This window comes from Helianthus annuus, chromosome 11 (genome assembly GCF_002127325.2).
Source record: "Helianthus annuus cultivar XRQ/B chromosome 11, HanXRQr2.0-SUNRISE, whole genome shotgun sequence".
NCBI classification, from domain to species: domain Eukaryota; kingdom Viridiplantae; phylum Streptophyta; class Magnoliopsida; order Asterales; family Asteraceae; genus Helianthus; species Helianthus annuus.
This window is the reverse complement of record NC_035443.2, coordinates 37637989-37710077: the sequence shown is the minus strand read 5'-3', so window position 1 is coordinate 37710077 and position 72089 is coordinate 37637989. Positions and strand designations below refer to the sequence as shown.

General features: G+C 36.3%; 4 protein-coding genes and 1 long non-coding RNA gene across 5 annotated transcripts; 3 read left to right on the top strand and 2 right to left on the bottom strand.

Annotated features, from left to right (window-relative positions):
• Positions 1 to 20347: 20347 nt before the first annotated feature.
• LOC118484002 (pentatricopeptide repeat-containing protein At2g34400-like) lies at positions 20348 to 26869 on the bottom strand. Its single transcript, XM_035979852.1, has 4 exons — positions 26654 to 26869; positions 22284 to 22380; positions 21975 to 22007; positions 20348 to 20490 (listed from the first exon to the last, which is right to left on the bottom strand). The coding sequence occupies exons 1-4, from the start codon at positions 26867 to 26869 to the stop codon at positions 20348 to 20350; spliced, it is 489 nt and encodes a 162-aa protein (XP_035835745.1).
• Positions 26870 to 35458: 8589 nt separating this feature from the next.
• Positions 35459 to 36103, bottom strand: LOC110891937. Its single transcript, XR_004872401.1, has 3 exons — positions 36038 to 36103; positions 35627 to 35743; positions 35459 to 35532 (listed from the first exon to the last, which is right to left on the bottom strand). It is a non-coding gene; the product is annotated as an uncharacterized LOC110891937 (long non-coding RNA).
• Positions 36104 to 36991: 888 nt separating this feature from the next.
• LOC110891938 (protein ENHANCED DOWNY MILDEW 2) lies at positions 36992 to 38005 on the top strand. Its single transcript, XM_022139397.2, has 2 exons — positions 36992 to 37527; positions 37952 to 38005. Exons 1-2 carry the CDS (start codon positions 37115 to 37117, stop codon positions 37974 to 37976), a joined length of 438 nt encoding a protein of 145 aa, XP_021995089.1. The 5' UTR covers positions 36992 to 37114; the 3' UTR covers positions 37977 to 38005.
• Positions 38006 to 38064: 59 nt separating this feature from the next.
• LOC110891939 lies at positions 38065 to 40685 on the top strand. Its single transcript, XM_035979718.1, has 3 exons — positions 38065 to 38288; positions 38743 to 38838; positions 40036 to 40685. The coding sequence occupies exon 3, from the start codon at positions 40070 to 40072 to the stop codon at positions 40535 to 40537; it is 468 nt and encodes a 155-aa protein (XP_035835611.1). The 5' UTR covers positions 38065 to 38288; positions 38743 to 38838; positions 40036 to 40069; the 3' UTR covers positions 40538 to 40685.
• A 654-nt stretch (positions 40686 to 41339) lies between these two features.
• LOC110890060 (cell division protein FtsZ homolog 1, chloroplastic) lies at positions 41340 to 44202 on the top strand. Its single transcript, XM_022137624.2, has 6 exons — positions 41340 to 41706; positions 41843 to 41942; positions 42019 to 42248; positions 42733 to 42900; positions 42970 to 43203; positions 43720 to 44202. The coding sequence occupies exons 1-6, from the start codon at positions 41464 to 41466 to the stop codon at positions 43975 to 43977; spliced, it is 1233 nt and encodes a 410-aa protein (XP_021993316.1). The 5' UTR covers positions 41340 to 41463; the 3' UTR covers positions 43978 to 44202.
• Positions 44203 to 72089: the final 27887 nt, after the last annotated feature.

The window sequence follows — 72089 nt, the reverse complement described above, 5'->3', positions numbered from 1 at the left end:
AGAGCTATGCCGATCAACGCCGTAAACCATTAGAATTCCAAGTAGGAGATAGAGTCCTATTGAAAGTGTCACCCTGTAAGGGTGTAATCCATTGTGGGAAAAGAGGCAAGTTAAACCCACGCTACATGGGCCTGTTTAAGAAACAGAGAAGATTGGGACAATGGCATACTAGCTAGATCTTCCCGAAGAACTAAGTGGAGTTCATAAAGTCTTCCACGTCTCCAATCTAAAAAAGTGTGTGTCCGACGAAACATTAGTTGTTCCATTGGACAAGATTCAAGTTGATGAGAAACTACGGTTTATGGAAGAGCCAATTGAAATCATAGACCGAGAGGTCAAGACTCGAAGGCATAGCAAAATACCCATAGTCAAATTTCATTGGAACTCTAAGTGTGGACCGGAGTTCACGTGGGAACGAGATGACCAAATGAAGAACAAAAATCCTCACCTTTTCGGAACCGAAACACAAAACACAAAACACAAATGATGCAAATTCAATTTTGGGACGAAATTCCTTTAACATGGGGATAATGTGACATCTCGTACTTTCAGGTTAACATCATTAACTTTCTCTCAGTTAATCTTTGTGAATTATGAAACACTCGCACATGTATTCATATCGTATACCTAGATTATAACACACAGAAACAACATGTGCATACACTTGAAAGTTATGACAGCCTGAGAAATTCCATTTAAACTTAACGACACAACTCAATCTTACTCAATTTTCGGGACGAACATTCCTTTAACATGGGGATAATGGGACATCCCATACTTTCAGGTTAACGCCATTACCTCTATCTTAGTTAATCTTTGTGAATTATGAAACACTCGCACATGCATTCATATCATATACGTAGATTATAACACACGAAAACAACATGTGTATACACTTGAAAGTTAAATGATTAACTTTCGATACAAGTTTCAAGGTTTTGAAACTTGGAGGATTAATCTTGTCATAAACACAAAGTTAGTTATGAAACTTTCCATGCAAGTTTGTATATTTAGAACTTACGGGACTAGAAGGGTTTTTGTTAGAACTTGAGGGACTAGTGTTTTAATGATTAAATTTGTGTTATAAGAAGTCCCAAACCCTAACCCACCCAAAAGAACCACGGTCGCATATCTCTCTCCCTATCCCTCACGAATTCAGTAGCCTTTCCTAGCTCTCTCGGTTATCTCCCTCTCATGCAACATCTCTCTCTCTATCCCTCTCTTTCTCTCTCGTGATTTCTCTCTCGCAAACCCTAGTCCCGGTAAAGCTCCTTTATTGTGTTTATATATTGATCCATGTTAGGTAATTTGAATGATTTGCATAGAGTTTGCAATATATATGATGTGTTGTTGGTTTTGGTATGAATTCATGTGTAAGAGTCGGATGGTAAAGATTATCGTATTGATGATTAGGTGATTCGCATGTTTATAATTTCTTGAAACCGAAACAAATAGGTGCATGAATGTAGTTTAGGGTTTGCATGAGAAGCATGATTGTAATAATATATATGTTGAATCTGATTTATATGACGTTAAACATGCTAGAATAAAGAAACAAGGCTAAATAATGATCATACAAACGTTTTAGGTTACTACAGTAAGTTAACAGCTTCTGTCCAGATTTTTATGTCGACTTGTGAAGGTTGTATCTTGGTCAAAATATGATGAAACTGGCTGGTTCTTGAGTCTAGATTTAAGTAAAGAAATAGCTTTCAAACCCCACTGGATTCATATTTTTCCGAAGCGTTTTGGTCAATCAAAAGATTTAAATGAAATCAAAAGTGGAAGCTGTTTTTTCTGCAGAAATTTCAATTCATTACGGGAGTCATCACTCAGTCAATATTTGGAGTTAATATCCGAAATGTTTACTGTAGATAAAACTAAGAGATTATGAGACGCTCCAACTGAATTTTGTTAAACGGAGCAACGAGGATTTTTATATAAATTAAACCGTAAAATGTCATCAGATGACAGTTTTAACCTTTATGTGTTACATGTTTTTGGTGATTTTTCTGTGCACATTTAGACCTTGAGAAAAATACACATCTTCTACCTGCTAATTAGCACGTCTCATAAGATATTCATAATTTTTATAATCCGAATAGTATTTTAAATAAAATCACGAAACAGCTCGAAAACTGATGTTAAGCTGAACTGGCTGAAATGTTGTGTTAATGTTTGAAAATGTATTTAATGGTTTCTATAATGTGTCCTTGTATATTTGAAACCTAAGCAAATGTCATTAAACATGTTACATAATAGGAGATGTACACATGCACATAACCACGTGAACGTGTAATTAAATGACAATGTGTATGCATAGTATGATAGGGTACGTGTGTAGCAACAAAGTGGGTAAATGTGTGACTTATGTGAATTATGAATCCCTAGTGACTTGACTAACAATAAAATGGTAAACATATCAGGACGTAGTTAATCACAACACTTCATAGCACATAATTCTAACCGAGCAAAAATAAGGTGAGTTCACGGCCCCTACTCTCTTTTAAATTATTTAAACACATGGAGAGAAAGTATGTGTTGCATTATGGTAAAGTAATGTACAAAATAATTAGAGTTTCTGTTATATCTTTTATGGTCATAAAAGTGCAACACTATCACAAGTTAAGTCCTTAAATTCTCGAACCGTTAATATTGGATAACAAGGAAGTTTTGAGTAGTACTATTGGGTTTGATAAGCCCCACCCGGGTTGGTAGCGCTAACCCGGCCGCTCAAGGTTGAACGAATGTAAAATTTGCCTAACCTTCCACCATTGTCAGTGATAGACATGGTAACAAGGCAAACAACGCATAACACAGTTGGCTTCGGTGTCGAACATTTAGTGACATAATACATATGTTAGTTACCTATAGATATGACAACAAACTGCTAATAACTACTATTAAACAAAAACAATGAAGCAAACATTATTTGATAAACCTGTGAACTCACTCACCATTGTTAACACTTTTTCTTGCATGTGTTTCTTAGGTCGCTAAGGTATCTCTCATGGCTAGGTTGCACGCATGGATGTCAAAAACAATTTTATGTATTTGCATGGTTTCATTTCATAAACTTGTTAGTTATTTGGGTGATGTTTTGCGCACAGTTTTACTTTTCTTTTACTTTACGCTTCCACATTTTATTTAAGGTTTTGAAAACGTATTTTATTCATATAGAGGTCAATCTATATGGCTGGTGTCTTAGATCCTGGTTTGTCACACGCCTCGCGGTAAAACTCTGCAGGTGGAAAATGAGGGTGTGACATTCAAAAACTGAAGTGGATCCAGAGACTTGAAAGTACGTTATTACATTAAGTACAGAAGACATAGAGTTTTGAAGGTTCTACCATTCCATGAGATGGAACATGATATTCATGAATACTTTACATGGTGGTATTACGACGAGAAGACTAGGGAGGCAATGATAGTGCTTTGTGAAGGAGAGAAAAACTGGAGAACGATTAGAGTTAATGATCCGATGTGGCTGGTTAACATGTCAGAGAAAGACATCGAACTTCTCTTTTTCAACAAGATTTATTATGTGATGCAAGACAAAGGACAAGCAATGGAATACCAAAGAGTTGTTAGAATATGTTTTGCTTACGAAATACATTCGGGAAGAATGTGGGAGAGTAATTGGAGAGAGTTAGAGGACAAGGAAGAGAAGAGCGCACAAAAGAAAGAAGAAAAGATAAAGAAACGAATGAAAGGAGCGTCGATTTCAAAGTACAAGTATAGAAGACCTCCTAAGACCGATCAAACGGGGAACAAAAGTTTTGAAGACATCATCGGGAGTATCAGAAGAGAATTTTTGGAATAAATGAAAAATTGAAGACAGACATGACTGCAACAATATCTAAGGGGGAGTTTGTTAGTACACTATGTCCAAGGCATGCGTCTTTGTATGTGTTGATGTGCATAAAATACAACATATTAATTATATCAAATACGACGTGAAATCAAACCTTATTCAGTACTAATGTTGGAAAAAACATATTTCTTTGTTCCTTTTTAATTTCCAGGGTCAAAAGAGCTTAAACGAACAAAAGAAGCAAATTAACAGCAAAAGCCAACATAAATACAAAGAAGGAGGATTGACATGACTCGCCAAGCCCCCATCCACATCTAAACCAACAAAAATAACAAGATCATAAGCTTTGGCACGGCGCCGTGCCCAGTCAAGATTCTCTATAAAAGAGAAGAGAACAACAAAAGACAAATCAGAAGACCAACACGGGGTCGTGTTAAGGCAACACGGGGCATGGTCAACTCTAAGATTCGCTGAATCTGAGACAGTACAACAAGTACAATGGCCAAGGGCAATGCCGTTGATGCACGGGGCCATGTTAATACAAGGTCTGACACTACAGTTAATGAGGAGGAGAGAAATTGAAGGCCATGGGGCCGTGCCAGGAGGGCACGGGGCCGTGTTGGTTGTCTGACTTCAGCTATAAATAGGGGTGCTTGGTTTCATTCCAATCCATCCCTTGGCAAACCACTTCTCTCACACTTGCCACCACTACAACACAAACATCCACCACCATCATCCATCCTCCATCATTTGGAGTGTGTAGTAGTCTCGGGATCCAAGATCGATCGTAAAAGTTCTTGTCAAACAAAGGACATGATTGACTAAACTCTTACATCATTTGGTGAAGACAAATCTTTTATGTATTACTTTTTGATTTCCAACCTTTGGCTCCTTTTTATTTGGGTATGTATTAATGACTATAATAACTAGTTTTCTATATTGAAGGCGAATTTACTTAACCATTTTTCATGTTTAGTTGATTCACTCATTCGTGTCTTTACGGTCTATATAAAGCACGTTAACTACCTGGAAGGGGGTTAGAAGGGTGGTTGCGTAATTCTATGTCTCGTTCAGTGTGTAGATCCTGCGAGCATGGTTGTCAAAAAGGTTTCCAAGGCCGAGTAGTCGCTACAAGGTAGGCTGCCGAGGCGACTTTCTTTGACTCCGCCTAATTACTCGGAATCGGTCAAACGCGGTCAACCTCAGCCAAAATCATATCTAGTAGGTCAACTCGAACCGAGTTTAACTTAAAAAATAATAAAACATAATTTCTATGTCTTTCATATTAAAGAATGAATATTATTTACACGTATTTTGTTATAGATATTAGTAAATTTATGTTATTTGACATATATTTAATTTTCCAAAAACTAATTTCTTTATAATTTAACATGTCCGAGTACTCCCCGAGTACTCTCCGCCTAGGCCGAGTACTCCCCGAGTACTCTCCGCCTAGGCCGAGTACTCTCAACTCCCCAGTCGACCAACTAGGGAGCGCCTAGCGACTTTTGCAACCATGCTTGCGAGAATCTGGTTCAAGCTTAGTAAGACTTCATGAGTGGGTGGTAATGTCCACCTCGGGAGAAGTAAGAGACCGCTTGAATCCCTTATCTATAAACTACTATTACAACTTTAAATCGACCCTGCGGGACTATATCCTTGCTGACTTAGACCAATGGGTTGAGAGTAATGCTGCCTGAAAGGGGGCCTACCACTTTTCGCATTAATAACTTACTTAATTATCTTTCAATAATCTGACCTTGCGGGACTGCATCCCTGCTGACTCAGACCAATAGGTTGAGGGTAATGCTGCCTTGAAGGGGGCCTACTGCTATAACTTAAAGATAATCTCTTAAAATCCCAAAGTACGGAAATCATTAAAGGATACATAAAAAGGAGTTGGAACTAAGTGATTCCTTCTTGTCTATTTGTTTTCCTTATATTTTATTTTTGTTTTCTAGTTTACTTTTTATAACTTTCAAAACTATTCATCAAAATTTGGTTAGATTAGACGTTAACATAAGCCGGTACTAAAAGTTCGTGTGCCCTTGGACGAACTCAGTATATTGCCATCACTATACTACGTCCGCGATGGGTGCACTTGCCCTAACGTGTGTGTAGAGTGATAGTATTATATCGTGTTTTATAAATTTAAAACTTGATTCGCGAATAAAAGAGCTAAAATATATCTAAAAATTATATACCACCCGCACATCACGTCAAGTTTTTGGCGCCGTTGCCGAGGACACAAGGATTTTGAGAAAGCTTAAAATCAGTGGCCTAATCAAATTCTAAACATTTTTTTCAAAATTGTGCGCCCGTTTTCAAAACTTCTTTTCTTTTTACAGTAGGTTTAACACGGGGCCATTCCACTGGGATACGCCCCCGTGCTGCAAATTTTCAGAAAACCTTTTTCAAACGCCTAGATACAGACTTACCCACGGGGCCGTGGTCAACATTCTGTTAAATTTTAATCTTCTGTTTTATGATCCCGAGGCTCGTTATTCTTCTGGGTATCTTCCAATATAATGGAATACTACTCAGAAGACTACAACTACTATATTGAGGATGATTATGAGGAACCTTATTGTACCATTTGCGTTGAATCCCATTCGGTACAACATTGTTACCTTTTTCAACCATCAACCTCATACACCACATATGAAGAACCAAGGTTTGAGCTCCCAAAGTCAAGCTTTGACTAGGATACCAATCCGTTTGAAACATACGACACGCCACCAAAAATTAATCCCGAAGCTGAAAGCCTTATACAAAGTCTCAAAAATCTAGAACTCTTAATTAAGAGATCTCGTGAAAAGGAAGAGACTACTTATACTAAAGAGGTAATAATCGAAGAAGTAAAAATAGAAGAGCAACAAAACGAAAAACTCACGCATGACGCAAACCAAGAAGAAGGAAAGTCGAAAACTAACGATTTTAAAATAGAACAAAATTTTCAAGAAATTCACGTTTTACAACCTTCTTTTGAAAATCATTGTTCGGTATCTTCTCATGCCAAGTTTTTAAAAGAGTTAAACACTACTACTAAAATCGAATAGTTAGTTAGCATCACGTTAACAAATGATCAAACTTCACTAATAAAAGATAAATACCATGAACTAAACATTAAACATGTACCATGATTTTTTTCAAAACATCTTTGTTATTAACGTGCTAATTGATAAAGTTCTTTGTGTTAACATAATGCCAAACTATATTTTCGAAAAATTAGGTAGTAGTCATTTTTCGCCTCTTAAAATTCCTATTTTTGTCTCTAACTGAAAAACGATTAAGCCATGGGAATGGTTGAGGATGTCTTAATTCAAACAAACCAATCGCTAGTACCAACTGACTTTATCATCCTAGATGATACCCCCTCGTGTTGGGACACCGTTCCAAAAATCCCATCAAACCTTAATCAAATGGAAGCAAAATAACCTACCACTTCAATTAGGTGCCGACAAAAGGTACGTCAATCTCGACCAATAAATGAAATACCCAATTGGCAATAGCGACCCCCTAATTGAAGATGAAGCAGAGCCACCCGATACGGAAGAAACAGAGGAACAATTCGTCGAAGTGGAAGATGCCATCGAACAAACCTTTTCGGCCATCGATCTTAATAAAGAAGAAAATAAGCGGTCTCTTGAAGACCCACCATCACTCGAATTCAAGGAACTACAAAAAGGTCTAGAATACGCATTCTTGGACGAACATAGTAAGCTCCCCGTCATCATTCCTTCTAAACTTACACTTTTTGAAAAAGAAAAATTAATAAAACTTTTGAAAAACATAAAAACGCAAGCGCATGGAAACTCATGGATATCAAAGGTATCAATCCTTCCATGTGCACACACAAAATTTTAATGGAAGATGACTATAAAACGGTAATACAACCACAAACAAGAGTAAATCCAAACGTGCAAGAAGTGGTTAAAAATGAATTCATCAAGCAACTAGACGCCGAACTTATCTACCCTATCTCCGATAGCCCATGGTAAGTCTCGTCCAAGTAGTACCAAAGAAAGGAGGTATAACAGTAATAACTAATGATAAAAATGAACTCATACCAACAAGAACCGTCACCAGATGGAGAGTTTGTATCGACTATCGCAAATTAAACGAAGCAACAAGGAAAGACCACTTTCCTTTACCATTCATCAACCAAATGTTAGAAAGACTATCCGGTCATAAATTCTATTGTTTTCTCGATTGTTTCTTCGGGTATTTTCAAATTCCCATAGCACCGGAGGACCAAGAAAAAACAACTTTTACATGTCCCTATGGAACTTTCGCTTATCGACGCATGACTTTTGGTCTATGCAATGCCTCCGCTACGTTTCAATGTTTCATGGTGGCTATCTTCCACGACATGATAGAAAAAACCATGGAAGTTTTCATGGATGACTTTTCTATCTTTGGAGATACATTTGAGCAATGCCTCGATAACCTTGAACGAATGCTATCCTGATGTGAGGAAACTAACCTCGCCCTTAATTGGGAAAAATGCCATTTCATGGTAACTGAAGGAATAGTACTCAGTCATAAAATCCCAAGCGAATGAATGGAAGTTGATCGGGCAAAAATATACACTATTTCCCGATTACCTCCGCCATCCTCCGTTCGAGCCATTCGAAGTTTCCTAGGACATGCCGGATTTTATAGGTGATTTATCAAAAACTTTTCAAAAATCTCTAAACCTCTAATAAAATTACTTGAAAAAGATGCACCATTCATCTCTGACAAGGAATGCGATAAAGCTTTTCTTACCGTAAAAGAAATGCTAATCAATGCACCAATCATGATAGCACCCGATTGGAAACTACCTTTTGAAATCATGTGCGATGCAAGCGACTTTATAGTTGGAGCTGTCTTAGGACAACAAAAAGAAAAACACTTTCACCCAATATGCAAGTAAAGCTCTTATCGATACGACAACCGAAAAAGAGTTACTAGCCGTAGTATTTGCTTTTGATAAATTCCGTTCCTATCTTATTCTTTCTAAAACAATAGTCTATACGGACCACGTCGCCATTCGATACCTTTTCAAAAAACGATATGCCAAACCACGTTTGATCCGGTGGATTCTTCTACTCCAAGAATTCGACATTAAAATAAAAGATAAACGAGGAGCCGAAAACACCGCCGCCGATCATCTATCTCACTTAGAAGATCCCACTTTGGAGATAACTCGGGGAGAACTCATCAATGAAAAGATTCCCACCAAATCCTTGGAAACGGTCGAATATCAAAAAGAACCATGGTACACCGACTATGCTAACTACCTCGCTAGTGGCATTCTAGTCAAAGGTTGGTCACATCAACAAAGAAAAAAAATCTTTACTGATGTAAAACACTATTTTTGGGAAGACTGATATCTTTTTAAAATATGTGCCGACCAACTCATCCGAAGATGTGTCCATGGTTAAGAATCAAGAAAAATTCTTCGCCATTGTCATGAAGGATCGTACGGAGGACATCCTGGAGTCACGAGCACCGCACGAAAGGTACTCGATTTAGGATTTTATTGGCCGACCATCCATAAGGATGCATACAATTTAATTAAAACATGTGACGCATGCCAACGAACAGGTAATATCTCATCAAGAAATGAAATGCCTCAAAACGGCATTCTTATTTGTGAAATTTTTTATGTTTGGGGTATGGATTTTATGGGACCTTTCCCATTGTCAAAAGGGAAACATTCTTGTAGCAGTCGATTACATGTCCAAATGGGCCGAGGCCGAAGCTCTTCCAACTAACGATGGGAGAGTTGTGATAAAATTCCTAAAATGATTATTCTCTCATTTTGGCACTCCAAAAGCACTTATTAGTGATAGAGGTACTCATTTTTGCAATTATCAATTAAATAAAATTTTAACAAAACAAGGGGTTTATCACCGTTTTTCAACCGCCTACCATCCTCAAACCAACGATCAAGCCGAAGTAACAAATCGAGGGCTAAAAAGAATCTTGGAAAAAACCGTAGGTCAAAATAAAAAAGACTGGGCAGATAAACTAGATGATGCTTTATGGGCCTTCCGAACCGCCTATAAAACACCAATAGGCACCACCCCTTATAAGCTCGTCTATGGAAAAAATTGTCACCTCCTTGTAGAAATTGCACACAAAGCCGCCTACTGGGCATTAAAAAACGTAAACCTAGACCAAGAAACTGCCGGTAAAAATCGATTCTATCAGTTAAACGAATTGGATGAATTGAGAAATCAAGCATACTCTAACTCTGAAATTTATAAGGAATGCATGAAAAAGATACACGATAATATAAGCAAACCTAAAGAATTTCGGGAGGGGAATCAAGTGCAATTATTTAACTTAAGGCTTTGATTATTTCCGGGAAAAGTTAAGTCAAGGTGGTCGGGACCTTTTTCCATTGCCCAAATCTTTCCACATGGAGCGGTGGAAATTAAGCCTCCAAACGGAGAACCTTTCAAGGTAAACGGATAAAGGCTTATGCTTTACTGAGGCTTCATTGAGGATGAGGAAGTTGAAGTGACTCTTCAAGAGGTAGATACGTGATCGAAAAACGATCAAACGTTAATCGTAAATATGCATGTTTTTCTTTTTAAATTATCTTGTAGGAGCAATTGGGAAGCATCATCCTTGAAGATTTGACGAGAAACAGGTAAGTACACAAAGGGAACCCTGGGAAAATGGTCACACACACGTGCACAATAAAAAATAATGTTACTGGCACTCTAACCACGCGCCCGTGCCCACTTGGCACGGCCCCGTGTCAAACGCCCAGTTATACAAGAATTAATAAAACACGGCACCGGGCCGTGCTACATTAGCACGGGGCCGTGGCTGACCTGCAGACAGAGTATATAAAGCCTGTCTTCACTCTTTTAACACAACACAAAATACGACCCATTTCTCCAGAGGCTCCGGTTCCTGACCATTTTTCGCCAAATTTCAACAATCATCCGACCAATTCCGACTACGAGGTATGATTCTAACATCATAGTTAGTTAGTTTAGCGATTTGCATGTAGTGTAACATCAAAAATTTGGGTTTAATCTAGGGTTCTTGAACTAGACTCGCGCTGATCTTGAATTTTTGTTTAGATCTTGTTAGTAGTAGTTAGTACTAGTGTTTCGAGAAGTAAATCACTGAACATTGTTGGAAAAATCGGATTGTTCAAGCAGTTTTTCCCAAACCCTTGTTCTGACCGAAAAACCTAAAATCGAAAGGGTAAACAAGTGTTTATGCAAAATTGATACTTGGGGTTTGATTTTCGGGGTAAACCACACATAATGGACCAAAAATTTTGAATTTTTCGAAGCCGGCTCGAAAACCTTAATTTTTGAAGTTACAGACGATTTGACACGGGGCCGTGTCCAGACCACCTGATTTCAATTTTTCGCATAATTTTCAACATACCAACTGTCTTACTAGTTCTTTCTTACAAGAATGGCACCACACAAGTTCCTAAGGTTCAAATCTTCTGAGCTTGACTACCAAAACCGGTTTGAGGTATTACAAGTTAGGCATGAAGAGCCTCAGAGACAAGTTTGTTATGAGACACTTGAAACTGTGGGACAACGGGAAAGATATGATGCTCTCATCACTGGTCCTCTACGCATCTTCTTAGAGACTTTGCTCTGGTCAGTCCATGAGTATAACATGGAGTTTCTGAGCATGCTGACTTTTAACAAAACCGAGCCGGATCTCTTTGATTCCGATGCAGAACAATTCAGGTGTGGGGTGAATGGTACAGTATCAGTCGCCCAATTCGGGGTGAATATTGGGCTTTACACCGAAGAGGATACTGCTGAACCTGAATTCACGGAAGCTATCCGAGAACTACCGGACAACCTGAGGCAGGCTGCATGGGCACGGATCGGAGACGGTGCCTACAACCCGAGCTCCACGAGAAGCACCAAGATTAGGGACCTGCTTATCCGCTACATCCCCCAGGTCCTTAGCGGTTCTTTGTGCTAGCGGAAAGATAGTGGTGGGGTGGTGAACCTTCGCGAGCTCACTTGCCTTTATTGCCTCGTGACCCACCAACCCATCGACATCGCCCACATGCTTATGAGAAACATGGCCACCTACGCCACTGCAGACACTCGAACACCCATCTTCTACGGAGGCTAGATTGCCAAACTCTTCAAGAATTATATTAGGCGAACTCCAACCGTATTTCACAAGGGTGTGACTATGACAAAAGCTTATCTTGCTTTGTGCCGAAGTCTGAATCTCATCATCGATTGAAACAATGGATTAATGCGCTTTAAATCCGCACGGGGCCGGGTTTGGAACCCAAACGACCCAGATGAAATCCTTGCGATCGAAGATGTCCCGAATCGTCCTCGCCCCAGATCATTTTCGGGCTCCTCATCCCAAGGCGGGGGTAATTTTCCTAACCTCCATAATTTATATAATATCATGCAGGAAACCCTCCAAGTCTCAAAGAACGCCTACAACTTGGGTTAAAGCTCAAGTTCCAGGATCAGAAGCATGAAGTGCAACATTATCACCATGCAAAAGGACATCACCTACATCCGGGACAACATGGTGTTTCGCGGCGAGGAGGAGGAAGAGGAGGGACAGGACATGGATTCAGACTAGGTGGTGGTGATAGCAGGCGATGTGGTTATCTTCCAAGTTATCTTTCCCTAACTTTTGAACAAACTCGTAATTCCCGGGCTGCGTCCCGTTGAACAATTTACTTTTCTGAACAATTTACTTTTATGCTTTTGTTTTTTTATTTTCCGTATGATGTGGTTGTGGTAGAACAACATAAACTATGGTAATCTAGGATGTATTATGTTTGTGTTATATTGTTGTATGGAGATAGTATTGTAGCTCACGGGTACCATGGGAGGCTTGGACACACTAAGCATAGTGGTCCCTAAGCCCAGAAAACAGAAGCCAAAAGACAAAACCTGAGTTTTTGCCAGAAACAGACATCACCACGGGGTCGTGCTCACCATACACGCCCCGGTGCCCACATACCTGATGCCAAAAATTTCCTCCCCAGAAAGTAACGTGGGTCGTGTCCACTAGGCACGACCCCGTGCTCACTCCACTGTAAGTTTTCTAAAAAACAGTTTACTGGAACTTTGACCACGGGCCATGTTCACCCGACACGCCCTCGTGCCTAATGCCTAGTAACTGCAAATTTTTGTTATTTTTACACACTTTTTACACATTTAATCAAAATTAATCCTATTTGGGACACATTGAGGACAATGTGTAATTTAAGTGTGGGGGGATGATAAAACCTTGAATCGTATGTCCTAAAAACAAGACTTACACAAAACTCGCCTTGGAAAACCGCTAATCACCCCAAACGTTTTTTTTTCAAAATTTTTTATTTTCTTTTACTTATCTTGGTTTAGTTGGGCAAAATAAGTTCTAAAAATTATATTTTTTTTACTAATTTACACCTAATAGCATCGTGATAAAAGAACCAATTAAGAAAATTATAAAAAAAACGGGAATAACAAATCTTTGTAAAATTTGATTATATATACATCTTTACACCTAATAGCGTCGTGATAAAAAGAACCAATAATTTGTGTTTTAAATAAATCATGACGAATAAGGTTGTAAATAAAATAAAAACAAAATAAATTTAGAACTTGGATTCCCGACACTCGAAAGATAAGCCCAAAACCTTCTCTTCTACCAATTCCTCTTGGGTGTGTAAGCCACGATATCAAGTTTTTCTTGAGGACAAGCAAAGATTCAAGTGTGCGGGTATTTGATGTCGTAAAATACAACATATAAATTATATCAAATACGGTGTAAAATCAACCCTTTTTCGGTACTAATGTTGGAAAAGCATGTTTCTTTGTTCCTTTTTAATTTTCAGGGTCAAAAGAGCTTAAACGAACAAAGGAAACAAAGTAATAGCAAAAACCAACATAAATACAAAGAAGGAGGATTGACACGACTCGCCAAGCCCCCATCCGCATCAAAACCAACAAAAATAACAAGATAAGAAGCTTTGGCACGGGGCCGTGCCCACCAGGCATGGGCCGTGCCCAGTCAAGATTCTCTGCAGAAGAAAAGACAACAACAAAAGACAAATCAGAAGACCAACACGGGGCCGTGTTAATGTAAGACCCTTACATTAATACTGAATAATTCATATAACTAAGTATGCATTTATATACCAAAATGCCATTTTTACAAAACATCGGCATAATGATGTTTACATATAGTTTAAAACATTCAAAACATGTTTATAAAAGTTTTACACAAGTTTTTAGTAACAAAAGAAACTAATATAGACGCAGAAGCTTCATTCGTATGTGTGTTCGGTTCTCGAGCAAGCTTGATCGTCATCCAAAAGATTGTAATAGTTACCTATAATCAAAACCATCATAAACGTTAGTTATGAGAGTTTATAATACGTTTAAACAAAGCCGTAAGCCAAAACAAGCAAACAACAACATTTAAACAGCTTTGTAAGCCGTCACGTGGCGCGACAGGATCAAGGGTGAGCCGTCGCGAGCCGCGAAGGCTCTGGCGGGGTGCTACCGTTAAGGCTCTTGGTCGTCGTGGGGCACGACACCTTCATTTTGACAGAAAGTTTTCAAATCCGCAGCTGCATATTCCCAGCTTTGCCAATTTTACTAAATTGATCATAACTTTCTTATTTCTTACCCGTTTTATGTCCCGTTTCTTTCTACGTGTTCGTAATTCGATTCTCCATCATATGGAGTTAAAATCCTACATCTGAAATAATAAAATCCTCAATTTTAAGCTCTCGTCTTTATATCTCTAATAAACTTGTTTGACCCGTTCAAGTTTTAAAACACCAAACTGGTCTAATTACCTTCAATTTCATGTTAACATCATAACCATGAATGTTTTCTAATATCTGGGGCTTTATTCATGAGATTTAAGCACCGTTATCTATTATGTGCTATGACTATTTGACCCATTCAACTACAACTAGTTGAATATACTTAACACAATTTCGAATACGGAATTGTGCATTTTCTAGTCATACTCAATACCTGAGTTTTTAACTTTTAATTCGTGTTCCCGATTCTCGGATAACACGTATAATGAATTTCTACTCATAATCTGGGTATCACTTCGAAGTCGTTAATTATGCAACCTTCCTGGTTTGCATTAAGACTTCTATTCGACCCATTCGACCTTCTTAGCGACGTCCATTGCTTTTATACAACTAAAGTTTCATTACTTTAGTTATTTTGACCCATTTGGTTTTCTTATCGAAATCCATCGCTTTATATTATCAAACCTTTGTTATCCTAGTCATTTTGACCCATTTGAATATTATAGTGAAATAAATCACTTTCACATTCAAACTTATCGCTAGACTCTTATTCTTCCATTCGGTTTATTCGCACGGATTCCATCATTTAAGAATCAACCAAACTTCACTCATGACATATCATTTATCATTCATTATTTATAAACTGAAATACTAACGAAAATCTACGAAGCATGTAGGCGCGTACCTTTAAAGCTTTCCCTTTAAGCGAGTATCCGCTCCGTCTTGACCACTCGACGATTCACCCAATTTGCCTATAGGTTCAATCCGAATTTATCGTTTAGAACTCGTTTTACAATATTTTTACACGCAATGCGTCTAACTAATCAATTAAGCGATCATTTCATATTTTTCAATAATTTATGATCACTTAGGCATTTTGTCGAACATCTTATGGGCGAGATTATTTTACAAATATAATCAAGTTCATGATTAGTTATTTAACCATGTTTAAACTTCATTTTCAAGCTCATATGTCTAGTATGCATAAAAATCACCTAGACTTGCTTCATAACAATCAAATAACACCAATTTATCACTATAATTCTAGTGTTGTTCATTTCATCATAAAACCCATTTAGCACATATGTGATTAATCATTCAATCACTAAGTTATGGCATATAATCACCAAATTCTTATCTAGGGTTTGTTCCTAGACTTGTATTCATTACTATTTTGCCATGAAATCTAACATTCACTCTAAAATTGCATCTATGAGTGTTCATAACAATTCATAATCATCACCAAATATCAAAATTAGACATACCTTGTGATCTCCTAACTTGTGTGATCACGATTCTAGCTTGAAATTGATTTCTAACTTGATTTCACCTTTGAATTTTGAAGGAAATATGAAGTTAGGGTTTGAGAAAAAGAGCTCTCTTGGCTGTGTGGTTTTAGTTGACCAGAAACACACACAGAGTGTGTTTTTTTGTGTCTAATTGTTATTTTATTAAATCAGTTTCAAGTTTGCCCCTTTTAGTCCATCTACTTTTAAGTTCTATAAAATGGACTTGAATCCCTTGATTCTTGATCATTCAATAACATATAATTAACTAGATTAAATATCCCTAGTTTTATTTTTGCAAAAATTATTATCAATATAATTAATTATACATATATACGCATATATATATATATATATATATAATTTAATATTTTTGGGGTGTTACAGTTAAGGCAACACGGGGCGTGGTCAACTCTAAGATTCGCTGAATCTGAGATAGTATAATAAGTACAATGGCCACGGGCTGTGTCGTTGACGCACGAGGTCGTGTTAGTATAAGGTCTGACGCTGCAGTTAATGAGGAGGTGAGAGATTGAAGGTCACGAGGCTGTGCCAAGAGGGCACGAGGCCGTGTTGGTTGTCTGATTTCAGCTATAAATTAGGGTGCTTGGTTTCATTCCAATCCATCCCTTGGCAAACCACTTCTGTCACACTTGCCACCGCTCCACCACCACTACAACACCAACATCCACCACCAGCATCCATCCTCCATCATTTAGAGTGTGTAGTAGTCTCGGGATCCAAGATCGATCGTAAGATTTCTTGTCAAACAAAGGCCATGCTTGGCTAAACTCTTACATCACTTAGTGAAGACAAATCTTTTATGTATTACTTTTTGATTTCCAACCTTTGGCTCCTTTTTATTTGGGTGTGTATTAATGACTTTAGTCACTAGTTTTCTATATTGAAGGTGAAGTTATTTAACCATTCTTCATGTTTTGTTGATTCACTCATTCGTTTCTTTACGGTCTATATAAAGTACGTTAACTGCTTGGAAGGGGGTTAGAAGGGTGGTTGGGTAATTCTATGTCTCGTTAGTATATAGATCCTGCGAGAATCTGGTTCAAGCTTAGTAAGACTTCACGAGTGGGCGGTGATGTCCGCCTCGGGAGAAGTAAGAAACCGCTTGAATCCCTTATCTATAAACTACTATTAAAACTTTAAACCGACCCTGCGTGACTGTATCCTTGTTGACTTAGACCAATGGGTTGAGGGTAACGCTGCTTGGAAGGGGGCCTACCACTTTTCACGTTAATAACTTACTTAATTATCTTTCAATAATTTGACCTTGCGGGACTGTATCCCTGCTGACTCAGACCAATATGTTGAGAGTAACGTTGCCTGGAAGGGGGCCTACTACTATAACTTAAAGATAATCTCTTAAAATGCCCAAAGTACGGAAATCATTAAAGGATACATAAAAAAGGAGCTGGAACCAAGTGATTCCTTCTTGTCTATTTGTTTTCCTTATATTATATTTTTGTTTTCTAGTTTACTTTTTATAACTTTCAAAACTTTTCATCAAAATTTGGTTAGATTAGACGTTAACGATAAGGCGGTACTAAAAGCTCTTGTGTCCTTGGACGACCTCGGTATTTAGCCATCACTATACTACGTCCGCGATGGGTGCACTTGCCCTAACGTGTGTGTAGAGTGATAGTATTATATCGTGTTTTATAAATTTAAAACTTTATTCGCGAGTAAAAAGAGCTAAAATATATCTAAAAATTATATACCACCCGCATATCACATCAATGTCATTATGTATTAGGTAGCATGTTCGTACGTTAATGTTATGTGAGTTTGAAATTGAATGTAAAAGGACTGACTCAGGTGCTTTCATAGAAGCAGCCTGCGATCGCTTTCCCCGGCATTTTTATATCACTTTTTTGCAAAAGCGGGGTCTCTCTTGGTGCCCTGGCTTTCGCGGACTTGTTTTTAAAAAAGAGTTTTGGGGTCGCTGTTTTGATCCCTGTCTTCATCAAGCTTTTTTTCTTTTTAGGGGGAACCTCCCTCATAATGGAAATGAATCCCTCCGATAGTCCGAGAAGTGCATTGTTGGAACTGGATTGGAAGGCCAAGCGGCTCTAGATTCAGGGGCTCTTGCTATAGCCGAACACGAAGGAAAGATTTTTCTCCGAAAGACAATTTTATTTTATTCCTCCGAATAGAACATCGCCATATGAGTGGATACCGCCACTATCAAAGATCTCGGGTGTGATGGTCAATCTATCTATCCCGATATATGGATAGATATATGATCCAGCATGCCCATTTGTAAAAAAAAAACAAAATTCCATTCTCCCCCGACTCCATGTACGAATAAAGGGGTAAAGGGGTAGTAATATAATAAATCATATAGAATCAATGGATTCGTGGTAAAATCCCTGTATGATGTATTTTAGATATCCAGATAATAGGTAGGAGCATAAACTGAAACATTCTGGAGCTACAAAGATAGTTATTAAATCGTTAGCACCGCATAAAAACATTCCTTTCTTAGGAGTGAACTTCCTTGTCTTAAAAAGACTCTATAAGCGTCTCAGTTCTTTGATCGAGTTTAGGTTTTTATTCCTCCAACGAAGTCCTTTGCTGGGGGCAGAGTGCATCCATTCTTTTTTAGTCGAGTCAGGAGATCCGCTACTCAGTCGTACAGCTTCCGTCAAATCGTGAGTTCGCCCTTGATTCGGACTAGCAATTAGGAGATCGTCCTCGGACAAAGAACTCAAAGCCTTAGATTTCATGCCGACTTTGGATCAAACCGCTTTCTTTGGCCCACTCCCGGTATTACCCATCCGCCAGGAGAGTTTATAAACAAATACAGATCTTGGGTATCCTCCTCGATACTGAGATATATAATAAGACCAATCAGTTGATTTGAGATCTCACTATCAACCTCTTGCCCTAAAAAAGTAATCTTTCTCGATAAAGTCGGTTGATTAGGGTCAAATTGTATCCCTTCGGAACCGTAGTAGAAGGTTATCCAGTCGATCTTCGGATTTGAATTCAAGTGAATAAAGAGTAAACCTATCTTTTTCTGGCTCTAAGACTAGGAGTTCTAGTGGTCGACTCGGTTCTTTCAAATTGTTTCTCATTATTAAGAAAAGGTAACAAAGATAAAATACGAGCTTGTTTTATAGCAATAGTAATTAATCGTTGTTGTTTCAAGCTTGACCTGTGGAACAAGCATTTGTAAACATCTCTGGGTCCTTGAGAAAAGACTGTGGCTGGGTCCATACCTACTATCTGAAGCAGCAAGAAATTGACCAGGCTACAATCCCAGTTGGGTCATCAGGAAAATCCTAAGTGCCAGGAAGTTCATACGTGCGCAGGAGTCCTACGCACGTATGAGTACTTGTCTAGCGCAGAAGTCATGCACGCGTAGGACTCATGCCTATAAATAGGTCCTTCATGTTCATGAACCTCATAACTTGATTTGGAGAGCTTTTGAACAAGGCACTAATTTGTAACGAAGTGCTGTCAAATTGAAAATAGAAAGATATATTTAGAAAACAAGTTGTTCACTACTTTGTTGATTGGATTCTACAATTTTAGCAAAGTTGTAGATATTGAAATCTGCTTTTTATCATTTGAATTGCACACCAACGTTCATACGGTTATTTTATTTTTGTTTTAATCTTTTTGACTATTGCATTATTCAATAATAGAATGTTAAAACCGTAATTAATAGTAATAAGGGTGGACAGAATAGGCACGGAGAAAGACCATCTATGGAAAAATATATTGCAGCTCTCGCAGGAGGAGTCGATGTTCCCGCATCCCTTCTTCCCACTCTCCACACATTTTCTTCATTATCTGTAATCACTTCCCAACCCTTGCCCGCCTTCTTCACATTGATCACAATATTTGTTGACGTGGACCTTCACCTTCTTGACCTTCTTTCCAAGTTAGCGAGAATTCTGAAGTCCAACCACCCTAACTAGTACTTTACCCGTCCGGTGGACGGGTTTTTTAAAGTTGTAATGATGAAAGTTTTTATCTATAATTATATTATATAGATATGCTACACGTTATCAAATAAACATCTTTTAACATAGTTCTTGTCCTTATTGTAGGCAATCCCATAACGGTAAATGGTTATATAACTCGTTCCTGAACTTGCATGCTACACATGGAATGCGAAAATCATAATAAAGTTGTCCAATCACTATAGTGATATGAACCAACTTAACTATTAATGTTGATAAAGTGTAGCAAAAGGGTGTTTAGGTACAAACAAAGCACAAAATGTGGCCATTAATTTACAAAAAAAAAAACAATAGTGCTAATATGTGAACATCAAGCCCTTCAGCAACAATAGCTTGAACAGGGAAAAAACTAAAATAAAACTGGAAACAAAGCCGTTACACCTAAATTACCTAATTAGACCTTGAAATTCTCATCAATTAACATCATATATACAAAAACAGCACAAATCAAGTAACATAGAAAAGCAAAAAAAACTCATATACCTTCAGCAGACACATTCTCCGAAAACTCTTTCTCCAAAAATCGATCGAACATCCTCGCGATACTACCGTTTCCGGACTCCGGCGCTGTAATTTTTTTCTCTAGTTTCCTTATCAGATCTGGCGGAAACCACGATCCTTACGCAACACGAAACAATGATTAACACGGATAGAAGAAAACGATCATCCTGTTTGACGCAAATTCTCGCCATTGAAGATGATTATATGTTGATATTTCTAGCACAAAGTACCGGTTTGCATCCTTACTTGTCATGGCCATCTACAATCAGTGGCGGACCCAGGAATTTATTCCAATGATGTCACTGTTTTTTATGTTTCAATTTCATAGAAGCTAACATATAAATGGAATTGGGCTTTGGGTATTTAAATGTAGTTGGGCTTCGTAAAAAATTCTTTATATATTTAATTGGGCTTTAGGTTATTGGGCATTTAATTCCAACTGATCTTTCATTTTCATACTTCGTCACTGTCATCTTGACGTGAGTTGCAGGTAGCAGAGTGCTTAAGGTGTGAACATCTAATAAGTTTAATTTATGTATTTGAGATTTAGAGTTACATATTTATATTTTTTAACTAATGGAGTCACCGTCTTAAAAATCACTGATGTCACTCGAAAAACCTATGCATACATGTCTATATACGGCCGAAAAAACGTTGTTGTCCGGTGACTACGTTCTGATTAGCCTACCTCCGCCCCTGTCTACAATATATGAGACAAAATGTAGTAGTCATTAGTAATATAATCATGTAAACTGTACATTAAAAAAGTAATAGTCAATCCCATGTTTAGATCCCCGTCATGAAGATGTACACTTCGTCATTATTGTCGTCCCAAATCTTCGGGCCTGTTGTCGTCATAATATAATGTCAACTACTCAACTCGCAGTAAAAGGCATTTTTTTTAAATCTAAACCCGTTTTGACCCGTTACTAATAGTATAATATTATTTTGTAAAAATTCACAACTGCAAATGATATAAGTTACCTTAATAGTCAACAGCCTGAGAAAACACAGTTTTTCAAAAAGATGATCCAACAGCAAATGCTTATTATCTCCTTAAAAGCATGTTAACAAATAATCAATGGTATATTATGCATTGTTATTACCATGCTGAACCGTTTTGACCCGTTGTATAATTGGGCTGCCCATAGTTCATACAAAAATATCATAAAGTGTTAGTGCCCACTCCGGTAACCCTTTGGCATGTCAATATGCCTAAAAATGAAAAAAGCAAGGTCGAAGACAATTTCAATTACTCAGTTTGCATTGAGTCCTTAAGTGGACTATCGACTTATAAAACATAAGAACATAGATAACCTATTGAAATAAGTTTGAAGAAATCTACCGGCGTGGGCACTAGTAGTATACCCGCCCGGCGGACAGGTTTTTAGCGCCATAATGACAAACGTTTTTTTATTTACATTTATATTTATAATATGAACTCATCACATGAGTTCACATTGACGGCTGAAAATACGGCTGAAAATGATTCCTTAGACAAATTATTTTGCAGGAGCATGATGCAACCCTCCTCGATTTAAAAATGCATAATAAAAGAGACCAGAATTGTGGCAGCAATCTCACAGTTTTATATATAATACCTTCAACTTTGAGGAACAAAACGAAAAGAATACCTGCAAATAGATTAAATCGTCATCAATAGGTGCAACATACTATCTAAATCAAAGCCATGTTTCAACTAAATTCTTCACAAAGCCTTAACACATGTTCCAATCGAGTTAATCGTTTACTTTGTCTAAACCGAAACCCTAATTACTGTTCGCAAATCACGAAATTGATAGTTTCAAAAACTTTGAACACAAAACTAAACCACATCGAGTGAATAGATTCTAAATAGCAATGATTCTCAAGAACAATAAAAAGAGATATTAGCGAGACACTAAAATTACCAGACATTCCGGCCATGAGACACCGCAAAATAACCCCCACGGATCTTAATTTCGGTACGAGAGTATCAACGATCTTAGTCATTGACGGAAAATAACCCTGCACAAACACAATCACCAATGAAACACAGTAAACAAAAGCATAAAAACAACAATCAACAACCTAATGCAAGAGTAGACAACAAAAATTTCAAAAATAAAAACCGATAACCTAAAATACAAGCTGCGAGAATGAATCAAACGGCGAAGATGATACCTAGCGCCCACAGCCTTCAAGATTACATCCGAGAACGATCCGTGATTAGAACCTTCTGATTGAGTATGATCGCAGAGAGATGCGAGGTTACAATCAAGTGCCAGAAGTTCGCCGCTGATGCGGCCATTGTCGGAGTGGTGGTATCCCGGTTGCCGGTCCATTTCCGTCGTGGTGGTTGTGCGATAATTGTCTTACGGGCATAGGTGGTGATGTAGGCTTATCTATGAGGAGTTCCAATGGGGATTGCAGAGTGAAATATAAAGGGAGTGTAGAAGCAGAACGTGGGAGTTGAATTCGGAATGGAGCGTTTTATAGAAAACCGCTGCAAACTGCAAGCCAATAGCAGGAATTTAGCCTTATTTTTAGGAATTTAGGAGAGAGGGGCTGATCTGCTAAAAACTGTCACTTTTTCAGTTATTTTTTTGAGTTTATAGGGTCAGGATTTGATTTTGAAGAAATCTAACGGTTGTGATTAATTCTGACAGCGGTTACAAACCACGTTGTATATAATATATATATAATAATAATAGTAATAGCAATAGTAATAGTAATAGTAATAATAGTAAAAATAATAATAATAATAATAATAATAATAATAATAATAATAATAATAATAATGAAAGAATTTCATATATAACTCTTGATTAATATAATGTTAACGTCAAGTTTTGTAACAAATCTTCCTATACTAATAAATAAAAAAAAATTTTGGACACTTGTCACTTCCTGGTGCTTTCTCACCTTATTTTCTTATTTATCTCTCATATTAAATAATAATAATAAATTTAAATTTTAAACAAAAATATTAGATAAAAATAAATAGATAAGGATAAACATTTGTTTTTAGTTTGATAATAATAATAATAATAATAATAATAATAATAATAATAATAATTCTAAACAAAAAATTAGATAAGAATATAACCCTTTTATTTTTATTATTATGATCATATTAAATAATAATAATAATTTTAAATAAAAATTAGATAATAAGAATATAAACGTTTATTTTTATTATGATCATATTAAATAATAATAATAATTTTAAACAAAATATTAGTTAAGAACACATATTTAACAAAGTAAAATGTTACAATAAGTAAATAGTATATTAAAGTTCATTTTTAAAAGATAAATCTATAATAAGTAAATAGTAATGTTCATTTTTAAAAGATAAATTTTGATGATTGTTTGTAAAAATATGACATTATATTTTATTCCACATATGCAATTTACGAACTTATTTAAAAATATATCTTTTTATTATTTATTATATAAAATTATATTTATGCAACTAATGTAATACATGGGGTTTTAACCTAGTTAAATAATCAAAGAAGAATATAAAGGATACGTGAATTTAAAAGATTGGACACGAGAGGAGCTTATTAAGCATATATAAGTTGTTAAAAATAAATAAAATAATTTTAAAAACATTAGAATCGGTAAACATAAAACTAACTTGGATTTAGTTATGGTAATATTTACGCTCAAAATGAGTAAAATATTGAAACAAGACATTGACAATAATGAGAAAATCCAAAGAAAAAAATATTAGCATTTCAGTTGCAACCGAGATTCCCATAATAACCGTCGGCGATCAAAAATCTTTCAAAATCCCCAACGTTTATTAACTACCGAAACCCAAATTCCACACTCATACAACTCTCTCTCTCTCTCTCGATTGCAGATTAACACTAACCACCGCCATTGCAACTCTCTTACACTCATACATCTGTTTCCGATGCGGAATATATAGGTAACACATTCAATCCACTGTTATTTTATCAATTGAATTCCGACGATGGAACGTCTGCCAGTCGGAACTGCAACCGAAAAAGATGGAACATGGCTCACCATTCTTGATTGTTGCGGGCTTTTCTTGTTTAAAAGAATCAATTTTAATTGAACTAAATGAATATTTTACAACTTTCTTATGTTTATTTGTTTTTAGTTAGTAGTGGGCCAGTCTTAAAATGTTTTCTTTAGGGATGGATGATAATGGGGGGTGTATTGGTAATTCAGAGTCTCATGCCTAGTTGTAAACGGATATCTATTGTTATCATACTAGTTTTTGCCCAGCCCGCGTTGCGGGGCAATAAGACAAATATTTCTCTCTCATAACATGTATGTCTGTACAGAGTGCAAAATCGAAATTATATTTTGAACAGGAGGCGAAATCATGATTTTAAACTGAGAGCAAAATCATAATTTTGAGCTAAGAGGGAAAACATAATTTTATTTTGAACTGTGGGAAAAAACGTTATTTTGAGCCGAGGGCAGAATCGTAATTTTGAGCTAGAGGAAAAACAACATTTTATTTTTAACTGGGGGCAAAAACGTAATTTTAAACGGAGGGCGAAACCGTAATTTTAGACTGGGAACAAAATTAAAAAAGAGTTTTTGAACCGAGGGCAAAAGCATATTTTGAGCTAGGGCAAAATTATAATTTTATTTTGAGCTGGGGGCAAAAATTTAATTTTAAACGAAGGACGAAAGCGTAATTTTAAACTGGGAATACAATTAAATAAAAAATGAGTTGGTCCAATAGGGAAGTGACATGCAGCTAATAATTTTGAGCTAGGGGGAAACATAATTTTATTTTGAACTGGAGGTAAAAACGTAATTTTGAGCTGAGGGCAGAATCGTAATTTTGAGCTGGAGGGAAAAACAACATTTTATTTTGAACTGGGGGCAAAAACGTAATTTTAAACGGAGGGCGAAACCGTAATTTTAAACTGGGAACAAAATTAAAAATCAGTTTTTGAATCGAGGGCGAAAGCGTAATTTTGAGCTAAAATTAAATTAAAAGTTGGTTGGTCCAATAGGAAAGTGCCAGGCAAGCTATTCCTTTTAGCTTGTAAATGTATAGTAGGATAATTTGAGCTAGGGGCGAAAACGTAATTTTAGCTTGGGGCAAAATTATAATTTAGTTTTTTAGCTGGGGACAAAATCATAATTTTAAACGAAGGACGAAAGCGTAATTTTAAATTGAGAATAAAATTAAATTAAAAGTTGGTTGGTCCAATAGGAAAGTGCCAGGCAAGCTTCCTGGCACTATTCCTTTTAGCTTGTAAATGTATAGTAGGATTCCTGGCACTATTCCTTTTAGCTTGTAAATGTATAGTAGGATAATGTCAATCCCATTGGTTTGTTAAAAAGATAATTATCTTTTGGACGTGTCACTTGCGGTATATGCATATAATGTATATATGTATGGTCCTCAGGAGACAAAATTTGAAGTGTACTAATTTTAAAGTTATTTTACTAATTTCATGAAAATAACGTTAAAGAACGGGGGACAGTTAATTATACATCAAGCGGTAACATTGATAGCCGAAGGACAAGGGGTTACATGCACTAATCAGCCTTTGCTGAGTGTTATGTGCCTTATGTCCAAGACTTGATGCAAAACTACTATCGAGCCGGGGGTCTCACTAGAAGCAGTCTTTCTATTCCTATAGGGTAGAGGTATGGTTGTCTACATCTTAGGTGTTGTTTGTTTTTTCAGAGGTAAAACGTCTGCAGTCTGCGGACCACATCTGTAGACATCTGTAGCTGATGAGGTGGACCAAACCTCTCCAGTCTGCAAGAAGAAAACTGTTTGTTTTTTAACTTTTGTATGTTGCTGAAGTAAACTGAAATATAAATAATCGGATTTCATTTAACCTAAAAGAGTTTTTCAACATTCAAACATAAATAATAGTTATATAATACCAAAATAATATTCATAATTTAATTAACATAACTTCTACAAGAAAACCTCATACTTTGCATAATAATAATAATCAGAACGTGAAAAAAAATCATACATAATATATTGCAAAATATAATATATTGCAAAATCAGTTTAACATATAATTACACTATACAATTTATTTACAATAAAGGCAGTAGCCTTCAAAAAAAAAAAAAAAAACAATCACACAAAGATATGAATTGTACAAATCAATACAGTATCTATAATCAACAAAACCTAATTCCAAATCATAATTCACCCATTCCAGCAAACCGAAACCGAATCGAACTACATACCGAAGATCGAGAATCTGTCATCTACCGGAATCAGAACCGGCGTCGGAAGCGATTAACGGTGAGCTTATACATGTTGAACTACCGTCGGCTTCATTTTGACCTCCTTTCTCCGTGGTGAAATCGTTGATGTTTTCACCGATTCAAAATACCCACTAATAACCGCAGTCCATGAAGCCGCATTCTTCTCAGGCATTTCATCAAACACCTTACACGCATCATCCAAGCGCCCGCATTTCGCGTACAAAAAAACCAACCCAGTCTTAACAAAGACATCCCAATCATAACCCACTTTCACCATGATGGTATGCAGCTCCACACCTAATTTTAAGTCCAAAACTCTGGTGCACAGGCTTTCAACACAAAGAGGAAGGTAAAGTGGTTTGGTAAGAAACCCAACTAGTCAGTGGCGGACTCAAGATTTTTTTCTTGAGGATGTGAAATTTTTTTAAAGATTTTAGACCCCTAGCTATACAAAAAAAAAATCGGTTCATAGAGAGTCGAATCGGGTCGGGTCATGTAAAACAAATATACACAAACAAACCTGAAGTTTCATAGCGGGTCGAATCAGATCGGGTCGGGTCCATTTCAATTTTCAAACAATCAAACCCTAGTTCCTAACTACCTATAACATTAACAAACAAAAAAAGTATCAAAATTCAAACCATCCCTACTTCTATTTCTCTTAATCATTAAATAAAAGAACAAAAAAACTTATCTAAAACATACATTGGTCTTTAATTAGAAGAATCCGGCGAAAAAAAGTGGTTCAACCCCTTTCCTCTTGAGAAATCACGACATAACTTCCCTATTCATTGTTCCTTCCTAATCCTATCACATACAAAATAAACAAGGATCTTCAAGTGTTCAACCATAGCCCATGTTCCTTAATTTTCAAGTTAAAATTTTGAATTTTAAGCACTAGTAATTGTTATTTAACAACCAACAGTCATATAATCAACAAAACCACCCAACTAAAGACTAGAACAACCCAAAAATACATGAAAACATATAAAATTTTAAACCTTTTTAACAAATATATATATCTGTTTCTTTTGAAAAACCCAATAAAACATCAAAACAAATCGAATTACCTATTTAAGTTCAATTTTTAAATTTCATCTTTTCAAACCCTATACTAGAATCATATAATCAATACGAAATTAAGAAACAACAAATTCATCCTATAAAGACTAGCGGGAGTCGCTGGTAAGTGGCAGCGATTTAGGTTTATTTTTATTATGTGGACTGATTTTGTTTAACAAAACTAGTAGTTGGATTGGGCTTGAATGGGTATTAAATTACTGGGCTTGATGGATTGAATTTAAGTTTTATTAAAGGGGTTAGTGGGCTAACTTGTTTACATAATTTGATCGGATTTCAATCAGTGTTAACAATTTTTTTATATAAATTCCTAAGGGGTGCGGACGAAAATTTCCAATGGGTGCGGTCGGAATTTTCCAAGGGGTGCGGTTGGAATTTTTCAAGGGGTGCGGACAAAAATTTCCAAGGGGTGCGGTCGGGATTTTTCGCGAAAATACCACTAATTTTTTTTTCAAGGGGTGCGGCCACCCACCCACCCCTTAAGGTGAGTCCGCCACTGCAACTAGCGCATTGAGTGGAATCGGTTGATGGATTGATGGAAGTGATCACGGGAAACGAGGCCACGAATGAGGGTGTTCCAGACGTGCTCATTGGGTTGTTGGATGTGGGAGAAGAGGAGTTGAGAGTAATGTGTGTTTTTGTTGAAATTGAAGCTGCTACGTAAGAGAATGTTGCAGAGGTAATAGTCGTGGAGGAGATTGGAACGGAGAAGACGATGGTGGAGGCAGTAGAGTGATGGTGGAGACTGGAGGCAGAGAAGGTGGAGGAGAACTAGGGTTGAGGATTATGTTTGGCAGAAGAGAGGAGAAGAGGCTAGAAGTGGAGAGTCCACATCTGCCCCAAGAAGTGGTTTGGAAGACTTTTTTTTAATGAAATCACTTCTAGAAAACAAACGTATTGCAGACTTAAACGTCTGCACGTAGTCTGCGTGGGGCAGCCATAAGAGATCAAGAAGTGCTTCTCACAAAAAACAAACACACTCTTCTTAGACCATACCTTAGCTTTGTTATTGGTGAGATTTACTGAGTATGATGATGATGATAATTATCTTTTGAGATTTTCAAATACATTTCAAACTGAAAATTTTAATTTTTTTTTTTTGAGTTAGTAGATTATTTTATTAACAAGGACAAAGGATAGAATTAATAAAAAGAAAATGTTTCTGGTCATACAGGTATGGTTCTGGTAAACAAATATGTGTTTACAAGTCCCATACCCATGAGAAAAAAAAGTCGGGTTCGTCTGTCGTCCCTAGTTTCCTATTATGTATTTAGGTAATCTTAATCTAGATTTTATTTCATAAATAAGTACCTAGAGTTATAAATATATAAATAATTTACAAATACACTTAATATTTCGGGGTTGCAGAAAACCAATTGACCTTTAGGGGGATGGGGTTTAACCCTGGATTCCTTCAATCTTGGATTACCCTCTCACTTTTATCTTAAACTACTCTAAAACAATTTAATAGTTGTCAACACTACCCTAAACCATGGACCCCACCGTTTTACACTCTGTGTCTCTCTCTATCTCTCTCATCATCATCAACATACCCAAATCGGTAGCTGGCGGCCAGGGGCGGCTCTTATGGTGTGCAGGGAGGACTTCCGCACAAGGCCCGTGATTTCGAGGGGTAGATTTTTTAAAAAATTCGATATATATATGTTATTTTTTTTTAAATTGTACACAGATACCAAATCCAATATAGAGACCCATTATCAAATACATTTTATGCTTTATAATTACCCAACTTAACATTAGGTTTATTGGGCCCAACCCAATACATTTTTATGCTTTATAATTATACTAGCCTAAGACCCCGCGAGCTTCGCGGGTGGCTAAACACCAACTAAACACATAAAATAATTTAAACGTAGAAGCGTTAAAGTGTGATTTGTTAAGCCTAATATTTTGAGACAGTTGAGCACGTCCCAATAGTACATTTACATAATGTTCGTTACAAATTAAGTTTTTGTCAACTAAACCTTCATGATGTTTTCATGATGTCTTCTTTAACTCCACTATCGCATTCATCCTCTGACATTATCAATTCCAATCAGGATGACTTAGAATTTAAAGCTCTATTGCTAGATTATTAAAAAGAGTTAGAGAAAAATGCCCGGATAGTCCCTGTGGTTTCGCTTTTTTTCACTTATAGTCCCCAACTTTCTAAAACTACCTGAATAGTCCCCAAGTTTTGCAATTTTGTTCTCGGATAGTCCCTGGCGCGTAACTGGGTTAGTTTTTAATGTTAGATGGGTGTGAAATAACTATAATGCCCTTACTAATAAATTTTTTTAATTTTTAATATTAAAAGAAATATTTAAATAGGTCCCACTGTCATCATCTTCATCACCCCAAACCTTATCTCACCATTATCATCTTCTTTACCCAACCCACCTCCAATCTTACCCCATCATCAACTCAACCCAGTACATGCATATATAATTGAGAGACAATTTCAATTTAAAGCCTGCATACATACATCAGACAATTCAATTTAAAACCGAACACATACATACATTGAACCACCACTGTGGAAAATCTCCAAAACTTGAGGCGGTGGTGAGCATCAAACCGCCATGGAACCTGCAACCAAACTCTCCGCCACTGTCGCATTTCCTCCGCCACCGCCCCTGTTCACAATCTTCCGCCGCTCAATCCCGATCCACCCGCACCAGTGGGCCCATGTTTTTGATTGAGTAGCATTCTCCCAATACGACATATTCAACGACTGTAATAAATACAAATGCTTAGCTTCTTGAAAAGTTACAAAATAAAAGGAAAATTCGGGTTGTGTTTTTTAAGAACTGATACCTTCATCGACGCCCACCCTTGTTTAACAGATACAAGACTTTCATCATTGATCCCACAACATCCTTCTAAAACCAATTCTTCAAGATACTGCAACTTCAAGAGTGAAGGCAAGCATTTTTTGGTGATCTGTCGTACAAACAAGAAACAATCTGAATTAGGAATGTATCAAACAACCAAAAATTATAGGCTTTTTTCATCAAAAACATGGGCCACACTGGTGCGGGTGGATCGGGATTGAGCGGCGGAAGATTGTGAACAGGGGCGGTGGCGGAGGAAATGCGACAGTGGCGGAGAGTTTAGTTGCAGGTTCCATGGCGGTTTGATGCTCACCACCGCCTCAAGTTTTGGAGATTTTCCACAGTGGTGGTTCAATGTATGTATGTGTTCGGTTTTAAATTGAATTGTCTGATGTATGTATGCAGGCTTTAAATTGAAATTGTCTCTCAATTATATATGCATGTACTGGGTTGAGTTGATGATGGGTAAGATTGCAGGTGGGTTGGGTAAAGAAGATGATAATGGTGAGATAAGGTTTGGGGTGATGAAGATGATGACAGTGGGACCTATTTAAATATTTCTTTTAATATTAAAAATTAAAAAAATTTATTAGTAAGGGCATTATAGTTATTTCACACCCATCTAACATTAAAAACTAACCCAGTTACGCGCCAGGGACTATCCGAGAACAAAATTGCAAAACTTGGGGACTATTCAGGTAGTTTTAGAAAGTTGGGGACTATAGGTGAAAAAAGGCGAAACCACAGGGACTATCCGGGCATTTTTCTCAAAGAGTTAATTACTGTTTTCGTCCCTGTGGTTTGTCAAAAATCACTATTTCAGCCCATTAGTTTAAAAATTGCGATTTCAGTCCTTGTGGTTTCACTTTCGTAACCATTTCAGTCCACCTCGTAACCATTTCAGTCCTTGTACTTACAGAATAAATGGATTGAAATGGTTACGAAAGTGAAACCACAGGGACTGAAAATGGTCACGAAAGTGAAACCACACGGACTGGAATCGCAATTTTTAAACTAATGGACTGAAATAGTGATTTTTAACAAACCACAGGACGAAACAGTAACTAACTCAAAAGAGTTAATTACTGTTTTATATACATGAAATTAATTTGAAAAAAAATAGATTCTTACTTGAGTGTAAGAACAACTCAAACGGGTTCTTAGAGATGTCAACTGGTTGGCTATCCTCCAACACTTGATTTGCTATAAATCCGTTTTACTGTTATAGAAAAAATTAAGGTTATAACCCAGAAATTTTCCGGGTAGGAAAATTTAATTTATAACAAATAAAAGTATAAAAATAACACTTTAACATCTAAAGTATCATCTTTTCCTTTTCTCCATCATAAATTTTTAATTGGTTTCTTAAACTTTTTCTTGTTGTAAAGACCCATAAAAACATACAAAAGCAAGAATGTAAAGTAAACGTCTATATTTAGAGCATTTACATTGGAACCTCTATTATATATTATATAGAGAAAATAATAGAGGAAACAACAAAAATACCATCACATTGGAATTTCTATAATAGAAAAAAAAAATTAAAGTAAAGTACACCTCTATATTTATAGGGTCACATATATTCAACCCTCAATATTATTATTCTGAGTGTGTAATATCTAATATGATTTTGAAAAGCTTCATTTATACCACAGCCTCACCAATTTGGAAAGACTCATTTTTAAAAAAAGACTCATTTCATCACAACCTGTTTTAATCGAGTTAATCACAGGTTATCCTCTAAATATCTTTTGACATCTATACATAAAATAAATACAAACAAACTAATCATAAGTCCGTCTTTAAACAATTTTTCAAAGTTTACCTACTTGAGCAATTAGAGATAAATATAAAGCAAATCACCCGTTAGGTAAAAACGGTTGAAATTGCGTTTTTTTTTCAGTAAACCAAACTTTATTAATCACCAAAAGAGGCATACAAACAACAATTAATCTTCAAAAAAAAACACACTAAGATACATCCAAAATACTCTTACCCCATTACACATCCAATCACTTTAAAAAAATTATCTATACACATACACTAACCAAAGTCTAAACCAGAGAAAGTGGACCAGATTTAGAGATTGACGCCTATCGATCTGTTAATCATCCACCAGAGAGTAGCCTCCTTAATGTCTTGCACTATTTTAGTTTGAAAAGCATCGACCCCTTTGAAGATCTTATCATTTATCCTTAACCATAGCCTTCATATTGTCATGAGAAATACAATATAAATCGGCATTTTTTTTTCGTGGGCGTATCCAGACTAATTCTACATACACAAACCTTCCAACATATTGATTTAGCGAAGATACGTGAAGCGAACAAACGACAGGAAGAGCAGCTTTTATATTTTTTTATCATACCTGTAATCATTTTATAAATAATGCTATACAAAATTACAGGAAGAGAAACTGTTATAGTTATTTTTTTATAATATCAATGATAATGCTATACACACCTTGTCGTAGCTTAAACACATTTCTTCAGATTATGGCCCAATTTGATCAGATTCTAAAAAATGAAGAAAGATTATCATGAGATACTGTAAAACTGGGGTTTAGGATGTAAACCATAAAAATAACAAATTAATTTAGATGATTAGCCTTGCAGAAAACCCAAATCGGGAAAGTTTACCTGAATCGTTAACGAAAAAAATCAGACTCAGATTGGGTTACTCAAGCGGATATTAATCACTGGAATAAGATCGGGTATCAAACATAAAAGCACACATGAGTTGATTAATGGAACAAAATGGTGAGGAGAAGAATATACATCAGTGAATCGAATAGAGATCAATTTCCCATAGGATCCCATTTAAGATATATAGATATAGATAAAGAACGTTGCAAGATATACCTTTCATTCAACTTCTCATAGGATCTCATTCAAGAGTTCCTTGTAGGGGAAGGAGTCTGAAAGAAGCTCATCACCTAAAATTACAAAACACAATTTGAATTAGATATGCAACTCGAGTACAAAAACAATAGTCGAAGAAGACTCGAAGCATCCCTAAAATTACAAATAATATAGTCAAAACATCTCATAAAAAAACGTCAAGATTTCAAAGAGTTCAAAATTTAAAATCAAACACAATAATGGTTTACTTCAAAATTTAAATTTAAAATAATGATTGACTTCAAAATTTAAAATTTAAAATCTGAAAATCAAATCACTAATATCCAATCCCGTAAATCAAGCAAACTTATTAGGAAAGTCTAACTTTTCAAATTTAAATTCAATTTACAGATTCGAAATTTAAAATCAAACACATTAATGACAAAATTTCAAATTTAAATTTAAAATAATAATTGACTTCGAAATTGAAAATTTAAAATCAAACACAATAATGGTTTACTTCAAAATTTAAATTTAAAATAATGATTGACTTCAAAATTTAAAATTTAAAATCTGAAAATAAAATCACTAATATCCAATCCCGTAAATCAAACAAACTTATTAGGAAAGTCTAACCTTGCCAAGCAAAACCAACCGACATAGAAACAAACTTATAAGAGAGAGAAAAAATATAAAACAAACAAAAGGAGGGGTTTCAAAAAACGTAAATGAATTTATTTATAGAAACACTACAAATTTTCCGGAAATTAATACAATACCAAATTTATTAGTAACTAAAAAATACAGACAAAATTAAATGAGCATAAAGTATGAAACCAAACATTATACCGGATAAAAAATAGGAAAAAAAACAATAAAACAAAAATTTTTGATTAACATGTCCGACGAAGTTTAATAGTCCGGCAATGGCATAAAATTTAGGGTTAACCATGAAAAAAAAAAAAAAAAAACAAAAGAATCATTAATACATATTAATACAATACAAAATTTATTAGTAAAAAAACAAAGATTTTCAAATTTCAAAAAATATCATAGTTTGATTTGCCAAAAAAAAAAAAAATAACTTAAAAATTATAGAGATTAGCATAAATGATGAAAACTATTATTATACCGGATCAAAAAACACCAAAACAACGATAACATTAAACTTACCTCTTGTGTTCGAAGAAGATTCAGACTCCTGCAATTGCATAAAAATTAGGGTTTATCATGAAAAAACAAAAAATAAAATAAAAAAATCAGTAAGAGCATCACTCTTTCAAAGACATCAAGAATAGATCCATTAATAAGATTAGATTCGAAAATTTTAAATCATCATCAGCAACACAAAAATACAGAAAAATGATTAAAAAAAGTGTGATTAAGCATTTAAAATACATAACAATCTAATCTAGTTTACATACCTACAGAATAAGTGGAATGATCTACAAAAAAAGAAGAAGAACAAATTCTGAAAAACTTTAAAATTAATGTGATTGTCGAAAATTATGGAAACTAACACAAAATTTGGAAGCAATTAAAACTTTAATATAAGTTTTCTTGATAAATTTAGAAATACGTTACAATTTAGACAACTTTGATAAGTATCCATAATTGATATAAATTTCAAAAATTCAAATTTTGAAATAATCAGTCAAAACAATTTACCTAAATAGTTAAATATTATTCAAACTTAAATTCAAGACCAATGAGGTTAATACATTCATAATATAATCGATATCTAAATGATTGTGAAAAAAAAAGATCACAAAAAATACAGAAAAATGATTAAAAAAAGTGCGATTAAACATTTAAAATACATAACAATCTAATCTAGTTTACATACCTGCAGAATAAGTGGAATGATCTACAAAAAAAGAAGAAGAACAAATTCTGAGAAACTTGAAAATTAATATGATTGTCGAAAATTATGGAAACTAACACAAAATTTGGAAGCAATTAAAACTTTAATATAAGTTATCTTGATAAATTTGGAAATACGTTACAATTTAGACAACTTTGATAAGTATCCATAATTGATATAAATTTCAAAAATTCAAATTTTGAAATAATCAGTCAAAACAATTTACCTAAAGAACGATAAAGAAGACTCAAAATAACACCAAATCTATGGAAAACGAACCTGCTTGCAATCGATTGGAAGAATGATCAGCTCTCTAAAGGACCTGTTATCAACAAAGACATCGCAATTTTAAGGATTTAAATAGAGAATGATGGATGAAACATTGCTTAAGCTTAAACAATAATCTGTACTATAACCTTTCTGGTATGCCAAATCATCACTCCCAATTGTTGAACTGTAATAGTGTCAGCAAACAACGTCACCTCTGACAATTGCTCAAAATCTACTTCAATACGTGAATTTAATCGGAAAACCTAAAGATGAACATATGATAGAGAACATCAAACAGGAAGCGATATTATCAAACATGAATCGATATTTGAAGAATTGTTACCTATTTGTTGAATCGTTTGGAGAAGACAGTGATGGATCTCATCTTTCAAAAAGCACCAAATCTTGAAAAATATCACAGAAGCACTCAAGAAATGAATATAGGTATTGATGAATGCATAAGTTAGAAATCACTGAAACCCTAAGAAGAGGCGGCGGCTAGGTCTTCCAGACACCAACAACGCCGCAAAAAGAAAATTGAAAACACGGATACATACCTTATACGCCGCATAATAAGGACTGGTTGCTTCCACTCGCGATTGAAGATGAAGAAATCTAGGGTTCAGGAGATTGCAAGTAACATATTAAAGATCGATAGATGATATCTAGGGTTTAAAGAAGAAATAGATAGTGTTTAACAATGACAAAGAAAAATCAAAGAGGGAAAAGAAAAATAACATACTTATGTTTTTCGAAGATCAATCGATGAAGAAGGAAGAACCGGATGCAGGAGATGGGTATTAGGGTTTTGGAGTGAAGTGAAGCGTATTAAAGAAGCTAAGGAGGATGGTTTTGGCGGAAAAAGCAAAAAAAAATAGTCTAAGCAAATGCCATGTGGCAAGTAATGGCTTAAGCTAATGCCATGTGGCTTAAGCTTGTTTTGCTTTATTAGAAGTAGTAGATTGTTTATTGTTAAAGCATATGGGCATATAATTCTCAGACGCCACTGCTGACGGCGGTGTACCTGATTTGGGTACTCTACGTCCCTACCCAAGTACGCCCCTTCCCCCCATAGGCATCTTGAAACATTGACCATACAATTAGACATTTAGTTTTCTCATTTATGTCTTATATTATGCTACATGACTACAATCATCACTTGGACTTTGAATTATAATAAGCTTAACTTCTGATATGATTTCTTTTACTTGTACTCATTATTTCATCTATATGATACAACTGTTGGACATATGTGATAGTGTCTTCAGTTGTCAATTAAGTAGTTTAACTACCCTGAAATTTTAGTATAGAGCCATAAGTTAGGCACCTAGGCATGTCATTCAACATCAGTGGTGTGACACCAGATGTCTCATTGAGTTGATATCACCACTTCTCCGGTTAGACAAGCACATTGGCCACATAAGATTTATTTGGGAGGCATATAGACTATAGATTGGTCATTGGTCCTAGCATGTTTATATCGGTTTTGTGGGGATGTTGACGGCCCATTGGTGCATATGCTAGCTATCTGTGTACCTCGCTATTTATATGTTCTATGTATCCGAATGTATGGACTGATACGTACAGACACATGTGTAAAATCTTTTGTAGGCATAGAAATATAGTGACATTAGATGGCTTTTACAGACGATGATGAAGAAGAAGTTCTTCCAGACGTTGTATCAGACTACTATTTTTACGACGCAGAGGATCAACCCATTTCATTTGCCGAACTACCCGTACAATGGAGTAATGGTGAGAGATCACATGACAACGATATCATGATATATCTAAGAGGCACTACTGATAATGGTCTTCAAAGGTTACATAAGCAAGTAATGGCATGGAAATATGAGTTTTCGAAAGAGAATCCCGAGATATCAGTGCTCTCTAAAGTTAACAACTGGATCAAACTTCAAAAACCGAGAAAGAGTTTTGAAAGTATAATAAGGACCATTTTGATCACCGTGCAATGTCTTCATTTCTTCAACAGAAAACCGAACGAATCTAGTAAAGATCTACGGGACCATCTTTGTAAAGTTTTCAGGTTTATATTTTTATTTTAGTCTTCATTTGTACGCTTTTGTTATAACAATATCTTCTTATGTCTAGGGTGTATGATGTTTGGCCTTCGGAGAATGATCTAACAGCTCATCTCAACTTCATCCGAGAAGCTGTTAAAAGGGACGAAAGGTTACAAGCATCCGAGGTTTGTTAAATGATTACATGCAAAACATATTAATATTCTAGTTCTTATTGTTATATATTATCACGTTACGTAAACGCAACAGTTTTTGGATTCATTCCTGAATGGAAGACACGAAAAGGTGAGATTTTTTTATCAGGTAAATAATAAAATTTATCGGCTCGTTGACATCGTTGAAGAAGAAGTGAAGGTGTTTCATCGTTTACGATCTATTTCATTTTATGGGTCCGTAGATAAATTAATCCTGTCGGTAATCCTTTTACAGGGCTCACAACCGTTTCTTTGTTTGAACTGTTCTCATGAACAATACCAATGCTTTATGGTGCAGAGGTGCATTTTAACTGAAGACTATCTTTAACTTAATGCTTTATATGATTAACGAATATTGTTATCCATGTAGGTTTTTATCACCCTCGTTGTGTTGCAAAGCTGCTTGAAGACGAAAGTGACACTGAAGAAAAAATCGCTGGTGGCAAACCATTCACATGTCCTGCACACGTATGCCATAAATGTAAAAAGAAAGAGGATGAGACGGTGAAAGGGTTGCAATTTGCGGTTTGCAGGCGATGTCCGCGGTCATACCACAGGAAATGTTTGCCAAGGTGGTCATATATATTAAAATTACACTCGAATTTTTCAATTTGCTATTTGTCGTCAGGTTTGTTGGCATTGACACTTGATCATTATGATCATCATCTTTCTGATGATCCATGATCTTGTTAACAGCGGAAACGTTTGGCATACTTGATCAATAGATAATATGAACGAATGGACAAACAATAACAGAATGAGATTGATTGTCTTAGTACCGAACAATGTTGCCGGTTACATACTATTTATACATAAGAAATTGGCGGTTAAGTGTGGTGGGAAAAACTGTCATCGGACAGTTTTGAATTAGTTGCTTATCACCCGCCATCACTTATCACCAAGATACGAGTTCTGAGTTATACGAATACATATATATATACACACTTACATATCACGAATATAATTAAGTTTAATTATCCCTTCTAATAAGGTTCTAATTAAATATGAGTTTTGGTGCTTCTGCAGCAAGATTGTATTCGACAAAAAAGATAACGATGATGGTGTTATAACTAGGGCGTGGAATAATCTTTTGCCTAAATCACGCGCATTGATATATTGCTTGTAAGTTATCAATAATCATTTCTAACTTGTAAGCAATATTATCTAACTTAATTGGTTGATAAAGATGAGCAAACCGCGATAGTCAATGAAACTGACAATGTTTCTTCTGTAGATGCCAAATCACAGGACAGGTAAACTTCTGTTTTCTTTATGAAACTGATTGTGAATTGTGAAATGTGACTGTAGCGATGGTAACCACTCCAGTCTCAGATATCCATCGGGATTGAAAGTATACCAACGGGTATTGGGTATGTTGGGGGCACGAAACGTTCATATTGTCATAAGTGGTTAAAAGTTACACGCAACCCGATTTCGACCCCCCGGTCGGAAATCTCAAACTTCGCCACTGTTCAGGTGGCTGGTTAAAACTGGTTCAGGTTAGAACGGGCTTGTGCAAAATGAGTATGAGTCAAAACAATCCGTTTTTTTATTTAAAAGGTATCAATTCGGTTCTATGTTCTGGCCAAAAATGAATCGGGTTGAGTTGTTGAAATGAGTCATTTAAGAAAATGTACCAAAATACTTCAACCGTTGTATTTTTATGGTGGCTAGTGATGACAGTGGAGGGGGTTGTGGCGGCGGTGGTGTTGTGGATGACTACGAGGTCAGGGGTGGTGTAGGTGGTGGTGGCGGTGGGTGGTGGAGTTGGTGGGTATGTCGGTGTAGGTGGTGGTGGCAATTGTTGTTATGGTGCCAGCCACACCCAGTAGGTGGTGGAGACAAACAATGGTTATGGGTGGTGCTAACCCATTTGGTGCCTGTTTATATCAACAAGCTTTATAATAGTTATCCATTTTGACCCGATTACTAATTTGAGAAATACCCAAATTGACCCGTTTATTTGATGTGACCCAGATGGACCCAGAAACAATTTATTTTCGCCAAATAATGGGCCATGATTGCCACCTAATAGTTCACTAACAAAGTAAACAAAACTTTTAATGTCAGTTAGTAGTGAAAGATACCATCCTTGTTACCTGTGTGTGAATGGTGAGGGCCAAAGGTGTAGTTTCTCAAACCTAGGGACCATGCCCGTCCCATACCGATCTCAAACGTTTGGAAGTGATTTCATACCCGGTTTCATACCGATCCCAAATGTTTTGGGTTTACGCATTAGGTCCGAGTTCTTTAGCTGTCCCTACATGACTGTTATTGGTGGTATGTAATTCTCATGTCATTTGCTTGCTTGCATTGCAGGATATCGACGTTACTTAAAGATGCTGCCGCTTCTATGACATATAATATGGTTGAAAAGCGTTACGGCCTTGCCACCAGTGATACCTATGTAGGTGTGGCAAACAAGCAGCCAGATAATAAAACCGGTAAACTGGATACCGCGCAACAAGGATACAATCAGGAGGCTTATATTGATGTGACAAGGAAGTATGAAATAGGTTCTTCAAGTCCAAGGACTGGGTACGTCAAGGGTGGCCATGATTCGCGTAGTTCAAGTAGATATAGGCTTGTGGCTGCACATCCATCATCATCATCATGTGACAGGTTTGGCACATTTGCAATGAACCGATATGCACCTAGATTGGATGAGTTAAATCACACATGGAAGAAGAATAGGGGGATGCAGGTTTATGATCATCCCCTTGGGACAATGGATGCTTCTCGTTCAGGCGAACACGAGAAACCGAGCCAGCAATCCTCTCGACACCATAACCCGCCCACCAATCATAGGGCGGCTGGATGAACGAGTGAACATGTCGATAAAGCCATTGTAAATTGTAGTTTACATACAACTTTAATATGTAGTTATAGCTTCTTACTATACTAGGTGTTTGGTCATGTAACAAAAAGGAGACAGTAGATGATAATCAGTAGTTATAGTTTACTGTACTTGGTGTTTAGTCATGCTACAAAAGGAGATAGTTGATGATAAAAACTTAGTTTTACACATCATAAAAATCACATACAAAAAACACCGTAGATATAAATTTCTGAATCTCTACGTCTCCCTAACGGTTCTAATATTGCATACTTTAAGGTTAATTATGTATGCTTTTTTTGTTTATTTTGTGCATAAAATTTTCACCTTTTATAGGAATTAAATAAATACTTAAGAGTTAAATGTCATTTTAATCCCTGTGGTTTGGGTCATTTTGTCATTTTAGTACAAAGGTTTTATTTTTCGTCTGTGGGTCTAAAAATGTTTCACTATTGTCAATTTAGTCCACTGGGTTAACTTCATCCACTTTTCTGTTAACAATAAGGGCAATTAGGTCATTTTATATTACCGAATTGCCCTTTTAGTTAACAAAATTACATATAAAATGACCGAATTACCCTTCTGGTTAACAGAAAAAATAGATGAAGTTAACCTAGTAGACTAAAATGGCAACAATGAAACCTTTTTAGACGCACAAACAAAAAATGAAACTTTAGACTAAATCGACAAAATAGACCAAATCACATGGACTAGAATGGCATTTAACTCTAAAATGAATAAGTTTTAAAAAATTGTGAAGAATGAAATATACCTATCTTGACAAACAACACAAGAGAACAAGAACAACAAAAAACAAAAAGTAAAACACTAAAGCCCTAGCTAGTGTCTTCATCCTCAAGAGGCAGCCATAGCCATACTTCCCACCTTCACCGTCCTTTCCAAACGCATTAATGGCCACACACAACCTGCTTCATCTAACGCCGTTACCGTCATCTTCCTCCTCCTCAATCTCCACCGGCTGTTCCCTTTCCCCTTTCTTCTTAAAAACCTCTGACTCCTCTAAACCTCGCCGTCACCGCCGTTCCGCCGTATGTTGTTCTTTCTCCTCATTGGAGTCCGCAAAAATTAAGGTTGTCGGTGTCGGCGGCGGCGGCAACAATGCCGTTAACCGCATGATTGGTAGCGGCTTACAGGTTCTTTCCCTTTTTTTTAGATTTATCTTAAACCCCACAATTCTTTATCTTTAGTTCTTTACCATTTTATATGTTTAATTAATTAGTTTTCATAATTTTATTTATTTGTTTTTGTATAAAATGTTGGATGTAACAGGGTGTTGATTTTTATGCTATAAATACTGATTCACAAGCGCTAGTGCAATCCGTTGCGCAAAACCCAATTCAAATTGGGGAGCTTTTGACTCGTGGATTAGGTATGGTTTTCTTTGAATTATGTTTTTGTAATTTGGTATTGTGAAGTAGTTTTATCATTTATCATTTATGTGTTAGGTACTGGGGGGAATCCGCTTTTGGGAGAACAGGCTGCGGAGGAGTCGAAGGAGGCGATTGGGAATGCGCTTAAAGGGTCGGATCTTGTGTTTATAACGGCGGGTATGGGTGGTGGGACTGGGTCCGGTGCTGCGCCGGTTGTGGCGCAGATAGCGAAAGAGGCGGGGTATTTGACTGTTGGTGTTGTGACTTATCCGTTTAGCTTTGAAGGGCGTAAAAGATCAGTACAGGCAGGTGACTGTATATGTTTTTGTAGGTGTTTTTATACCATGTTAATATGGTATAGTCCGGGCCCGGGTTGTCATTTGTAACATGTTTAATAAACAGGTTGTGTTTGGGCTGACCTGTTCAACCAAACAGGCCGACCCGCCAGCCCGCTACAATTAGAGTAAAAAGATATTTTTTGTAAGTTCAACCCCTTAACCTGTTTACTACCATGTTTAGCCCATTTATTAAAACCTGTTTACAACCCATTTACAACCAGTCAACCCGTTTGACTCGTTTAGATAAATGGGTTACACAGTTCATGTTCTTGTTATGCAATTTGAAGTGTGTTGGGTTAGAGTGGATGTCTTTGACACAAATGAATACATGGGTTGTGTTAGGTTCATCAATTTAACCCACTAACCTTACACGATTGACACCCCTTAGACTGTAAATCATGCTTGCTATTTTGTATTCTACAAAGGATTATAGCTTTGCAAACTTTTTCAGGCTTTAGAGGCTATTGAGAAGCTGCAAAAGAACGTTGACACTCTTATAGTGATCCCAAATGACCGTTTACTGGATATTGCTGATGAAAACACACCTCTTCAGGATGCTTTTCTTCTTGCTGATGATGTTCTCCGCCAAGGAGTTCAAGGAATCTCAGATATAATTACCGTGAGTTCTTTGTGCACCCTCAATATGTAGATTTGTACGCATATATCACTCTATATTCCCAATTTGCAGATACCCGGGCTGGTAAATGTGGACTTTGCAGACGTTAAAGCCGTTATGAAAGATTCCGGAACCGCAATGCTTGGTGTCGGGGTTTCCTCTAGTAAAAACCGAGCTGAAGAAGCAGCTGAACAAGCAACTCTTGCTCCCTTGATAGGATCATCAATCCAATCTGCTACTGGAGTTGTTTATAATATTACCGGAGGGAAGGACATAACTCTTCAAGAAGTCAATAGGGTCTCTCAGGTACAATCATACAAATTGCCGTGATTTTTTAAAATAGAGTAAAATGCCATTTTCGTCCCTGAGGTTTTGCCAGTTTTACGACTTTCGTCCAAAGGTTTTTTTTTCGCATTTGGATCTAAAAGGTTTGAAATCTTGTCATTTTCATCCAGCTCATTTACTCCATCTATTTTTCTTCGTTAAGTCAGGGGTATTTCCGCCTTTTTTGTTAACATAAAGGGGTATTCGGTCTTCTTCAGGGGTAGTCAGTCTTTTTACATAAAGTGAAAAAGACCTAATTGCCCTGTAAGTTAGCAATAAAGACGGAAATACCCCTACTTAACAATGGAGAAAAATGGATGGAGTTAACCAGCCGGATGAAAGTGGCAAGATTTCAAACCCTTTGGATCCAGATGCGGAAAAACAAACCTTTGGACGAAAGTCGCAAAACTGGCCAAACCTCAAGGACGAAAATCGCATTTTAGTCTTTAAAATATTTATTTTACAAATGAAATATCTAAACCAGGTTTTGTTTGATAGGTGGTAACGAGTTTGGCAGATCCATCAGCAAACATTATTTTCGGGGCAGTGGTGGATGAGAGGTACAACGGGGAGATTCACGTGACCATCGTTGCTACAGGATTTGCACAGTCGTTTCAAAAGTCTCTTCTTGCTGACCCGAAAGGAGCGAAACTTGTTGATAGAAATCAAGAATCTACACAACCTTTGACCTCTCCGAAATCTTTGACCATGCCTTCTCCCGCTCAGTCTCGGCCTGCAAGGAAACTCTTCTTTTAAACAAGCTTTAAGGTCTTCTGTTTTCATGTTCTTTAATGTTATTTGTTTGGCTTTTTTTTCCTTTTCTTTCAGTATCTTGCACTGAGGATGTGTAGTAGTTTAAGTAATTGTTGCAGATGACGTTTTTAGCAAATTGTAAATTTAAAGGCTCGGTAACAGGTGCTGTTGGCATTCGAGCCACCACGAGTTAGTGAAAACCCGCTGCTCGCTTCTTGCATTTGCATATCTACCTTGACTAATGTGAACTTAAGATGGTCCTACTTTTTTAAGCGGCTGACCCATCATATTGTGCATGGTGCCTACATTCTTACATGACTGCATTAACAAAATTCTTCCTGCATGACCTTGTGAGCATAATACTTGATATCGGTGGCTAGAGAGGTCAAGGCATCCGCAGATGTTTTGTGCGATCACTTCTATGCTTTCTCTATGTACAACATAAGTTCAAATATGATTTTTTGGCGAGCTGGAGGAGTGAAGGATGTCTCCCTCTCTTCCATGTCGGACACTCTCACAATCACTCTTCCTTTCGATCTGTGGTTACGGATATACCTATTCTTTCTCTACTGCATCCGTCGAGAATCTCCCGCTCTCCCACCTCCGCATCCATGAGCCTTCGAATGTACTGGTTGTATGTTCTCATTGATGTGTGGATGCAGGGCCGTTCCAACCTTTTTAGAGACCCTAAGCAACCTTTTTAGAGACCCTAAGCGAACTACGAAGTGAGGCCCTAATTGCCCTGTGATGGGAAGTGGGAACGATGATTGCGGTTGTATTTTAGGGGCTTTAGACCGCTAAATAATAATGGTTAGGTCGATGGCTGTTGCTATGTTGTAATAGCTGAAAATTAATGTGAAATTGGCTTTGAAACTGGGCCTTTTTTTTTTGCTAAACAATATTTACTTTGGGTTTTTTCAATGAAAAAGTAGTTTAGTTTTGAAGTAAACGTATTTATTTTGGCCTAATACATCATATGCTATATATAAAACTTTCTAAAACTTGGAGGCCCTTAATTTATGCTAGCCCTAGGCCCGTGCCTAGATTGGCAAGCCTATGGAGCCGGCCGTGTGTGGATGGCGGGTGCCAGTGGAGGCTCACTGATGAACGTCATAGTGATATGAGTGGCAGTGTAAGATCCCGTGAGTCCCATTTAATAAAAAGAGTAAACTTCCGTTTTGCTCCCTGTGGTTTGGTTGTTTTTAATGGTTTTGCCCCAAACCTTTAAAAATAGCCATTTTACTCCCTGATGTTTTGATTTTGTCTCCAGTTTGCTCCGCCACTCTAACTCAGTTAAAACATTCAATTGAAAGTAAGAGTATTTCAGTAACTTTATATATGAGTATTTAATTACCTTTTACTTTTTTTTTTGAACGACAAATTTGGATCACTGACGGACCACTGGAGTATCATCATGCCACCAGCGGAACCACCCGATCATATCCATCTCCATTAGGCATAATGCCTATACACCAATTCAGGAGGAAACCCAATAATTATGGGAAAACCCCCCTTGTGGGAATTGAACCCAGGACCTATTGGTCCCAAAGCTTTATCCCACCCCCAAGATGCCACTAGGCTATAAAGCCATGGGCATTTAATTACCTTTTACTAATTACTAATTCCTAAAAGAGTTAACTAATAAAAATAAAAAGATAAAATCATTGCTATTTATTCATATATGTACAGACACATATCAAACATCACCCAATTTATCATCATCAGCTCTCACCTTCAAACATCACCCACAACCACCATTAGCACCACCATTACCGCCACCATAATCCGCCACTGCCACCATAATCCGCCGCCACCACCACCACCACAACTCTCTCTCTCTCTCTCACACACACACACTCTTACCACCACCATAATCCGTCGCCGCCGCCACCATTACCGCCACCATCAACGTCTCTGTCTCTCTACATGTAACACCACCACCACTCTCTTTCTCAACGTCTCTAGGGTCGCCAGAGGTTTCAGATCTGGCCGCCGCTGGAAGTTTATACACTAATGGTTTGTTCAGATTTGGCTGCCACTGCAAATTAGGTGTTTGACGGTGGCTGAACGGAAAAAATAATCTTTACCACCTACAAATCAAATATTTAAATGGGTAGATTGAAAAGTACCACTAGTCTCGTTTTTTGGTGAGGGTTTTTTGTTCATATCTGCAATTAGAGAGGGATGAATGGATTGTACAGATCTTTTGCCGCTATACATGAAATTAGGGTTTAGACAGGGAAGGTCTGGGTTATTGTTCCAGTATGGTTCAAGGTATTGGTGGTTTGTAAGGTAGGTGGTGGTTGATGGTGATTGGGGTGGTGGTGAATGGTGGTAGTGATGTTGGATAAGGTGGTGATGTCGGGTGGTGGGTGGTGGCGTTGGAAACTCAGTCGATTTCGATGCACTTACTATAGTAAGTGGGTGGTGGGGTAAGGTGGTGATGTCGGGTGGTGGGTGATGTCGGGTGGTGGGTGGTGGTGTAGAAGAGAGAGATCTGATAGAGAGAGAGAGAGTAGAGATTCAATATATGTTATGTGTGTATATATTATATCTACAACAACAACAACAACAACAATAATAATAATAATAATTTACCTTTAAATATATATGTTAATAGTTTAAATTTAAATATAAATTACCAAAGTACCCTTATTTTATATTTTAAATTACGAAAATACCCTTCCAGTTAATATACAGCATGGATGGAGTTAAGGTCACGGAGCAAACTGGAGACAAAATCAAAACATCAGGGAGTAAAATGACTATTTTTAAAGGTTTAGGGCAAAACCATTAAAACGACCAAACTACAAAGAGCAAAACAGAAGTTTACTCCAATAAAAAAAAAGAAGGAAATTTTTAATTGATTTGAAATAAGATTCATGTGGAAAAAGAAAGTTTAATTACTCTATAAATGTATATTATACTCAAATACATTGTAAACTAGTAAATTACCCATCATGTAACATGTTAATTATGATAACTAGTGGGGTTAATCTCGCGCACTACGGTTGTTGGAAACTTAGTCGATTTCGATGCACTTACTATAGTAAATGAAAGAGAAAACCCCAAAAATATAATCGGAATATGCTGAACATGTGTTTGGTTTGTTGGGTTTATAAAAAAACAAAAAAAAAAATCTCAAAAATGTGTTTAGTGTGTTGGCAATACCTCTACCAACGTGGAGCAAGTATCGTTCAACTTGCTTCTCTTTAATATAGATATATAATTTTAGATCATGTGTATTGCTGTACTGGTAATGGTTAGTGAGTGTCACGTCACTATCATGTAGACAATGGGGCTCTCACTAACTAACCCATGGACTAAGTGTAATTGTAATGGTTAGTGAGTTAACAAGTGAGTGTGATGTGTAATTATTTGGTTGGTTAACAAAAAGATATTCAAACTAACTCATGGCTCTCTCTCGTTTCACCCCCATGAGTGGGGCAATGTCCCTCCCTTTGGTGATGGGTGGTAACGTCCCTATAATGGTGTGTGTGGGCGTCATGTGCTGATGTGGAGTGGGGTTAGCGGCACTTGGTGCCCGCTACAAATTCTATTTGATCTGAAATTACAGTATACCTAAATAAAATCATCAAGTATGAAACAAATAAAATTAATTTTAAAGATAAGTACATTATTAATTTTTGTATGAAAAACTAATCAAGAGAATAACTCATTACATATATTTTCAACAAATACATTTTGAAGTTGATGATGTCATGTGCAATAGTTTTTTTTAGGTGGTTGGCCACTTTTGGCGGCCACCTTTTACTTTTGTTTTTTTTATATAATAGTTATTTATAGTTGATGTCAAATTACAATTTTATCCCAAGTGTAAAATTACGATGTCGCCCTCGATTTAAAATAAAATTTTGCTTTTGCCCCTTGCTTAAATTTACGATTTTATCCTCAGTTAAAAAACACAATTTTGTCCTCAGTTTAAAATAAAATTATGGTTTTGCCCTCAGCTAGAGTCCTGTCAAATTACGATTTGGTTCCCAGTTTAAAATTACAATTTTGCCCCCAGCTAAAAATTACGATTTTGCCCGCAGCTAAAATATTACAATTTTGACCCATTTCAAAATAAAAAAAAAAATGGTTTTGTCCTCAGTTCAAAATATTATTTTACCTCCATTTTAAAATTACGATTTTACCTCCGCTAAAAATTGCAATCTTGCCATCGTTTTTTTTTTTCTTTGGCAAAACCATAGTAGTGTTTTATTTTACTTTGTTGACTTAATTTTGTTTTTATTCATGCCAAACAGCTGCCTAGCACTTGCTAATTGGTCCTGACAAATTATTGTTTTGCCCCCAACTCTAAATTACACGCTTGTTATCGTTTTAGTTAAATTATTTTTTATCATAATTATGGTACTGTTTTTCTTCAATTAGTTAACTTGATGTATCTTTTTTAATATCGTGTTATAGATAGCATGTATAACTAACCGACATAAAGGCGTACATGTTATTAACCTAAGAAATACTTGGTTTAGCGCCCCGCAACACGGGCATCGCATAACTCTAGCTGCCTAACACTGGCTCATTAGTCCTGAAAAATTACAGTTTTGCTCTGAGCCCAAAATTACGGTCTTATCATCGTTTTTTTCATAGCAAAACTATAGTAGTCTTTTTTTAACTGATTGAGAATTATTCGGCTATTGCCCCGCAACGCGGACGGGGCATCTACTAGTTGTAATTACAAAGAGTGAATTCGTAGTTGGACATGTTTTTAAAATTTATAGCAGAGAATCCGCACTACGAGAGTACATATGTATTAGGCCCAATAGGCAAGGCCCATCTGTGAGATCCCTAAATAATCCATTATAAACTTGTGAATGGAATTCACATAACAACATGGGCTACCTAGCTCGAAGCCTGGAATAAATACTTGTGAGTGGAATTCACATAATAACATTGACTTGGTGTGTTGGTTTGTTGTTCGTTTTCGAGCCGAGGGTCTCTCTGAAAGCAGCCTCTCTATCCTTATGGATAGAGGCAAGGCTTGTCTACATCCCACCCTTCCCAGACCCTATAAGTAGTTTTGCTATTTGTGGGATTTACTGGGTATGATTGTTGTTGTTGGTGTATAAAACCTCAAGTATATCTCGTGAAGCAATGTATATAATGAATTTCGTTGATAGCTCGTTCACATATAAAAAACTAGGTTAGAAACACATGTATTATACGCTTGAATCATTAAAAGAATTTAATAAATAAAGTTATGTACTTATTACTGTAGTTACGTAATACATTACATTTAATAATGATAAATAAAAAGTTATTGTTATAACTCATTAATATCCAAATGCTTTATTGTATACAACATTTGATATGGTGTTGATGAGTTTAACATCTATATCAAATATTAATAGTTTCAGCTCGTCTCTCCTTCTAAGTCTAACTCTAAATAATGGAATACATTTCTTACGGGTATGCAACACATGTTGCCTCCACAATCTGATAATTCGAACCTATATGGTATAATCATCCTTTAAAAGATTAAATTGGTTCAGCATAGCTATGTTTGTTGTATCTATTAGAGGCAATATTGAACATTTGTATACATAAATTATTCTTTTAGAAAAGATAGTATCTTAAAAAAAAAAATACAAATATACTATAGATATGTTAAAGCCATTTTCATGAAAAGAGATCAAAAAATATTATTTGGTGTAATAACTGATTTTCTATTTTTATAGTTTATGTAATCGGAAAAAGGGTTACGGTTGCGGAAACCAGAGAAAGTCGGGAACCATCGGTTACCTTTTGAAAAAGTAAAACAATTTAAATACGAGTCAAGTCATAGATTCACGCTTTAAATATAAGGGTAAAATGCACGGATATTCTATGTGGTTTTGCAAAATAATACCTATAGTCCCCAACTTTTAGAAATTACACCGGTGCTTCCTATGGTTTGACAGTTTATTACTCGGATAGTCCCTGGAGTGGATGAGAGTTAGTTTTCTCCGTTAAGTGGATGTGAAATTACTTATTTACCCCTTGCTTTATTAAAATATAAGAAAAAAATCACACACATATATAAATACACATTCACTATCTCTAAAAGACTAAAATACAAACACCCTGACTCTCTCTACTCTCTCTCTTTCTTAGGAAAACCACCACCACCTACCGCCACCAACACCACTACCTGCCACCACCACTCACCACTCACCCCCACACCACACCACAACCACCATCACAACCTTCGATTCTGAAGTTCAGAAAACCTAAATCATATCTACTTCCGTATTAAATACAAACTAAAAACAACAAATCTAAAGTTCAGAAAACCTCTTTTTTCGTTCTGAAAACGCAGCAGCTAGCTCCGAATCATTCAGGGGAGACGACGATAACACATTCAAATCTAGATCATCTTGAGACCGCTCATTTGCTATCTTAACAACAATACTCCAACTTCTCTCGACTACCGAAAACCTCCTGCTCAATTACAACAGCAAAAAACACATCATACGGTTAGAAGTAGAAATTGAAAACTGAGATGCTTATAGCGAGTAAATTGGATCTGTTAAAGTGAAACGCATATGAAACCCTAGCAATTTATGAATTAGAGTGATTGAAGTTACCGAGAGAAGACGAAAGTGTCTTGATTATTGAGAATCCAAAGAGCTCGAATGGTGCAACTAATTGGCATCATTGATTTCTTATGTTCGTTTATGCAAGCAGGTACAAATAGGGGTTTGTTTGTTCTACAGGTTTCATTTCATTTTTAGTCCTTAAAAGAAACACTTTAACAGATTTTCTAGATTTGTAAAGAGTGTGTGTTGGTGGGTGAAGATCCAAAGAATCGATTTTAGGCCGGAGCCTGTAAATGGAGGGTTTGGATCTTGTAGAAAAGCTGGAACCTCTACCTGCAAAACAGTAAACCGTTAGGCTTGCCGCAGAGATGGGAGGGCCCCTCTGCGACCACCCTCTGGCGTGAGGATAAGTATTGGTAGAGAGAAATAGAGAGAGAATAGTAAGGACGAAGGTTCAGAAAAATCGTACTTGGCCTTGTACTTGATGGGGTATTTATAATGGTAAACTGAGATGACGTCATTCGTCCAGACGCACTTGAATAGGTGTCCGTCCTCGGCGATATGGGGAACGGACATATTCGGAATGTCCGTCCAGGTATGGTTCGGTCCGTCCTCAAGGATCATTTCCGACTCAGATATGTATCTTCAGTGGGTGTGGGTGGAGGTGGGTGATGATGGTGGGTGGAAACAGGAGGTTGAAGATAGTCCCTATAGATTTGGATCTTTTTAGGAAGTGGTAGTTGATTTTAGGGTTGTGTTGGTGGAGAAAGGGTGATGATGGAGGGTGGTGGTTTTCTGTGGTGGTGGCAAGTGGTGGTTTTAAGAGGTGGTGGCAAGTGGCGGTTTCAATAGGTGGTGGGCGGTGGTGATTTTAGGATGAAGAAGAAGTGAAAGGTGGGTCCCACCTTTTTTATTTCTTTTTTTGATTTAATTCTTTTTTTATTACTAAGGGCAATTTTGTCCTTTCACACCTACTTAACTGGGAAAACTAACCTCCATCCGTTTTGGGGACTATCCGAGTAACAACTTGTCAAACCACAGGGACTAAGAGTGTAATTTTGAAAAGTTAGGGATTAAAAGTGAATTTCACTAAATCAAAGGGACTATCCGTGCATTTTACTCAAATATAAAGGGTAAATTGTTTTTAAAGTTAATTTCATTAAAAACACAGACACACCTCAAATCGAGGCGGACGAAACACAACAACTACACATTTACAAACTTGTACCAATCCTCCCAATTAATGTTCCTATTCTTTGATCTACTTTTATACCATAAAAATCCCACCCATATGGTCTCAGCGATAATATTTTCGATCTTCATTGGTTTGTTATTGAACCTGATTCCATTTCTTGCCCTCCATAAACTCCAACACCCTATTCTAACCATCCCTTTCAGAACTTCTTTCTGCTGCTCACTTAACCCGACATGCTCATGAACCTCGATAAAATCTTTGAACGAAAATATAAAGAAATTTGGAATCCTGCACCAGTTACAAATATGCCCCCATAGAGCCGCAGCAGCGTAACATGAGCAGAATAAATGTTCCACCGTCTCTTCCACTTCGTCGCAGCACAAGCACGACGAATCCGTCACTTCAATATTTTTTTTTAAAGCCTCCGTCGTCGCAATCCTATTCAACTCAGATCTCCAAATAAAAAGTTACACTGTAAGGGAAGCCATTTGCACCAATCATGAAGATGAGCCACCGGATCAGACCTGTTTTTGTTTAGGAGCGTTTTCACGGCTGCCACGCTAAAATCTTCATCAGCTGACCAAATCCAACTCCAACTGTCGCTATCGTCTTTCAACTCAAAATTGTATAACAAGCTACATAAATACAATAACTCATTAACCTCTAGACCTGCTGATATGGATCTGCTCCATTGCCACTCCAAAAACCGACCATTATCCGGGTGCTTAATCCGATTAGCCACCCTTCATTTTTTATCCAGCTCAAGTTTGAAAAGTACCGGAAATCTATCTTTCAGTGGCTCGTTAATAATCCGAGGATCAAGCCAAAAAGCCGTATTCAAACCGTTACCTACCGAGCTTTTAAAAAAGCTCCTTAACTGGATTCCGTCAACTTGCATTTTCGGTAGTTAATAATGTGTTATAATAAAAAATTTTACGTTAAAGGATTCTTTTGTAAATATGCATATTTAAGTTAGAGTAAACTGCCATTTTGATCCCTAAGGTTTGGTCACTTTTGTCACTTTAGTTCAAAACTCAAACCTTTTGAATCTAGGTCCATGTGGTTTCAGTTTTATTGCCATTTTGGTCAAAAAGTAAAATCAGCTCATATTTGTCTAATAAAATCCTGATATTTTGTCCTTTTCCTCAGGGGCAAAATGGTAATTATAATTTTTATTATAACACATTATTAATTAAAATAATAACATTAAAATCTCCAAAGACCTGATCTGAACAACACGAACCCCGAATAAATAAAGCCAAGAACACCGTGTATGACATGGCAAAGAATGTCATACGAGTTTATTAGTAGTCATGTCAGTCATTCCTTTGTTAGTCAAAACATCATATAGGTTCTATATTTTGCCCTCAAACATATGACAATTTTCTCTTGTGTCATAAAGCCCATATGACCGGTTTCTCCATGTCACAAAAACAAATGTCATATGGGTTTATTAGTGGTCAAATCAAACACTCCTTTGTTGGTCAAAACATTAGTGGTGTACAAATAACGTGTCAAGAGTGTTTTTCTAACCTCACCTCAAAGTTAAATATTATTTAGTTATTTTTTTTAATTTGAGTACGATAGGATTTTGAATCGCAAAACTTGATAGAGAATCAAACTTCATTAATGGAACAAATATTTTTGTAAACTCAAATGTTGTTATTTATGGTAGAAATCATCTTTACAATTATAGGAGTGATTAGATGAAGTTCTTTTGTGTTAATATTGAATGTCCAATTATACCTGGCCACATTTTAAATTATCCAATGACTCCAAAGGAAGTTTCTTGGTCATAGTCGAAATTCAACACTTGAAGAAAACCTAATCGTAATCAAACAATAGACCCCGTCGATCCTGGCGATTCAAACTAACCTAACGACCTTCGATCAAACCAAGCAATGTTCAAGAGTTTACTAAGCCCTGATCAACTAGCACAGTCCACAACCACAAACACTAAATCACCATTCGATCTACTTGCGAATTTAAAGAGTTTAACTCGGTACTAGCTCGATCACCTCATTGCGCAAATTAAACCAAAAATTATCCAGCCACTTTATCTCCTTGTAATCCTGAACAAAAGAAATAAACCCAAAGAATATAAATCTTTCTAATTTTTACATCGCACCCAAAGAAAGAAACAATATGTTTTTTATTTGCGATGACTTTGAAGTGCCCAACACCACTTCACCTCAAATAATATTTGCAAGGACTTAAAATTGGCAGCATCTTCAAGTCAACAAAAGAAAAAAAAAAAACTTTGACCCTTACCTGTGATCACGCAACCTAAGGGCAAAGCAATTCCTTTTTTTGTCTTCTTTCGATAAGTCGCAAATCCAATGAAAATTCTGATTGTAATTTTGACGGCTAGCGATAAATATGAAACCTCCATCAGTGAATCGATATCGCTATAACACCATGTGTACATGTGTACAATAAATCAAAGCTCTAATACCACTTGTTAGTATCAAGTGACACAACAGAACCAAACACACATGCACAAATGATAAAAACATGTAGAACATAATATAAATACAACACAAGAATTTTATGAGGTTCGCTCCCGGTGGGAGCCCTACATCCACCCTAATTTCTGACTCGAAATAGGTAGGCCTTCAACTCTAAACATTTATTCTTTGCCTTGATTCTCTTGGAAGTTCTCTCGATCTCTAGCTATGTTTCGAGCTCCTTCCTAGCTCGAACATTCTTGTGACCTTGTACCCGACTAGTCCTTTGTCCGTGACTCATCCTTTGGTCATAAGAACACGTATAACCATTGACTCGGTTGCAATTTTGAGCAAACACTAGCTTTCTTGGATCATTACACGTTCCCACAAAAGTTAGGCTAATCTTCGATTTAAACCGTTAATAAATCCTTACTCGTTTAACCCGAACAATATCCCTTGATAAAACCAACTCGTTTAACCCATCGACTTTGAACCTTTTTATTCAAATCAACAACAAAAATCAACCTCTCTGTTGATTTAGAACATTAAGAACAAATGCAACAACATAAAAATTGAACCTAACTAGTTCAACCTTAAACGTAAATTATCTTCTTCTTGAATTGGTATCAGAGCTAAGTTCAATCGTCGAAAGTAAACGGGTACTCGATTCTTAATCGGTGACGAAGGAGTCTAATGGGTCGGCGATCAGGAAGGTCGAGGTCGGCGATTGGTACGTCGAAGTAGCGACGTGGGCACGGTTACTTGTCACAGAGTCATTTTTTGGTCCCGTGTGGCGTCGTCATTTCCCAGGGACAAGCCAATCCATCACGCTCTTTGTGTGGGTCACTTGCTTCATCCTGCCTTAGACTCATTAAGAGACCGTCGCCAGCTCTCAATCAGTAGTGCCTTCGTCGCATAGACATAACTAGGCACATACATGTTCTTATCCGCTGAGGCTGTCCCTGATAAAGTCCTGGACTAGCCAATAAACCTAAGTGTTCAAGTACAACCCATAGCAAAATGACCTTCGGACATTTGGCCCATGGCACTCTCCCACCACCATTTCATGAACTTCCTTGTGCACGCTCGTCGTCCCATACCAGCTCATATACTTGGACAATGCATCTACCCTTATGTTGAGCATGGTTCACTTTGGGAGGGCAAGACACTCGATAGAAAAACAACAATGATCTTCTTTCGTGCCGGTTCAAAGTATTGCCTCTGGTAATTTGGGAGTTGGCGTCTAGGTACCTGCTAGTAGTTTCAGGAATACGGGGAACCTGAATAATGTTGCAACTTTCACCCTTCATCATTTTACGGCACTGCATGTACCATAGTTTTTGAACACGGATATGGATGGGTTTACTAACACCATACTAGAGCGACGCTCACTATCCCAGACTCACGACGTTTAAAGACCTTCACCAAAGTGAACCCATATTTAGTCTTCTCCCACCACCATTGCGTAACCATATTCTACATGTTAAGCTCATTTTGGTTAAGAGTCACGCTCTAACACATCCAAGAATCGGCCTGCTCTGATACCACTTCATGTCCCAACGGAACAATCAACCGAATCGACAAGTAGAAGAAAAGAATTTTGTGAATAACTCTTACAACCTATTAATCAGAAAATAACTCAAAACCGATTACACACTTTTCTTAACCTTAATCACAACTTTGATTAGGTTATATAACACATGACTTGGTTACAATTAGAGTATGATTCAACTTCCTAATTAGAAAATAATAGAATAAACCTCCATGTTTATCTAACCTATCTATTATAAATTAAATATAACACATTTATTTTATCTCTAATTAACTTAACCAAATAACCATACTAATCTATAACTTGAATCAGTTGGCCTAATATGAAGTGCCCCATTACTCGAGATCGGCCCAACCCGCCTCATTGGCTTGAGAACTGGAATTACGTCCAACAATCACCACCCTAATTTCCGACTCAAAATAGGTAGGCCTTCAACTCTAAACGTGTCTTCTTTTCCTTGATACTCTTGGAAGTTCTCTCGATATCTAGCTGTTTTTCGAGCTCCTTCCTAGCTCGAACATTCTTGCGACCTTGGACCCAACTAGTCCTTTGTCCATGACTCGTCCTTTGGTCATAAGAAGGCGCACAACCGTTGACTCAGTTGCAATTTTGAGCAAACACTAGCTTTCTTGGATCATTACACATGTTCCCACATAAGTTAGGCTTTTAAACTGTTATCAAATCCTTACTCGTTTAACCCGAACAATTTCCCTTGATTAAACCAACTTATTTAGCTCAAAGACTTTGAACCTTATTCATTCAAATTAGCACCAAAAATCAACCTCTCTGTCGATTTAGAACATTTATAACAAATGCAACGACATAAAAATTGAACCTAACTCGTTCAATCTTAGCCTTAAATTTCCTTCTTCGTGAATTGGCATCAGAGCTAAGTTCAAACGTCAAAATCAAACGGGTACTCGGTTTCTTAATCGGTGACTAAGGAGTCTAACGGGTCAGCGAAGGAAGGTCGAGGTCGACGATAATAGTTCTTCAGAGAAGTGACGTGGGTACTGTTACTTGTCACATAATTATCTTTCGGTTCCTATGTGACGTCCTCATTTTTCCGAGGACAAGCCAATCCATCACGCTCTTTGTGTGGGTCACTTGTTTCTTCCTGCAGTGGACTCATTAGGAAAGCGTCGCCAGCTCTCAATCAGTAGTGCATTCGTCGCATAGACATGACTAGGCATGGACATCTTCTTATCTGTTGAGGCTGTCCCTAATAAAGTCCTCGACTAGCCAATAAATACAAGCATTCAAGTACAACGCATAGCAAAACGACCTTCGAACATTTAGTCCGTGGCACTCTCCCACCACTATTTCATGCACGTCCTCGTGCATGCTCGCCGACCCATACCAGCTCACATACTTGGACGATGCATCTACCTTTATGTTGAGCATGGTTCACTTTGGGAGGGTTGGACACCCGATAGCACAACAACAATGATCTTCTTTCGTGCCGGTTCAAAGTATTGCTTCCTTTAATTTTGGAGTTAGTGTCGAGGTACTCGTTAGTAGTTTCAGGAATACGGAGAACTTGAAGAATGTTGGAGCTTTCACCCGTCATCATTCTACGACACTACATGTACCATAATTTTTTTTAACACGAACACGAAGGGGTTTATTAACACCATACTAGAGCGGCGCTCACAATCCCATACTCACGACGTTTAAAGACCTTCACCAAAGTGAACCCATATTTATTTTTCTCCCACCACCATTGCATAACCATATTGTAAAAGTTAAGCTCATTTTGGTTAAGAGTCGTGTTCTAACATATCAAAGAATCGGTCTGCTCTGATACCACTTCATGTCCCAATCGAACAATCAAACTGAATGGACAACTAGAAGAATAGAATTTTGTGAATAACTCTCACAATCTATTAATCAGAAAATAACTCAAAGTTTATTACACTTTTATTAACCTTAATCGCATCTTTGATCAGGTTATATAACACATGACTTCGTTACAATTAGAGTATGACTCAATTTCCTAGTTAGATGATAATAGAATAAACCTCCATGTTTATCTAACCTAACTATTGTAAATTAAATATAACTCATTTATTTTATATCTAATTAACTTAACCAATAACTATACTAATCCATAACTCGAATCGGTCGGCCCAACCTGAACCGCCCCATTACTCAAGATCGTCCCAACTCACCTCATTGGCCTGGAATTATGTCCAATAGCAACTAGATTATTTCATTAAGCTCAAGGCACCCAAAGATTACAATACATGAATAGGTCCTCCAAGTTTTCTAATAATCCATTATAAAGAAGCCCAATAAGCAAGGACTTTACAAACCCAACAATACATACATAGATACATACATATAGTTCATGAATCATCATCATCATACTCAGTAAATCTCAATAATAGCAAAGCTAAGGTAGGGTCTGAGGAGGGTAAGATGTAGACAACCTTACCTCTACCCCGTAGGAATAGAGAGGTTGCTTCCAGTGAGACCTCCGACTTGATAAATATAGTTCATGAATAAATATCTCAAACCATATTGGTTTCCTACATAATATGATCCATATATCTATGAAATAAATCAACAGGTTAGCAGAAACCATACATATGCGTTGAAGGGACTCAAAACCATGTTGGAAAATCATGCCTTTGATCGAACACACAGATACAATTTGAACGAACTCGTTCGACTCTTTTTATTATTAAACAATGAAAGCACACAAATACAATAACCCTAACCATCTATTTATACTAGACTCATTCTAGTCCTAACCCAACTAAAACTCTATTAAATAAATAAACAAACAAACTAGATAAACGTTTTTGAATTCAAACTAACAATTATCCCTAACTAAATATTAAAGACTCAATAAGTAATTTGCCAAAATTATCTATAACCCGTTTAATAATTAGCGAAGAATTCAAGATTAATCTCTTCAAACCCATTGTTCGTATCATCAACATAATGGCCACCAAAATAATGTATATGCTATTAATATTTAGCTAGGATTTATCTTATCGAATTGAATCAAATTAGCTTATGCAAGTTAAATAACACCTTGCAGGAGTGTAGGGACCTAAAGGGAATGTGAATAATGCGTGCAAATCCCGTACAAGACACAATTCTTGTACGATGTATAGGAAACACTCACAAGCTTTGATTTCCAATTATCAATGGCTCAAAATTAATTGGTGGCATTTTGGTAAATCTCAGTTTCAAACAATTGAATAAAAAAATAGAGAAAGGATATTCTGGTCTTTCTCACTTGAACTCCTTCCTTTGATTTTCAAACGACTATAACTTTTTAATACGTTAATATTTAAAAAAAATTACACGATATTAATGAGTATTTCATTCTTTTTAATTGGAGCAAACTATTGATATTGTTTTCTTAAAAAAATTACCCATTACGTGATTATGTGATTTTGAATACTCAGTACGTGACTACATAATTTTGATGACCCATTATGTGATTACGTGATTTCATTATAATATTTTATGTGAAACCCCCGTAAGTGATTACGTAATTACGTAACAATAGTTTACTATGTATTATTACGTGACTATTTCGTGATTAGGTGATTTCATAGTATTCATGTGAAACCCCATTGAGTGATTACAAATTACGTAAAAACAAAGCATGTAATACATAATATTTAATATGGAATACCTAATATTCAAGTCTAATCACATATTAAGAATAAAATATATACAAAACATTAACCAAATCAGTTTGTAATAACCACATAATGTCGTATACTAGAGATTTAATCACGTAATAAAGCATAAACAATCAAGTTCATATTAACATAAATTATAACAAATCATATCAAATGTGTAATCACGTAATTGATTTATATTGAATGTGTAATCACGTAATAATTTATGTTGAATGCGTAATCACGTAATGGTTTACACTGAATGTGTAATCACTTATCCTGTAAATTTTTAAATTGTAACATCCTAGTTATTATTTTAAAGATCTTCGTATTATTTACGAAAATAGACATGTAGTTAACGTTAAGTATCCTTAGAAAATACGAGTTAATTAAAACTTTCACAATTTCCAAGTACACCGCCTAATGTGACCAAAATTCGTCGTTTAAAAATATCGATTTACAATGTGCGGAAGCGTGAATCTTTATAGTGTTCGGTTCTTCGATGATGCTTGATCGTCTTCCGGCATCCAAATGTACCTACATTTCATAAACATGAAATGCTTTAGTCATACAGGACTTAAAACGCGTCTAAACGAGTTCGAGAAATAATTGATAACAAAAACAAAGTTTTCAACCTGACCTCCACCGTAAATTACGGTGGCACCGTAATTTACGGTGGCCACTGGTACTACAGGCCCCTACCGTAAACCAGGAGGGATCCACCGTAACAATTTTCAACACCACCGTAAATTACGGTGGACACCGTAATTTACGGTGGCCCCTGCATCAGCAGGTCTGCAGCTTAGTTCAGCTATGCCAGTTTTTACGGAAACGGCCATAACTTCTTCGTTATTGATCCGTTTTACCCGATTCCTTTTCCTACGCGTCCGTAATTTAATCCTCCATCTTATGAGGTTAAAATCCGACATTCGACTTAACAAATTTTAAGACTTCTAAGTCTTCGGCTTATTTTCCCTTTTTGCCAATTTTGACCCAATTGGGATTTCACCATCAAACATGTTTATTTGGCCCTTATATCACATATACTTCTTCAATTTAATGTTGCCTATCATATTAGATTTTAATCGCCGGTTTAATTACTCAAATTAAACCCATTTTTTTTACTCGGATTCTTATTTTGACCCGTTACGGGTATTTAAGCATTTTCAAGCCTAAAAACGCTTTCGCATGCTTCTATATTTATTCTAAGTATTTAACAAATCATAGAACTCGTTTCCAAACAACTTTTAAAGGTTGTTTGCTCGAATTAGCCAACAAGGGCGTTTTGGTCGATTATGTTCTTTTTACTACGAAAGACTCTCTTTCCCATTTATTCGACCAAAATAGCATTTTAAACTACAACATGAATATGCATACCTGGCCCGGATCAACAAGTAGACCCGATTTATAAATACCTTGCTTTTTAAATCACTAAATAAGAGCGATACGAGTATCCATTGGATTTCTATTCCTGTAAGCATATAACTCGACAAAAGATCATTAGTCGATATTGTCAAAAGGTGATGTCTACACCTTTTGACCCGTTTGGCCGGATTGACCGCTTGTCTTTTCGAGATGATATTTATTATCATCTCAAGTACATGACCCGCTCCGTTTAACACGGTACGGTCATTTTTACTTATAAACCTTTTATTACCACTTTCGTCATAATGTGATCGAGTTATCAATTTACTTCCTTTTTAACCATTATTATGGTTTCTTTCATCTTTGATTATCTAGTTCCGTACGCCTACACGACGGAACATCGTATTTTAATTGTTTAGTTATTCCATTCGTTATTTATACGCTAAGAGAATATTACACAATCTAAGACTAGTGTAAGCTATACTTACCTTGCATCCGAGTTATGCTTTTTCCTTCATTCTTGATTCGTTTGACCCGCTTCCTTCCCCAAGCCTTTCACCTAGCTCGTTGAGCGTCAAACTATTTTCAACATTTACAAGGTGGTTAGATTAGTCATTGACAATCACGACTATTCCACCTTACTTATTTTCTTTGTCGAAACTATTATTCGACTTCATCACTAGTTAGTTTGACTTTCTAAAGTCAACTACCTTTAATCATATAATATGCACGATCAAGGCAAATCAACATTATGATTGGAACCCGTTTTATCCCATGTCTCATGTAATTAGTCAAACTTGCCAATTACACGTTTTAATTGAATTTCAACACTTTACTTCTCATTTAGGCATTTCATCAAACACCTAATAGGCATACTTCTACACATTTGCTAACTAGTTCGCAACTAGTTATTTTTACCAAGATTAACATCAAAATTCAAACTTTCATGTCTAGTGTTCATGAACTACACTTAGTACTAGTATCATAACATCAATATTCATCAATTTAACACTCTAATTCAAGTGTTCATCTTCTTGTCATAAAACCCACTTGGCACACATATGGGTAATCATCAAATTTCTATTTTTCAACACTAGTTTATCAAATTATTAACTAGGGTTGTTCCTAAACATGGATTTCATCACAATAACACTCATAGATTCAACATTCATTCCAGAATTTTGATTATGATTGTTCATCATAATTTCAAAGTATCACTAAATCATAAGATTCAACATACCTTGTGATCCCCACGACTTGATGATCATTAATATGTGTTCGTGCATCCGATTTGGACCAGATTTGACCTTCAATTTGATGGATTTGTTGAAGTTAGGGTTTGAGCTCCCTAAAGCTCTCCCTGGTCGATCCTCACACACGCACACATACTCTTGTGTGTGTGTTTGTGTTTTATTTTTAAGTTTATATATCATTTTCAAGTTACCCGGTTTTGGTCCCTCGTGTTTGGTTAGTTATTAATTAGGTTACAACCTAAATTACCTTCAATGATATTCCCACTTATTAACTAGGTTTTACATTTCTAGTTAACTTAACGGGTTCGGGAATATTTATGACTAAGTTTATTTTAGGTCCCGTTAACTCGGGCCTTTTATCCATTTTGTTTCCTTAAAAGCTTTTATTCACCTTTTAGTTAATATTAGGATTATTTATTTAAGTCCTAATATTCACCGGGTTAAATTTTATCACTAACGGTATTTTACCAAGTCATTAATATTAACGTGGTTTGATTACCAAACCCGTTTTTGGGGTGTTACAAGTCTACCCCCCTTAAAGAGGTTTCGTCCCCGAAACCTTTTCTTATATAATTTATCGAGTTTAACTCCATGCATTTGCTCTCGATAATCAATTAAGCATTTCTCATACTTTAACCACTTGTTAGTATTACCAGAAAGGTATGGTAATATTCTTTTGGTTGTTAATCATCTACGTATCTTGCATGACATAGTGCGACTTGAAACAACGTAATCTCGTTATTTCTAATAGTTTAGTTAAATTAGCGATTCCCATCGCTTTCATATATTCTCGAATTCTTTATGAATCCGTTACTTTGGCCTATTTAAAGTTCTTTAGTGAAATCATTCACTTTTAACAACAATTTCTTTTGTTTTCAAATTTATTTATTCGGTTTAGTTATACCGATCCCACCGTTTTCGAGCAAACCAAATTTCTTGACTTGAATTGTTGACCTTAACTGGTCTCACCTACTAGACTTATTTGTCCAGTTCCTTTTTACCGCTTGCTTGGTCATATTGTGATTCTACTTCACATTACATTCCTTGACCGTGATTGTGTTACATCATGTTTAATTTATATCAACCTTTCATTTTTGAGAATATCACCTTTCGAATATATCATCTTGCGCCTATCAGTGTCAAGACTTGTATCTTTCATGCTTACTATTTAAATTCCTATCAGAATCTATGTTTGCAAGAACATTATTTCTTACTAAAACCGAAGTCTTAGTTTTAGGATCTTTTCTTTATCCCGTGTCAATCATCCATACCGGGATATCGACAATCCGTAATTTAATCCTTTACAGTCTTAGTTCTTATGCGGGGATTCTTAACTGATTTCCTTGCTTTATTCCATCAAACCCGTAGGTTTATCACTTAGCCTTATGGGCTATTTTATTTTATTTATTTATTATTTTTTTTTTGATTAGACATTCACCTCTTTAAGGCGAAGTCCTTATAACTTCTTTCCAATCATGACCCGTGGGTCGTTTTGGCCCCGTAGACCTTTTGCTCTAATTAATACCTCGTAGGTTATGATGATCCCGTAGATCATCTTTTATTCGAGTCTTCCTTCAAATGTGTATACATTTATATGCGCATACGGCGTTAAGGCACCATGTTTTTGCTTAACATCATTTATTATCGTTTTGATATTATCTTTGACCTTGACCGTAGTCGAAGGCTACATTCGTTTCTTTTCGGGCACATTTTCCGACTTTATGATTTCTCACGTCATTTATGCATCGGTTTATCTTATGCTCACCATTATCCAGTTTACATACATTCGTGTTTGATTATGTCCCATTGCCGGGCTCATTATTCTCTTGCATTTAATACTACCTTTATCTGGCTAGTGCTCATTTGTGCCATTCGGCGTTATATTGTATTCAACATGTTTGACCTATTAATGTGAAATCCATCACTTATAAACAATCAACTTTATTCTTTAGTCGACCCATTCGACTTCGAATAGTTGAACATATTTACTCACAATTTCTTTATACGAGATTTTATAGTCATAACTCGTAATCCACGTTACTTTGATCTTTCAACCCGTGTTCACGTCTCTTGGTTTACGCATGTGTTAAATTCTTACCCATCCACCGGGTGTTTTACCGAAATTGTTATTATTGCAACCCTCCCGGTATGCATTAAGACCTCGCTTCGGTTTTTATATTCTGACTTTATCTTTAAGTTCGACGTTTTACATAAATGACCCGTTAAGGAACATATTTGCATTTTCCGGGTTCGAGTGTAAGTACACCCCCTCCCAATGCATATCTAACTCATCTTACATGTTTACATTTTCCGGGTTCGAGTGTAAGTATCACTCCCTCCCAATATTTGTCTAAATCGTTTTACATGCTTGATGTTTTCTAGGTTCGAGTGTAAGTACACTCCCTCCCAATACTTGTCTAGATCATTTTACATGCTTGATGTTTTCTGGGTTCGAGTGTAAGTACACTCCTTCCCAATACTTGTCTAAATCATTTTACATGCTTGATATTTTCTGGGTTCGAGTGTAAGTACACTCCTTCCCAATACTTGTCTAAATCATTTTACATGCTTGATGTTTTCTGAGTTCGAGTGTAAGTACACTCCCTCCCAATACTTGTCTAAATCATTTTACATGCTTGATGTTTTCTGGGTTCGAGTGTAAGTACACTCCTTCCCAATACTTGTCTAAATCATTTTACATGCTTGTTTGTCCCTTCACCCGGGCTCATTATCCTAATGTAATACGCTCCCATCACTTGGTTGTGCGTTTACATTATTATCAAATATTTTGCTTATCTGATTCATTTGGGTACTTTTTAATTAGTCCCATTTACCCTGCCCTTACTACATCGGATGTAAACGTGTCCGCCATAAGAAGTTCATGGTATCATATGCCGCTACTTACTTGGCCAGAGTAAGCGATTAACACATGACACGCATGGCCTTTTTACAGTTTTCACATCACGCCCTATGTAAGTAATACCTCTATCTGTTTTTCTTGGAAACAATATCCCGGATAGGTTTTCTATTCAGGTCTTTCCAAGTTTTCAATCTACATATGCAACTTTCAATCTCTACATATCTGTTGCATATTACTATTTATGCAATGATTTAAAACGTGCACCTGAAATGCTTGTCCTAACGGACTTCTCTTGCCATTAGCTGTCACAGCCCCCGATCCCTATCTCCCGGGAACGGGCGGCCGTGAGCCAGTTTCGGTGGTATCACATTTTATTTATCCAATTTGGCAGCGGAAATTTTCATCAGGATCGTAGTTAGGAAATATTTTAATCAGAGTAAACCACCACATTTTATAACATTAAACATATGGGTAAAAACCCAAGTTTTTAATACACACGTTTCATAGGAATAAATCCTATTTATTTAATAAAAACATCCATTTTATTCTTAGGTAACTTCATTGCCACTTTTCCAAGCCTTCAGTGCTGTCCAGCTGGCTTCTATTTGGCTTTCACACTTTATTACCTGAAACGCGTTTTAAAAACATTTTGTCAGTGGGAAATACTGGTGAGTGAATCCCAGTTTAATCAAGTTTAAGTAAAAACCAATTTGCAGTATTGAGGGCACATCCGCAATTACATTTGTATCCAAGACATCACAATTAACATCAGTGGTACGGTCATACTCAACATATGGGATGTTACCACGCCAGTAACCAATTTTGTATACAAAACCCCAACATACCCACTATAAATGTATTCTTCACAAATAATCAATAACTGTCATTTGCATGGAAAGGTATTTAAGGTTTTGTAAAAACAGTTAACAAAAAGGAGATTACTCACATTGCTGTTTTAGGTTTTTCGTAAGGGTTTCCTGGAGATAATCTATAAATTACACAAATGCACGTGTGTTAGTATAATAACCCATTTTAACATTAGTAATACCCTCCCCGAGACGGCATTCCAACGACTACGTCGGGCAGAACCACGACAGCCGTTACGGAACCCTAGATCAATCGGGCAGCGTATCTAATACGTCTCCAGGGGTTATAATACTTACATCATAGCAGAACCTCGCTATTTTAGGGGATATTGAACTCGGGTATAATGCCCACTATTTAAAAGTGTAGAGAGACAGAAAGAAAATGAACGAAATGGACTGAAGGCCGTTGCCTTCTATTTATAGTTGTGAAATCGCGTCCTTACGCGGCCCGCGTGAAGTTTGGACCGGGTCTACGCGGCCCGCGTCAATGCTAGTCAACGGACTAGCTTGTCCGGCTCATCTACTAGACTCGCCACGATGATGACACGTGGCCGCACCGGGTCACGCCACAAATTGGGTCGCTCGCGGCCCGTATCAACTAAACTGAATAGGTACGCGGCCCGCTTGGGCTTATGGTTTGACGATATCTGGTTCTCCTACTCGCGCGGCCCGCATGGGCTTGAGGTGAGGCCCTACGCGGCCCGCCTCAACTTAATAATTATTGTTTTTATTTATTATATATAGTATAATCTATTTTGGGGCTCGGTTTTCACATACGGGGTGCATATAAAGACACATTGAGATATTTTAAAATATATTAGGGTGTCGGAACTATTATGAGGATGTCTGTTTTACCGAGGGTTGTTATATTAGCCTTGTTCGCGGTCGTTACGCGATTTAGTCCTTGATGGGCATGTTCCTCTTGTCATGCCTCGGACAGTTCCTCTATCACATCTTGCATTTGTTTAACCTTTGCCATCTTTAAATGTAAGTGTCCTTCAATCAAGACATTCACAAAGTTAGTAATGTCAACTTTACTAAATGCCCGTATCATAGTACAAGGCTTTTGTACTATATGTGTCAACGCACGAAATGTTGTTAACCATATCTATCATTTAATTTGGGGTAACGTGTATTTCACGATAACCCTATGTGTTGTTTACAACACTTTAATACGCTAAACGATTAACATACATACACTTACCGGATTTGCGATCAAGCCTCGAACCGAACACACCTTACTCTTTAACCATGAGCTCTGATTACCAACTTGTAACATCCTAGTTATTATTTTAAAGATCTTCGTATTATTTACGAAAATAGACATGTAGTTAACGTTAAGTATCCTTAGAAAATACGAGTTAATTAAAACTTTCACAATTTCCAAGTACACCGCCTAATGTGACCAAAATTCGTCGTTCAAAAATATCGATTTACAATGTGCGGAAGCGTGAATCTTTATAGTGTTCGGTTCTTCGATGATGCTTGATCGTCTTCCGGCATCCAAATGTACCTACATTTCATAAACATGAAATGCTTTAGTCATACAGGACTTAAAACGCGTCTAAACGAGTTCGAGAAATAATTGATAACAAAAACAAAGTTTTCAACCTGACCTCCACCGTAAATTACGGTGGCACCGTAATTTACGGTGGCCACTGGTACTACAGGCCCCTACCGTAAACCAGGAGGGATCCACCGTAACAATTTTCAACTCCACCGTAAATTACGGTGGACACCGTAATTTACGGTGGCCCCTGCATCAGCAGGTCTGCAGCTTAGTTCAGCTATGCCAGTTTTTACGGAAACGGCCATAACTTCTTCGTTATTGATCCGTTTTACCCGATTCCTTTTCCTACGCGTCCGTAATTTAATCCTCCATCGTATGAGGTTAAAATCCGACATTCGACTTAACAAATTTTAAGACTTCTAAGTCTTCGGCTTATTTTTCCCTTTTTGCCAATTTTGACCCAATTGGGATTTCACCATCAAACATGTTTATTTGGCCCTTATATCACATATACTTCTTCAACTTAATGTTGCCTATCATATTAGATTTTAATCGCCGGTTTAATTACTCAAATTAAACCCATTTTTTTTACTCGGATTCTTATATTGACCCGTTACGGGTATTTAAGCATTTTCAAGCCTAAAAACGCTTTCGCATGCTTCTATATTTATTCTAAGTATTTAACAAATCATAGAACTCGTTTCCAAACAACTTTTAAAGGTTGTTTGCTCGAATTAGCCAACAAGGGCGTTTTGGTCGATTATGTTCTTTTTACTACGAAAGACTCTCTTTCCCATTTATTCGACCAAAATAGCATTTTAAACTACAACATGAATATGCATACCTGGCCCGGATCAACAAGTAGACCCGATTTATAAATACCTTGCTTTTTAAATCACTAAATAAGAGCGATACGAGTATCCATTGGATTTCTATTCCTGTAAGCATATAACTCGACAAAAGATCATTAGTCGATATTGTCAAAAGGTGATGTCTACACCTTTTGACCCGTTTGGCCGGATTGACCGCTTGTCTTTTCGAGATGATATTTATTATCATCTCAAGTACATGACCTGCTCCGTTTAACACGGCACGGTCATTTTTACTTATAAACCTTTTATTACCACTTTCGTCATAATGTGATCGAGTTATCAATTTACTTCCTTTTTAACCATTATTATGGTTTCTTTCATCTTTGATTATCTAGTTCCGTACGCCTACACGACGGAACATCGTATTTTAATTGTTTAGTTATTCCATTCGTTATTTATACGCTAAGAGAATATTACACAATCTAAGACTAGTGTAAGCTATACTTACCTTGCATCCGAGTTATGCTTTTTCCTTCATTCTTGATTCGTTTGACCCGCTTCCATCCCCAAGCCTTTCACCTAGCTCGTTGAGCGTCAAACTATTTTCAACATTTACAAGGTGGTTAGATTAGTCATTGACAATCACGACTATTCCACCTTACTTATTTTCTTTGTCGAAACTATTATTCGACTTCATCACTAGTTAGTTTGACTTTCTAAAGTCAACTACCTTTAATCATATAATATGCACGATCAAGGCAAATCAACATTATGATTGGAACCCGTTTTATCCCATGTCTCATGTAATTAGTCAAACTTGCCAATTACACGTTTTAATTGAATTTCAACACTTTACTTCTCATTTAGGCATTTCATCAAACACCTAATAGGCATACTTCTACACATTTGCTAACTAGTTCGCAACTAGTTATTTTTACCAAGATTAACATCAAAATTCAAACTTTCATGTCTAGTGTTCATGAACTACACTTAGTACTAGTATCATAACATCAATATTCATCAATTTAACACTCTAATTCAAGTGTTCATCTTCTTGTCATAAAACCCACTTAGCACACATATGGGTAATCATCAAATTTCTATTTTTCAACACTAGTTTATCAAATTATTAACTAGGGTTGTTCCTAAACATGGATTTCATCACAATAACACTCATAGATTCAACATTCATTCCAGAATTTTGATTATGATTGTTCATCATAATTTCAAAGTATCACTAAATCATAAGATTCAACATACCTTGTGATCCCCACGACTTGATGATCATTAATATGTGTTCATGCATCCGATTTGGACCAGATTTGACCTTCAATTTGATGGATTTGTTGAAGTTAGGGTTTGAGCTCCCTAAAGCTCTCCCTGGTCGATCCTCACACACGCACACATACTCTTGTGTGTGTGTTTGTGTTTTATTTTTAAGTTTATATATCATTTTCAAGTTACCCGGTTTTGGTCCCTCGTGTTTGGTTAGTTATTAATTAGGTTACAACCTAAATTACCTTCAATGATATTCCCACTTATTAACTAGGTTTTACATTTCTAGTTAACTTAGCGGGTTCGGGAATATTTATGACTAAGTTTATTTTAGGTCCCGTTAACTCGGGCCTTTTATCCATTTTGTTTCCTTAAAAGCTTTTATTCACCTTTTAGTTAATATTAGGATTATTTATTTAAGTCCTAATATTCACCGGGTTAAATTTTACCACTAACGGTATTTTACCAAGTCATTAATATTAACGTGGTTTGATTACCAAACCCGTTTTTGGGGTGTTACATAAATAAAACTATAACAATAAACAACTTGAATTAAAGAGAATGAAATGCTCGTTACAGTGTATTCTTTTTAAAAATATTAACATATGAAAAAGTTATAGCTGTTTAAAAATCAAGGGGAAAACTAGTTCACTTGAGAAATACTAAATTACTCTTCCTACCAATGACACTTGTCACTCCCTCCTTCTCACGTATGCTTTGTACGGGAATTGTGTCGTGTACATGATCTCTTCTCTATGAATAAGTTCTTTATTAATGTAATAATGACGAATATTTGTGATATTTTTCCTTATTCTAAAATACTTCATGTAAAAATCTTTAGTGAGCTTAATGTAGAAGCTAAATCAACACATAAAACATACAGGTTTATATTAGTGGTCCAAGTGAGCATTAACAAACCCACTTTATGTGCACTCCTTTGTATCCATCAAGAGTTTATCTTTCCTAATAATGTCTCACTAAGCAATGTAGTGATCACCTTTACAATTGTCTAACTAAACAAGGTATTGATCACATCTTAAATAGTCTCACAAAAGGTGGTAAATCACCTCCTAAACCTTCACTATAAGGTAGTGATTACCTCTTTTAACTTGTCACTGAGATAGTAATGATCACCCTCTAATATCTCACTAAGATGGCCCTTACAAATCTTCTCTTAATCTCATAGGGTTCACCTTTCTAAAATATGAGTATTTGAATATAGATGTTACAATAAGTTCAATAAACACTCTACTACCTAATATAAAAGATCAAAGCGCTTGTAATCTAACAGTATTAAGGTGTGTAGTAAAGAGTTCCTCCCTTAGCGGTTGAATTTCTAGTTCAATGGTGGAAATTAGTGTAGTTTTAGGAGTAGATTTAGAAGGTGTGTGAGTCGTTCGTTTAAAAAAAAACAGTAACATAAAAGGGTTTATATATAAAGCACATTTTCATTATTAAAAATCATAATCATCAGAAAAGATATACCAAGAGAATTGCTTGTTAATTAGCTTTAAGAGAGCCAAAACATGATAGTTTTGTGTATAAAATCTAAATATCGTTAGTTTTCTCTATGCTAATAATAAACTTGCTAGTTAGATCACTTTCAGCATGAGCCCTATGCAAACTATAAGTGTGCGTGGGTTAGATATGTTTGGTCAAACAAAAATATGGTGATCGATCTGTTTATCAATATCCTTTATGTTGTATAATGTGCTTTCAAATCTTTCTGCAAAAAACAGACGGTGGGGAAAGTTATGCAACTTGTCGAGCAGATGTGGCCTGATAAATGTTGGGGATGTTTTTTTACATGGATAATAATAGCTATATCTTTGTGTCCTGTTTAAATGGCTGTTATGTTTATTGTGTTTGCTTTTGTGGAAGCTGACACAAGAGGTTCATAATACATCACAACTCTCTTTTGCTTAATGATGCCATGATGCCATTATATGCATGCCAACAATCCTCTCAAGTGAATTTGTGACAAAAGTACAGTGGAAACGGGTCCAAATTCAACCCCCATTTTAACTAATTATACGCGGTATTGAAAGTTTTCCATCCACAAGAAATTGAAGGTGGATGATAATGGATGAAATTGATATTGTAGACAAATTATCTCTTTGAATCAGCATGAAAAGATGGCTTTTTACATGAAATCATGAACCAAAGCTATGAAACTAATTATGTTGCCTAGTTGTGATGTAAACAGTAGAGGATGGGACCTTATACTTTTAACTTGGTTTGGTTTCATTCTGATGATTATTGGATAACTTTCCTCCAAAATATGTTTTTTTGGTTGGCCTTACAATGAGCATGTTCTGGTCCCATTTACTCTTTTGGTTCAGACCCTTTTTCTTCAAAATCAATATGTTATACAGTACACATACCGCGGTGACATGAACTTTTTTCGACGCTATTATTATCTCTATGAACTGGGATGCATCCACATGTCACATGGATATATGACTTTAAGTTAATCAAGCTAAAATATACCATATAAAACTTACATCCATCAAATATATTATAACATGTAGATATAGATGAGGATATGGAGTAGAAGAACAGCAAATCAAGATTTCTTGAATATCCATGAATCATGTGTGTGTAATTCCCATGCACAAACCCTGAATTCCATGAATTGAAATTCTAAAAATTCCCAGTTGCTTAGATCATAAGTTGTTGCAAGCTTTGTAATGTTCTTCATAGTAATTAATACACATTTTGAACAAGGTGAAAACTAGCATTTTGAATAAGATAAAAAGAGACATGTTTACTGATATCATGTAGGGTTTGTTTG

Excerpts from the sequence above, each read along its gene's own strand:
- LOC118484002 (XM_035979852.1), bottom strand. The coding sequence starts at position 26,869 with ATGGTGAAAGTGGGTTATGATTGGGATGTCTTTGTTAAGACTGGGTTG. Across the intron at positions 22,381-26,653 it reads AGGTCAAAATGAAGCCGACG|GGTTATTTTCCGTCAATGAC; the intron begins GTAGTTCAACAT and ends GTGTTTGTGCAG. Across the intron at positions 22,008-22,283 it reads TCTCATGGCCGGAATGTCTG|GTATTCTTTTCGTTTTGTTC; the intron begins GTAATTTTAGTG and ends ATCTATTTGCAG.
- LOC110891938 (XM_022139397.2), top strand. The coding sequence starts at position 37,115 with ATGGCTTTTACAGACGATGATGAAGAAGAAGTTCTTCCAGACGTTGTA. Across the intron at positions 37,528-37,951 it reads CATCTTTGTAAAGTTTTCAG|GGCTCACAACCGTTTCTTTG; the intron begins GTTTATATTTTT and ends ATCCTTTTACAG.
- LOC110891939 (XM_035979718.1), top strand. The coding sequence starts at position 40,070 with ATGACATATAATATGGTTGAAAAGCGTTACGGCCTTGCCACCAGTGAT.
- LOC110890060 (XM_022137624.2), top strand. The coding sequence starts at position 41,464 with ATGGCCACACACAACCTGCTTCATCTAACGCCGTTACCGTCATCTTCC. Across the intron at positions 41,707-41,842 it reads TGATTGGTAGCGGCTTACAG|GGTGTTGATTTTTATGCTAT; the intron begins GTTCTTTCCCTT and ends TGGATGTAACAG. Across the intron at positions 43,204-43,719 it reads AAGTCAATAGGGTCTCTCAG|GTGGTAACGAGTTTGGCAGA; the intron begins GTACAATCATAC and ends TTTGTTTGATAG.